A 60935-nucleotide genomic window follows, 5' to 3' on the forward strand; every position below is an offset into this window, starting at 1 on the left:
ACCCCAACCCCAACCCCAACCCCAACCCCAACCCAACCCCAACCCCAACCCCAACCCCAACCCCAACCCCAACCCCAACCCCAACCCCAACCCCAACCCCAACCCCAACCCCAACCCCAACCCCAACCCCAACCCCAACCCCAACCCCAAACCCCAAACCCCATGTTCAAATCCCAAATTTTAAATCATTAACCATAAATCATACTTATAATTAATTAAAATAAAAATAAATATAAATATATAATTAATAATTAAAAAAATAAATAAAAATAAAATAATTAAAATTAAATTAAAAATAAAAATATTAATAAAAATAAAAACAAAATAAAAATCAAAATAAAATCAAAATAAAAATAAAAATAAAAATAAAAATAAAATCAAAATAAAATAAAATCATAAATATAATAAATTAAAATTAAATAATATTAAATATAAAAATATATCTTAATATATATAATTATTTTTTTAATAATTATAAATAAATTATTTAATATATAATTAATACAAATATATATTTATAAAATAATTTTATAATATAATATCAAATTAATAATAATTATATATATATATATAATTAAAAATATATATATTTTAAAAAAATATTTTTTTTTTTATTAATTATATATTGTCATAATATTTATTATTTTAAAATATAAATTAAAGAAAATTTAATATTTTTTATAACTTTTATATAAAATTTTTAATTATATTAAATAATTAATTAAATATATTTATTATTATTAATTTATTCTCCTTATAAATAAACTTATATAATTTTAAAATTCTATTATTATAGGTTACGTAAAATAAATTAAAAATATTTATTGTTAACTTAAAATATTTACGTTCAAATTATGTAATTTATTTTAATTAATAACCTCTATATTTTTATTCGAATTTTGTATTACAAATATTATATATTTAAATTTATTTTATTATAATTTTAATTAATTATATAAATTTTTAAAATATTTTGTATAGGTAATTAGATATTTAAATTATAAATATAAAATATATAAATTAATTTTATGAATTCTTTATAATATTAATAAATTTATTTAAATTATAGTTTCTATTTTATAATAACAATTAATTTAGACTTTCTAATCTATTTATGAAATTAATATATAATAAATTTATATAATTTATAAAAAAATATATTAATTATATATATACATATATATATATTTATATATTTTTTCTATATAACTTATTTTTTTTTTATTTTTTTTTATTTTATTTTTATATTAAATATTTATTTTTCTTCAATTAATTTTGAAATTTGTAATTTAATTATTTAATTATTTAAAATTTTTAAAGAATTTTTTTTTTATAAAATTAATAAATTATAATTTATTAATAAATATTTTTTACTTATTTATTTATTTGATAATTATCATAATAAAAATACTATTTTAAAATTAATTAAAATTTTTGTAATTGACAAAAGTTTTCAAAATCAGATTTGCAATTATTCTTGTCAAAATCTATATATTTAAAAAAAATTAGATAATATGAAGTTATTATTACCTTTTCCAACGTGATGATCCTATTATGTTGAATTAATAAAAATAAAATCGAAGTTTTTTATGGGTTCATTATCTCCCCTTTCCACTCCCAATAGATTATTTTTTGAAAAAAAGAAAAGAAAAAAATCATCTATGATAAAAAAAAATGATGTGATTTATAAATAGAGTATTGTTTGAGAAATAAAAAAAATATTGATAAACGGAATTCAAGTGTTAAATATGTGTATTTTTTTGCGAAAAATGTAAATTTGTTAAATATTGTCGCACATATTTTTAGCTTTTCTTTCAATTATTATCTGATATTTAGATAGAAATAAAAATATTTTATTTGTTTAGGTTATAAATTTTGTTATTTAATGTTTTTATTTAAAATTGCTTTGTTCAATAGTCAGAAAAATGTTTTAAAGGAATAAAGTTTTTTAGTTTTAAATAAACTTATAAAAATAGAAATTAAAATTTTAATTTTAATATATTTTTTTAATTACCTAATGCTTATTACTAAAGAGAATTTTCATTGGATAAGTTTTTAATTATTATATTTTATTTTTAAGACAATTATTTTATTTGAATAAATACAAAATATTTGTTTGTTTATCTATTATTTAATTTGTTTAACAGAGTTTTATAAATATATAAATGTATTTAATGATATAAACAAAGTGATAATTAATATTTAATTAAGAGCTGAAATAAGTTATTAGCTATTTCCATAAATTTATTATTATGTTAAAGTACAGTACTAAATATATTTATATTATTTTTAATAAATTTTTATATTAATTATTTTTTTATATATTTTTATGAAATTATTATTAATTTAATTAAACTTAAATATTAAATCATTGATTAAGCAAAAATTTTTTTGAAATACTATTTTAATTCTATTTCATAATATTTTATATTTTTTTTATTTAATAATTAAATTCAAAAAAACATAAATCAAATTAATAATCCAAATAATTATTAAAATATTTTTTGAAAACAAATTAAAAATATATTTCAGTATTTATATAATTTTATAAAAATATATATATATTTGAAATTAAGATATAAATAATTTTCAAATATTTATATTATTAAAAGTAAGAAATATATATTTATTAATTATAATAAACAATACAAATAAATGAAATGAAATTTAATTTTACCTTTGTCTTGAAATTAAATATAATTATTTTAAATAAAAATAAATAATACAAAAATTAAATAAATAATAATATATATATAAATATATAATATAGTATTAATTGATATATCGTGTTTATATAGAAAATTTTAATTAATATATATTCATATACTTTTTATTATTATAATTTTATATTATAAAATAAATTATAAAAATATTTTTATTTGCATAAAATTGTTACTTGATTTAAAAGATATATAATATGAAATTTTTTTTTTAATAATTTTCATAAATAATATTATAAATAAAATTATTTTAAAAAATTATTTTAAAAATACTAAATATAAATATATAAAAAAAAAACAAAAAATAATAATAAATAATATAATATTATTAAATAAATAGTTTAATAATTATTATGTGTTATCATTAAATAATAAAAAAAATAGTAAAAGTAAAAAAATAAATATGAATATAAATTAAATTTAAATTTAAAATGATTATAACATAAATATATATATATATATATATATATATAAATAAATTAATAATTTTATATTTTTTTATATATAAATAACTTTTATTATTATTTTTATTTATTTATTAAAATTTAAAAAATCAATATATAAGATTAAAGATTATTTCAAGACAAAGCTGTAATTATAAAAAATAAGAACATATAAATATTAAAATATAAATATATTTTTTTATTTTAAAATAAGATAAAGTATATATTTTGGATTAATTTTAATTAAGTATTTTTAATTAAATAAAAAATCTATAATATATATAAAATTAAATAAATTAAAATATAAAAAAAATTATATTAAGTAATAAATTGTAAAAAATGGCATATATAGATTAAGATGGATTAAAAGAGCTCGAAAATTATAAATATTTTGGTGGTGAATATTCATGGTTAGACAAAAAAATGAACCCATTTTGGCTTTGGTGTTCTGAACTTCTTCCAAAAGTAATACATATAATAAAATTATTTAATAAATAGATATTAAAATAACTAGACCCTTGCACCAAATACTGTTACATTCATAGGTTTTGCATTTGTTGTATCCTAATATGTAGTAATGTTAGTATATGATGTAACTCTTACAAGAGAACTTCCCTCTTGGGTTTTCTTATGGGCAGCTTTTTGTAGTTTTATATATTAAACATTAGATGCAGTAGATGGTAAATAAGCAAGGAGAACAGGCACTTCTTCCCCTTTAGGATAATTATTTGATCATGGATGCGATTCATTTTCTGTCACTTTTTTCCTTCTAGGCGTTGCTTAAGCCGTTAAAATGCATCCTTAATACGTATTATTAATTTAAAATTATCATTTTTATATTTTTAATTATTTTTAAAAAAGATTTTTTATTTATTAGTGATAGTGTAAGTGTCTATTTTTACTGCAAATTGGATGGAATATCATACATATGTTTTAAATACATAAGTAGCTAATTTTGGAGTCACGGAAACTGAATTAATAGTAATTGCTATTTAATTAATTTCATTTTTGAAAGGATAAGATTTTTGGCTTGCTAACCTTGGAGATGTCCTTCCTAATTTTGCTATAAATATGCTCAAATAAAAAAATATTGGATTTTTAATTGATATAGAAATCTATGTAATTTGTATATATTCTATGTGTGTTATTTTAAGTATTCTTAATATTGCTTGTATTTTTAATACGATTTTTAAATAATAATATGATAAACAAGGAAGATAAGTAATACAATTATTATAATATATTAACGAAAATCATTTTATAAATAATAAAATTTTAAATTTTAAAGATTACAATAAATAAATTAAATGCTTTATTATAATATATTCCTATAATTGTTATAATTGTTATAGAAATTACAATATTTTAATAAAAGTAATTTTATTCTTAGTATGCTGGAATTGTTCTTTTAACTTTTGGATTGCTAGTTTCACTATTAACTTGCAAATTAATTATTTGTTCGTTAACAAGAGTATAATAAAATATTTTATGTTTCAGTTTTTATAAATATTATTTGATTAAAAAAATAGATGAAATTTCCTATGTTTCATACAGAAATTGTTCCTTATTAATTAATTTGTCTAATTAATTATTTTTTCAAAGAATTTATAGATACAAATGTTTAATTAATATAATTTATAATATTGGCAGGTTTAACAATTTACTTTTCCTTTGATTATACAAGTAAAGTAATCAAATAAATTACAGAGCATTTGGGTATTTATTGTTTTTCAGTTTAAAAAAGAACAAAACTAAATTGAAATAATATATTTATTTAGATATTTTAAATAATTAATCTAAATTATTTAAATTCATAATATTATAAAAATAAATAAAAAAATATTTTAGAAATAAATCAGAAACATTATAAATTAAACATAAATTAACATTAACATATTTATCAAAAATATATTGTTTCATTATTTTTTTAAATAATTCACTTAAATTCTTATTATAAATTAAAAAATAATTTTTATTATAAAAAAAATTAATTAAAAATATAATTAATATGTTATATTTATTAATTTTAAAACTAAGACTTATTTCTTTAATATTGCTATTACTTTCTTTTTTGAATCTTACTATATTGCTTCTTTTTCCTAATACAGATTACCAAAATCAATTTTTATTTATTTAGAATTATACGAATTAGTTATATATAATCAATTTTTATTATGCAATTTTATTAAATTGTAATAGCTATAATTATTAATATAAAAATTACTATTATTATTACTTTAATTGATTTTATTATAAATACTAATGCTTTTATTTATAATATTATTGTTATTTAATTGTTCATTATTTTAAGCTATGCAATTTTCTAATAGATTTAATAATTTTTTCATTTTGTTATTAATTATCTTTTATTTTTTGCTAATTCAATTTTTTTTAAATTAGTAATTTTTTAATTATCCTTCTTACATTTAATATAAATCTAAAATATGATTCAAAAACTAAATATTTTATTTAACTTTGTATATATTTGTTGTGTACCTAGACTTTTCTATCGATTTATTTTGCTAGTTCATGAAGTTCATGTTTAAGATAGAATATATTTTAAAAATATATGTACATCTATTACGAATTTTTAACTGCTTTTGTAAAATTATATTTTCTATTTTATTTTATTTTATTTTATTTTATTTTATTTTATTTTATTTTATTTTCTTTTCTTTATAAATTTGAAATAAGTCATAAAAATGCATTTTAGATTAACTTTCACAATTAATATAAATTATCTATTAGTTATTATACGTTTGCTTATTATATATTTTAATCGAATATAATCAAAAAAAAATAAAAAAATATTATTATAAAAAACCTAATAAAAATCATCTATCTTATTTATGTTAGATTCTCTAGAAAACTCAAATTTTTGATTTTATAGAATACTATCTTCTTTTAGATTTATTAATAAATTATTAATATCCAATTATTTGCTACTATTTTCTTTAAATAAAAATTTTTCTGATAAAAGGTTTATTTCTTTAATTCTTAAACTAAAAGCCTGAATTATCAAACTATTAAGGATTAGTTTAAAAAGCTTATGATTTTTTAATAGTTTGCTGTATAAATCTATTATAATTTATCTTTTATGTTTTAAATAAATATATTTTAATTAAAATTTATATTAATAATAGTATACATAGTATTTCCTATATTTGTATAAAGTGAAAGTGAACTTTTTACTCTTTTTTAAGTTAATTGATATTTTATTTATCTTAATTTATTATCTATTTCTTCTTTACCTTATTATATTTACTTTATGATTTCACCAATTTAATAAAGCGTATACCATAAGAGAAATAGCATTTAATAAATACAAATATTTTTCATCTTTCATTTTTTAAAACTGCTTTAAAAAGCATTTAAAATTATTTAACTTATTTTTATATTTAAAATTATTTTAATATAAATTATATATAATCATTTAAAAATATTAATTTTTAAAAAAGGATTTTCATATATATATATATTATGGGAAATAAATAATATTGCCAATAGTAGAGTAATTTTTTAAAAAAGTTAGCAAACTTTTATTCTTATTTACTTTATAGTTTTATAATAAGAAGAAGAATGTAATAATAAATATGATGATTTTATTTATTGTGAAAGAGAATATGGATTTAATGATGATAAATGCAAAAGTATAGTATTTTTTTTAAAAAAATATGTTAATTAACAAATAGATTTGTATCTTGGATTATATTAAGAGTGTATAGTTAAATTGGTAAAAAAATATTTATTTAATAAAATATAAATTTATTTATATAAAAAGGATAAAATGAAATAAAATTTAAAAGAATGATATATTATGTTAGTAATAAAGTATATAAATAAAAATATATGAAGAATTTCAAATTCAATTTTTTTTTAAAAAAAATGTATATGCTAAAAATTTTTATTTTACATTTAATTAAAAAAACATCAAAAAATAATATTTAAAATTCAGTATATTTTATTTTAAACGAAATTATCATTTATTAAATGCTGAAAGTATTTTTAAATAAAAATAATTAAAAAGTACATAAATAATATATTTAATTATTTCTAATTACAAAATACAAAATAAAATATTTTTTAATAATAGTATAATTTATGGAAATAATTTTTGAATTAATTTTTCAAATATTACCAAATTTATGACAAATAAAATTATATAAATAAACTTTTTAGAAATCTAAAAATCTAAAATCTTACAAAAGAGAATAGCTAAAATTTTAATATATGCAAAAAAGCACAAAAAATTTGATTCTAAATAGAAAATGAGGGACTTAATAAACTAAAAAAAAATATCAAAAAAATACATAAATATAGCTATATTCATCACTAAGCTCTAACATAAACTAACACATTTTGGTAAAATGACTAGAATAAAGAATAAATTAATAAATATAGAAAAATATTTAAACCAACTAATAATTAAAATTTGAAATTTTAGATAGAGAAACTAAAATCCAGAGCTTGGAACTTGAAATAAATACACCAAAAAAAATATGAAGAACACCCTTATGATTCCAGCTAGTTGCAGCAAAATAATACTAAAATATAGACATTCCTAAATATATAGAACTAATTGACAAACATAAATATTTACTTAAGATTCTAATTACTTGAAAAACATAGTAATATGGTTATATAACTATTGATTAATATATAAAAAATTATTAAGATACATATGAGTTTTATATATCTTGAAATATAAAATGAGACTAATAAAAATGGAAAACCATAAATAAGGAAGAAGTAATTGTATAAGTTAATAAAAATTTAAATATATTTATCTAAACAAATAAATGAGATCAAAGAAATTTACAATAAAAATTAGCATAAATTATAACAAAAAATAAATTTTTAAAACTAAAATAATTAAATTCACTAAAATAAATTAATTCCAATAATAAACTTAATAGTAATTAAAAAATATATATGAAAATTCTATAAAAAGATAAATTAAAATAAAATAAACTAAAAAAAAATGCAAAAATAACTTTTAGATATTGTATCAAAATAATAATAATTAAATTAAAAATAAAAAAATATAAAAATGAAATAAAAAAAAATATATGAGTATAGTAAACATATAATAAATAAATATGATATATACAAATTACAAAATAAGTTTAAAAAATATTATTTAGTAAAAATGTATTACTATAAAAAAATTAAAAAAAAAATAACATAAAAAAAAAATATGAAAAAAATATTAAAATATTAGTATAAGAAAATATATATAATATTATAAATTTAATATAAAATAAAAGAATATAATTGAAATTAAAAAATATATATACATATATAAGTATAATATATATATATATATATATATATATATAAAAATTTTTATTAACAAAATATTTTCATATTTATTTATTTTTAAATTATTATATAAATTTTATATCTTTAATATATATATATATATATTAATTGAATTAATTTATTTTATTTTTTATATTTTTTTTTTTAAATATATCTTTTTATTTTTATTTTATTTTATATTTATTTTAAAATATTATATATTTAAAATATTTTATTTCTTTTTTTTATTTTTATAAATTTATATTATTAAATAATACATATTTTTTTTATCATATTTATAATTTTTTTTTCTATTAATTATATATATTCATATTTGTTATTTATTTATATATATTATTTTACAAATTTTATTTTATTTTTTTTATAAAAAATAAATTTTTTATATAGATTTTTTTTTTATTTTAATTTTTTTTATTATATTTATTTATAATAAACACATATAAATATTTATGAGTACTTTTTTTTTTATTTTAATAAAATTGTTATTGCTATATTTTTGTAGAAATAATTAAATTTAAAAATCTTTTTTTATATAATTTTTCAAATACATTTAAAAATATAATATATCCATTTATTATTTTATTTATCAATATTTAATTTTATTTTAATTAATTTCATTTTATTTAAAATAAATATAAAATTTATTAATTTATTTATAAATTTAATTAATTAAAAAATATACTATAGTAAAAATTATTATCTTATTTTTTTAATAAATAATGTTTTATAGAAATTTATATATATAATATCTAATATTAAAAAATGTAGAAGTATATTTGATAAAAAATTATTTCATAAATAATTATAATATATTAAATCATAATTTTTTGAATAATATAAATTTTACATTAAATTTTTAAAATTAAAAATTATATATAAATACATATATAATTAATTTATATACATATTTATATTTAATTTTATTTTTAGAATAAACATTATTTATAAATATTTTCTTGTAATCTATATAATTCTAAGATATAAGAATAATAAATATTGAAAGTAAATCATTATTGATTGAATAATCTTTTAATTTTTCAAATAATTAAATTTAAAATATAAAAAATTAATATTTAGATCATTTTTATTAAGAAAATAGAAAAAATATTTTTTAAACTTTATTTAAATAAATTAAATTTAAATCATTATTAAAAATAAAAAGATTAAAATAAAATATTAATAATAAATGATAAAAAATTATTTAATCATAGCAAGAACTATTATATTGATATATTAAACAATATTTAAAATAACAGATATTTCTTTTACTGTTAGTATATATAATGCTTATATATAAAATAAGTAAATTAAAACTATTATTAAATATAAGATAAATTAATTAAAATAATCTAAAAAAACTTAAATTATTATAATTTAGAAATAAAAGTAAATTATTTATTTATATTGAGAAAAAATCTTATGCTATTTTTTTATAAGATTAAATAAAAATTATAATAAATTTATATATATTTCTTTAAATTATTAATTTTAATCATTTTTTAGAATCTTTCTAATTCTTACATTTACTACATTAAAATTATTTAATCTTTCTAATCTCTTTTATAGATTTTCCACTTAATTTATTTTCACATTCAAAATGTAACCCTATTAAAAAAAATCGATAATTAATTATTATTATAAATTATTACATAATTTGCATTTATCACAATAAACAAAATCTCCTTCTGCATTTTCTTCAATTATTTTATTACAAGCTGGGCAATATTTTTTCTTTATAATAAAATTTAAATAAACAATATTTTTTTAAAAATATACATTCTAATAATAAATCCAACAATCATTACAAATAATTCTTTCATTAACTAATTATTAAGAATACTTTTTCAAAATTTCATTCGAATAATTTTAAAATAGAAATACACCGCAGGATAGACAATTATTACAGTTATTACAAAACCATCTTTCTTCAGGAATTTAGGTTCTATTTGGTTCAATACAACTCATATGAAAAGGTCTATCACAACAATCACATATAAGTAGTTCGTTTTCCTTTTTTTTTTTTTTGAATAAAAAAAAATATTTTTCATAAAATTACATTTGTATTCTTTTTGCATATTAAGCATAGTTTACATTCAGTACAAAACCAATCATATTTTCTTACAATGTTTTTTTCCAAAGGAGGATCACAACATTCGGTATGAAAACTTTTTTAGCATCCTTTACATATTAAAATATCTTTCGGATCTGATTTATCTTTTTTTTTGCAATTATCCCAATTACACTCTTTTGTTTATTCAGTTTAAAAGCTTTCTTCTTCTTCCTCTACTTCTTCTTCCTCTTCTTCTTCATCTTCTCCATTTTCTTCTTCATCATCTTCATCTCCATCTACATCTTCATCTTCATCATCATCTTCCATTTCTTCTGGTTAAACTTCTTCCTAATTTTCTTAATTTATCTTTTTTTAATTTTAATATTATTTTTGTATTTTTTATTCAACATTATTTTCATTTTCATTTAGATTCTATTATTAATCTTTTTATTTATTTGATTATCTCTCTTAACTTTCAGAATTATTTGTTTTTCTTTGTCCAGTTTTTTACAGTTTCTTGGCTTTTATAGTTTCTAATCTTTTTTTTTATGCTTCTTATCTTTTCTATTTTATTTAAAGTTTATCTTTTGGTTAAATTTTCTACTTATCTTTACTATATAAATTTTATTATCAAATATTAATATGTTAATTTTTTTTTTATTACTTTACACCAAATTATTTTGGGTGATCTGCGATTGCACAATCTTCACAAGCAGTTATTAATTCAGCTTAATTCTATAATTTTATTGATTTATTATATTTAAAATAAAAATAAAAAAATAATATTATATAATAGAATTTTATTATATTCTTACAATATTAATTTCATAATATTTGTTAGCGTATAAATTTTTGCAATAATAGCATTCTCCGGTTATTACTTTATTTATTTAATCTAAGGCTATTTGATTTCTTATATTTAATCTTTCTTTTTCCTTTTCTTTTAAAATTATCTCATTATATTTTGGTGCTATATGCAATATATCTTTTTTTTCCTATAAATTTTTAATTTTTTCTATCTATATTTGGTTCTTTAAAAAATGAAAAAATAAAAATAATTATTTTATAAGAAGTAATTAATATATTTTAAGTACTGTTATATAAGCCTGTTTTAAATCATAATCATTTGCTCCATTATATACAACTTTTAAGTATTTCGATATTCTTTCATGCTTGTTCAGATGATTTTAATTTAATAAATAAATATTAGTTAAATTGCAATAACAAATTCTTTTTCTAGTAAATTTACAGTCAATATGAAATAATTATGATTATCTTTTTTATGAATATAAAGTTTCTAAAACATATTTATCAAATAGAGTGAAGTTATCGTTTATTTTTTATTATTCGATTAAATTATTTATCATTTTCTTTGACAAATATTTTTTTAATTAATATATTTTTAATATAAAAATATGATTATAAAAATAAATCTTTTTTTATTAGAATTAAAAAAGAAAAATGAAATATATTATTTTAAAAAATTAAATTATATAAAATAATTATTATATATTATAATATAAAAAAAGAATTTTAAATTATATAAAATCAAAATTAAATGATTTAATTTCTAAAAATAATTTAATAAATAAATAATAATTTAATAATATATACTAGAATATTATACTAATATATTATTTACTTATTTCAATATTTGAATTTAAACTTTAAGACAATTAATTAATTAAATTAGTATTATTCCATATAATATTATTCTATAAATATAATAAATAAAATAAGTATTATGATTTATTTATACTTTCAGATACTTAAAACAAACCTAGCTTCAAACTTTTTTCATAGGAAAGTTAAATTTTAAAATTTAATTAAAATAAATATCTACTAAATAGGAATAGCATCTTTTTTTTTAAAAAAAAAATGAGTATTCTTTAATTGATTTTTGGTATTAAAATATAATTTTTCCTTATAAATTTATATTCTTTTAAAATAGTAAATTAATGCATTGATGAATAAAATGATCTTTATAAAGAAAAATTCAATTTATTTAATTATTAAATAAAGACATTAATGAGTATAAATAATTTATGATAAGAAAAATTAAGTAATTAGAATAAAAATCATGTAATAATTCGCTTTATATAATAAGATAGCCTTGTGTTAATTCTGATTTAAATAAAATAAAATAAATTGAAGATTTAAAAGAAATTATAACTTAATCAACTATTGAAAGTAGGATAATTTTAACTCATTAATATGCTTAATAAGGATAATCATACATTAACATTAAGAAGTAATAGATAGAATAACGAATACAAGTGATTAATACGAAATAACTAACAAGAAAGTGATAATGAAAAATTAATATAGAAAAGCAGTTGAAATTAATTATTAGAAAATTTCTCACAAAAAAAATATGAAAATTTAGTACTTAAAAATAAATATAAATAAACCAGACTTAAGAAATATTTATATTAAAAAAAATACGATTAAAAATTCAAGAAAAAAATATACTTCTGTAAGATCAATCTTCGAAAAAATTCTAACTAGTAAATTAAATAAAATTGTAAAATGATAAATAAATCAATTATTTTTTTAAAAAAAATATAGGACAATGAATAAATTTTAAAAGAAATTTTGAAATAATCATAATAAAATTTTAAATAAACTTAATATGATTTATACATAGTAAGCGAAGATTTGGTACAAAAAACAAGCGAATATATGAGTTTAACTCAATAATTAATATATATGAATACTAAAAAAACATAAATAAATATTGCAAGATTTAATATAAAAATATATTTATTTATAATAAAATTATAATCTTTAAGAAATATTTTTAAAAAAATAATGTGATTAAGTGGATATAAAATTTCATGAATTAAGAAGAAAATTAATTCCAATCAAATTTATTAAAATAAATAAAGGAATATATAATTTTGGATATAATAAGTATAATTAAGCATTTCTAATAATAACTTAATTTGTGATAGAATTATGAGAACCGAAGAATTTATATTATAATATAATTTATAAGATATTATAAAAATAAAATAAAAACTATTAATTATAAATATCTGGATTAGTAATTAAGAAAAAATAGACTCAAGTTTATATAATTATAAGCAAATAACTATTTTTAAAAAGATAAATAAAAAAATCACTAAAAAAATTAAAAAATTTAAAGTAAAACTTTAAATAATGAAGAATTTGAAAAAGCTAATAACTTTTTTTAAGTTCAAGCATAGGCTTTATTAACAAAATGTTATCATAAAAAGAAAAACTGTCTATATATATATTTTTTTTTGATAATAAGATATTATAAATTTGTTATCATAAAACGAAAAAATCTTTCTATTTAATTTATAATCAAAGAATATATTTTTATAAATATATAAATTATAAACAATATTTTTTAAATAAAAAAAATTATTATTTTATATGTAATTTTTTAAAATTAAAATTTAATAAATTATTTCCAAAAAAAAGATATTTAATTACAATACAAACAAATATAAAAATAAAAATAAAAATGTAATAAAGTTCTAATTACATTTCAAAAGTAATTTTTTAAAATATAATAAATAATCAAACAAATGACATTAAAAATACATTAATATAGATGCATAAACATCCAGATAATCTCGAAAATAAAGATAAAATAAATGGCAATTAAATTTAAATATATACTAATTTCTTCAAAATAGACATAAATAAAGATATTTAAAATTTATATTTAATAAAGGCTGATTTTATTCCTAAAATTGAATAAGATAATAAAGTTTTGTTAAATAAATTATTTGGTTAATTCTAAAAACAGCTAAATGAATAATTAGGGACTTAATATATTATATTTTCTTAATATTTATTTACTTGTAATTAACCTAATTTTATTTCAAACTTTAAACTCACAACCAATTTTGCTAATCAGGAATATGCTATTTATTTAAAAATTATTTAAGTTATATTAATTAATATATATTTTCATTTTATTAATCTTATATATAATTTCTTATTTTTTAAAAAAATATTAAGGAATTAAATTTATAAGATTTAAATAAAGAAAATCAATTTTACTCTGAAAATATTCTCAATTATTTAAATATTTTACTAAAAAATATATTAAAGAATTAAAATTTATATTAATTTGGATAAAAAAATAAATACTTCGAACCATAAGATGAGTACTAAAAAATACCAGAAACCAACCTTATGGTTTACAAAGGTTGGAATGTCCCTATAGAAAACGCTAAAGATGGTTTATTTTTAAAAGTAGGATAATTTTATACTTTTGCAAGATAGGAAAACATATTAAGTTATATAAATTAAATATATAAGAATAATCAGGGATTAAATAAAGAAGATAAAAGAAAAATTGTTTAATAAAAATTAAAAGATGTGCTTGTAATGACTAATTATGGAAAGTTTATACAATATAAAGTTAAAGATATAGTATTTGATAAAAATATAAAAGAAATAAAATTAAATGAGTTAGCTTAAGAATAAAATTAAAACTTCGATATTTAATAATAAAATGATTAAGATTAGCAAGCATTATATGAATATTATATTTAAAAATATGGATTAAAAATAAAATTCGAAAAATAACCACTTCTACTAGTTTTTGATAAAAAATAATAAAATAATATTTACTTAATACCTGAACTTTGTGTTTTAGTTGATTTTCTTGAGGAAATTAATGAAAAAATGAAAAAATAAATAGAAAAAATTATAAAAGTTGATCCTCACTAATCTTTTGAAAACCTAAATAATTTTATAAATAATATTAAAAAAAATGAAGATTGTTTAAGTTTGCAAAATATTGAATAATAATTGCATATTAAAATTTCTACTTTACCCTATTTAGTTAATGCAAAATAAATGATTTTTCCAACAATTATATTTGGATAAAATACTAAAGAGTCACCAAGAATTTTATTAGATGATAATTTAGTAAGTAAATTTTAAATGAAATATCCCATATATTAAAATAATTAACATCAATTTTAAACTGCAATAATATATTTTGATGAATTTAATATAAGAGATTTACTAAATGTAACTAAAAATAAAAATATAAAAAAATTATTTATTTTTTTTTAAAAAAAAGAATTGGTTTAAAATTCAAAAGGAATTAAAATAGAATTAAAGAAACCAATAGAATTTAATTTAAATGAATTTAATAGTAAAGCTATGTCTGAAATAGAGCACGTATTAAACGAGAAGTAAAACGTGAAAGTTTGATATTGTAGTAATTATAGCTCCAACAAAATTATGTACGACATTAAACTATTAAAAAATAAAGAAATATGCACAAATTAATTATAAATAAAATACTCAATTTATTAAATAATAAACCTTAGAATCTCCAAATTCATTTAGTATCCATTGCAATATATTAGCTTAAATGGCTGCTAAATGCGGTGCTACTTTATGGATTTCAAATCCGCCTAAAGGTGTACCAGATAAAACTATGATTATAGGCACACATGTGTAAAAAATAATAATTAATGGATAAGAATAATATGTAGCGGGTTTTGTAGCCTCATAAGATGAGTATATGAGTAAGTTTTTTAACAAAGCTGTTTTTTAGAAAGGAAATAAAAAATAAATTGAAGACATAAGAAAACTTATCGAAGAATCAATTAGATAATATTTTTTAAATAATAAATATGTTCCTGAAAATATTCTTTATTTAAGAGAAGGTATAAAAAATGATGATATACCTAATTATTTAGAAACTGAAATCTAAATTATACTTTAAACTTTTACTCTAATTAATCCTAATTATAAAGCTAAACTTTGCGCCATTATTTTAGATTATAATCATGATCTAAAATGCTTCGTTAAAAATGAATAAACTACATATAATCCGCCTTGTGGCACTATTATAGATGGAAATATTACTAGCAAAATTATTATGATTTTTATATGGTTTCAGATAATGTCAAAATTGGAACTACATCTCCAGTTCATTATAAAGTAATATATGACAATACGAATTTTCATAAGAAACTATACAGGAATTACTACATAGTTAATGTTTTAACTATGCTAATTGGCCAGGAGCGATTAAAGTTCCAGCTCCTATTTAGTATGCTAGAAAAATTGCTAGAATGGTAGGAATTAATATTTAAGAAAAAATACTTGATAATAAGTGTGATAATAGTAAATTTTATTTATGATTGTTTTATTATCGGAAAAATTTTAATATTTATATATAATTTAAATTATCTTATTTAAAGCATATTTAACAATAATTTATTTTTTTAACAATATAAAATTAAAAAATAATAATAATTTTTAAAAAGTTTTTATGTTTTTCTAATATGAAATTTGTAAAATAGTCTATATAAATAAAATTATTTAACTTTTATACATTTAAAACTATAATTTATACATAATTTTATATATTGTAAAAGTAAAAAAAATAATATATATTTTTATTTATATATAATTAGTATGAAATTTAACATTAAATTAAAAATAGTAATATTTTTAAATACTATATACATCTATTAATAATTAAATAAATTATTATAAAAATATATATAAAGATAAATAAAAATCTAGAAGATAAATTTAAATACAAATATAATCATGTCAGATTAATAAGAAGAATCTATAAAATTGATTAAAAAAACATTAAATTTATAAAAGAATAGGATTTTAAAAATGAGAAATAATGTTTCATTTGTAATATATACTTTAACAAACTAAATATAAGAGATCATCATTGTAGATTATGTGCTCACACTATTTGTGATGATTGTTCTAATAAGAGGGTTAATGACTAAAGAGTTTGTGATTTATGTTTTTTAAAATTAAAAAATATAAAAGGAGAGAAAAGAAAATAAAAATTACTACAAACTATGAAGGAATATATTACATGTTTATTAAAAAATATAAAAAAAGTAGAGAATGAATTGATTAAAATGGACTAAAAATAACTATAAATTTAAGAATTATCAAATATCTAAAAAAAAGATTAAAATATAGAAATAAACTAATTAAAATAAATTTTACTCCAAAAATAAGAAGAAATTTAATTAAGAAAATAAAAACTTATATAAATATAACATATATAAAAATAAAAAAAGTTTACTTAATTATAAGAGGAGGAAGAATTAAATGAATTAAAAATAAAATTAAGAAATAAAAAAACAGAATTAGAGATAACCTCAGAAACCCTGGATGCTAAAGATAGATAGCTTACTTCACTATTATAAAGTAAGAAAAAACTCATTTATTCTGAATCTATAAAAAATTTACCTCATTTTTAGCAAGCCTAAAGCCATAATCCTGATAATGTTCTTGAATATTTAATATATTTGGACAATAAAGATAAAAGTTTTGTTAATTCATAAGAAAATAAAAGCTGTATAAGCAAATCAAAAAGTATTATTGCAGATGAAATTAAAAATGATTGTCTTGAAGCATATAATAAAGGAACTATTATAAAACAAAATTTAATTCCAAATTAAAACTCTGAAAATCAATGCTAGAATAGCACTTAAAATAAAAATAATGAGGAAAAATCTTGCTTTTGTTGTTGATTTTATTTATTTAATAGAAAATTTATAAATTATTATATATATTTCATATATATAATTTTTTAATATATTGTATACTTATTATTTTATTATAAATTTTTAAACATAATTATATTCTATGTTTATATATTTTTTATAAGTTTAATTTATATGTGAATTATATTTTTATTTAAAATAATTATAAATTTTTAATATATAAATTAATTACTCTTAAATAAAATATAAAATAAAAAACTAAAAATTACTAAATACAAATAAATGTATATTTTATATAAAAAAAATCAATTTTATGTTGTTGCTTTTTTAAAATCATTATAACTAATTTCAGTAACATCCCTTAAATAAATTTTAGCTGTTTATACAACTTCATTAAATACTATATACTAAGGTTTCGGTTTTAGATAAAAAAGAAGACTTTCAGGATGTAAATATGCAGTTATATTGCTTTACTATAAATTATTTTAGATAAAATAAAATAAAATAAATGAAAATATAATTTTAAATAAAAAAATTACTAAAATTGTATATGAACCATCATTATTTACTTTAGCTATTTTTACAGATAAACCTTTTGAAATACACTAAGAAAAAGCTTCAACTTCTATTTATTATAATACACTAGTATTATATTAAACACTAGTTTTTTTATTAAAAATATTTTTTAAGTATTTTTCCAATTAATCTCTTATTTAAAAAACTTTCTTAATATTTTTTTTATTAATAAAGTTTTCTTTACAAAAACTTTTTTTATTTTTTGCTAAATAATATTAATGCATTATATTAACTTTTGTAAGTTAATCACTATTCCCTTATTAAAATCTATTCAAAATATCAAAAATAGTTTTCTTTTCACCTCTAGGTATAAAAATTATATTCTCAACTTACATCATACTTATTGCAGATAAAACAGTACTTATACACTTACTATTAATTTATATTGTAGAAAGCATAAAATTAGAATAAACAGGTTCTAACGGTAGTTCTGACATGTCTTTACCATGCTATGTAATTTTTTCCTTTAAAATATATATTTATATTATTTGTTAATGAAAATAAAAGTACATTTTCATCAAGTGCATTCATTTATTTTAAACTTTAAAGCGCTAAACTAAAATTATTAGCTGCTGGTTTATCAATAAATTCAAATTCTTTTACATTTTAAATATTCATAGCTTTCATTTATAAGATTACAGTTTATAAATTTGATCTTAAAATTTCCTTTTTAGAATTTTTTTTTTTATTTAAAAAAAAAAATTTACTGGAGGCATAAATTCAGCTAAAGTATCATATGTATTTTTACTATAAAGTCTAAAGCATTTTCCTTATGTTTATCTTCCAGCCCTTCCTGCCCTTTATAATGAAGAAGATTTAGAAATAGGAACAACAAAAAGCATTTCCATCATTTTATTAGGATTATATTTTCTTGTTTTGACTAATCCTGGATCTATTACGTATTTTATTCCGTCAATTGTAACAGAAGTTTCTGCTATATTTGTAGCTAGTATTACTTTTCGATATCCTTACTCACATTTCTAAAACGCTTCTAACTGCTTATGGGCAGGAAGGGCAGCATATAAACAAAATATAGAAAGATATTATGAATTTAGAGGAAATTACTACATTTTTTCTTTTAACATTTCATATAAATCTTCTATATCATCCTAACCAACTAAAAAAACTAAAATATCCCCCTATTCTTCTTCAAAATGAATTTAAAGAATTGTATTTAAAGCAGAATCTAGATAATCAGCTTAAGGTTTTTTTGTATAAAATACTTCTATTGGAAAACATCTGCCTTACAAATAAACTATCTTTTTTAAAAATAAATTATGAAATTAAAATAAAAATATATACATTATCAGTATTAAAAAAAATAGAAAATTGGCTTGTATCTATAGTGGCTGACATAATTATTATTTTAAAATTATTTTTTCTAATTTCAGCTAATTTTTTTAATAATGATCTTTTCAATATAAATAAAATAAGCATTATTAAATAATAATATATTTACATTAATAAGTCTGTATTTATAGTTCTTTCATGTGCTTCATCAATTATAACTACAGAAAATCTATTTAACTTATTATCTATAATACTTTCTCTTAGCAACATACCATCTGTCATATAAAGAATTTTTGTCTTTTCTTTATTTAAAGCTTCTTCAAATCTTACACTATATCCTACTAATTGACCACATTTAGTATTAGCTTCTTAAGAAACTCTTTAAGCTATTGTAATTGCTGCAACTCGCCTTGGTTATGTAACAGCAATCATTTTATTTTGGTTGATTTATTCTTCTAGTATATATTATGGGATTTATGTGGTTTTACCACAACCGGTTTCCCCTGCTATAATTGTGATTTGATTTTGTTTGATTTTTTTTATTAATTCATTTTTGTGTTTGTATATTGGTAAATTTTGGCGTTCTATTAATAATTGATTCATTCCTTTTTAATATTAGCTATGTTTAATTTTAGTAGTTTTTTTTAATTTTATTAAAAAAATAAATATTTTTTATAATTTTAAATTAAAGTATTTTATTTTACAATATTTTTATTTTAATATCAGAAAAAAAAAATGAATGATAATTCATATGATTATAACGAACTTTAATATTAAAAATTTGATATAAGATAAAGTTAAGAGGAAAAATAAGCTTTGTTTAAACTTCCAATAAAAAATCATTTAGATAAATTAGACGTATTATATTTTTAAAAAAACATTGAAAAAAATATTTTATCTTATAATAATTTTTTTAGATGAGATTAGAAATGTTAATATTGGATTTAGAAGATAGTAAAAAATATATGAAAATAATTAAAAATGAAATAGTTTGTATTGGTAATTAAAATAATGAAACAAGTAGTGAATTAAGCAATTTTGTAATGGACGAAACTGTAAGACTAGCAAAAGAATTCAAGAAATAAAACATTATTTAAGATAATGATTTTGCTTATTTGAAATAGCAAGTTAATTAACTTACTTAAGATAGAATACGCCTTTAGTAAAACACATTAGTCTTAGAAAATAAAGTTAATGAAACAGAAAAAGATATTGGATTTAAGCTTATGTATGATTGATAATAAGTAGTTTCGTTTCATTATAATAATAAAATTATAAAATAATTTATATAATTAATTTTTTTATATTAATATTTCTTTTTTTATATGTAAATATAAAAATATTATTATTATTCAATTATAAAAAACAAGTAAATTTTATAATGAAATTAAAGTTATTTTTTTATTTTATTATATTTTTAAACAAATAAATTTATATTATAAATATAGCATTTTTAAAAAAGTAAATAAAAATAAATAGGGAAAGGAAAAAAAAAAAATATCAATAAAAATATAAAAAATGTAAAAAATCCATAGACTATTTATAAAGAAAAATTTAAATTTGAAATAATAATTATAATTTGGGAATTCAACAAATTTAAAATAAGTTTTAAAAGATTTAATTCCCCAAAAATAAGAAGAGTTAAGAGAAATTAGAGAAAAATATGGTACTAAAAACATAGGTGAATTCAATGTAAAATAACTGATAGGAGGAATGAGAGGAATCAAATGTTTAATGAGTGATCTTTCTCGTTGCGATCCATATGATGGTATTATTTTCAGAGGATATTCGATTCCTTAATTAAAAAAATTACTTCCCAAAAATGATCCTACAGCTGCCGATTAATTGAATTAAGAACCTCTTCCTGAAGGAATTTTTTGGTTATTAATGACAAGCTAAATACCTACACATGAATAAGTAAAAGCATTAGAAAGAGAATGGTAATAAAGAGGAAAGATAGAAGATTCTATAGTTTAGTTTATTCTTAAATTACCTAAAGATCTCCACTCTATGACAATGCTTTCAATGGCAATTTTATAATGTTAAAAATATTCTAAATTTGCTCATCTATATGATAAAGGATAAGTTTCGAAGAAAGATTTTTGGGATCCTTTTTATGAAGATGCTATGGAGTTAATCGCGAAAATTCCTCGTTTAGCTGCTATTATTTATAGACATAAATTTAATGTAAATTAAAAAAAATAATATACATTATATATTTTTAGAATTCTATTCTAATTGAAAGTGATGATAAACTTGATTGGGCAGGAAATTATGCTCATATGATGGGATTTGATAATAAAATTGTCTAAGAATGTATTAGAGGTTATTTATCTATTCATTGTGATCACGAAGGAGGAAATGTTTCCGCCCATACTACTCATTTGATTGGCTCTGCCCTTTCCGATGCTTATCTTTCTTATGCATCGGGTATTAATGGTTTGGCTGGACCTTTACATGGATTAGCCAATTAAGAGGTTTTAAGATGGATGCTTGATTTTGTGGCAGAAAAAGGAACTACTGTTAGTAATAAAGATATTGAAGACTATGTTGATAAAATTGTTAATAGTGGGAGAGTTGTACCAGGTATTTACTTATTTTTAAAATTATATTTAACTTTTATTAACAAAAAAAGGATATGGGCATGCGGTTTTAAGATAAACTGATCCTAGATTTACTCATTAAGTTGATTTTTCGAAATTCCATTTAAAAGATGATAAATTCGTAAAACTTTTACATTAATGTGCTGAAGTTATTCCTAATAAATTGAAATCTTATAAAAAGATTGCTAACCCTTATCCTAATGTAGATTGCCATAGTGGAGTTTTGCTATATTCATTAGGACTTAAAGAATATAGTTATTATACTGTAATTTTTGCTGTATCAAGAGCACTTGGATGTATGGCTAATTTAGTTTGGTCAAGAGCTTTTGGTTTACCTATAGAACGTCCTAGTTCAGTAGATATAAATTGGATTAAATAATAATTTAAATAATAATGATTTTTTTTAAAAAAGATATTATTTAATTAAATAAAATTTTAATTAATATTCTTTTTATTTTTATTCATTAATAATTAATATTGTGTTTATTATGTAGGTTATTTTTCAATTATTATATAATTTTGTATTTTTTAAAAAATTCAGGTTTAGTTTTTTTGTTATTTTATACATATTCTTAAATTGACTAGTATATTAAAAATAAATATATTTTTAATTGAATATATTTTTTAGGCTTTAATAAAAACTCAACATAAAAGTTTTTTTTACCTTCAATTAAATATGTTAATAATATCGATATAAAATATATATTTATACAAATATAATTATAAACATAATATTTGTTACTAAATATAAACTTTTAATTATCATTATTTTATTTTACAAATAATTAATTTTAAAAATAACTTTTGTATTTCATATAATAAATATAAAAATGATTTAATTTATATTAATAATAAATAACTAATTTTTTTTTTTAAATATAAATCTTTTATTTATAAATAAAATATTTTTGTTGAATTTATTATATTAATTTTTATAATTTTTTTATTTTATAACATTTATTATTAATAAATTAAATAATAAAAAACTAGCTTTAAAGATAATAAAAAATATATTAAATAAAGAATGCAATCAAATAATTCTAACAATGTTTTGAATGCAAGCTCAAAAATTATAAAGGAATATTCTTATGTATAAGATTAAAATTATCCTTCACGCTTTACAATGGAAGATGGTAATATATAACTCCAAATTAAGCACTAAACAAAAAATATATAAAAATTAAAGAAGCATATTTTATACTTGATAATCCGTTTAAAGATAATGAATTAGGTTTGTATGCAGTTTTAGATGGCCATGGAGGAGGAGAAGTAGTAGAAAGTTGTACTTAGTTCATACCTGATGTAATATTATAAAAAAAAATAGAAAAGTGTTTTAAAATAAAAATAAAAAGATATTTAAGAAAGAATATAAAAAAAATATTGATGCTAAAGAATTATTTAAAACAGTTATGAAAAAAACAGATGATTAATTAAGATTAGTTGGTGCAAGTGATTAAGGAGCTTGTGTATGTCTAGCGTTAGTTCGAAAAGAAGCGAATAGTATTTTTTTAATATAAAAAGTTGTATTTAAATATTAAATAAAGATGTAACCAAATGTTATGTGGCTAATTTAGGTGATACTAGAGCTGTACTTTGCGAAAATGATAAAGCAATAAGAGTTTCTACTGATCATAAAGCTGTTAACGAATAAGAAATAAAAAGAATTAAGTAATTTTTATTATATTTTTTTATAAACATTGAAAAAATAAAAAAAGAGAAATGGGAGGGATTATTATTAGAGGCAGAGTTTCAGGTAGTTTAGCTATTACAAGAGCTTTAGGGGATTTAGATTTAAAAACAGAAGGCGTTTTAAATGTTCCTGATACAGAAGAATTTGTTGTAAGCTAAAAAACACAATATTTAATTTTAGCATCTGATGGCTTATGGGATGTATGTGATGATTAGGTGATTTATTTTTTTAATTATTCTATTTTATTTTATTTTATTTAATTTTAGAAAGCAGTTGATTTATGTAAAAATATTAATGATACCGCAGAAATGGCAAAAAAATTGCTTAAATATGCACTGGATAATGGTTCAAGGGATAATACTTCTGTAATGGTTTTAAGATTTAATTGATTTTTTTTTATTATAATTAAAAGATTTTATTTAATTTGTAAAAAAAACATAATATAAATATATAATCTTTGATATAAATGCAAACTTTAATAAATTAGTAATATTAAAAAATACACAAATACATATTTTATAGAGTAGTATATTTCAATTTAAATTTAATTTTATATTTTTTAATTTCTCGTTTTCTTATTCATTAATAATACAAAAACCAAATTTTCTTTTATTGTTATCATTATCTTTGTTATCACACGTAATTTAATTTAATTAAGATAGTGTAAGAAACAAATTATCTTTATATTTTTTGAAAGCATATTGAATACATTTCTTAGTTTATATATCAAATTAATCATACATCTAATCATTATATTAATTACTATTATGGTTTATTATTTTCTGATCTAAAGATTAGTAATTTTCTAATTCTCTGTTTACACTTAAATGATTGAGCCTATAAGGAACTTTTATTGAATTTTTGGAGTTTTTAAAACAACTTGCACTTATAATTTTTTTCAAAGCGGGTTAATATGTTCTTAATTAAAATTTTTATTATTATTACCTATAGGCAATATGTATATTATCATTACCTTTCTAAATGGAATTTTTAAGTAAATTTTTATCGTAATTATGAATGAAATAATGATTGTGTTTTTCTTTTTTTTAATTTATTTCATTATTTTTTTCTTCACTATTGTAAGCATTTACATCTTTTGGATTCATAAAAAGCTCAAAATCATCTTCACTTTCAGAAGAAACAAAGAATTAATCAATGTCATTAGTATTTTATTGCTTAATTTTTTTTAACATTTTATATTATTTAGTGTTTTCTTCTTCCATTCTTTTAAGTTAAGTGACCACTTTTTAAATTCCTAATCTTTTCTAATCTGAAGAGTCAGGTTCACTTTTTCCTTTAATCATTTTATTATGATAATAAAGAGCAGTTTCAAGTTATCCTTTATAATAATATTATATTCCGATTAAATCGTATGCTTTTAATTCTTATTCCTTTTAATTTATAAACCAAGCAACTCTTAGCATTTTTATGTAATAATACATGGACAAATCATTTTGTTTAAGTTAAGAAAAACAAAATCCAATATTTTTATAACAAATAAGTCTAAAGTTATACAAAAAAGGAATAACTACTAGATTTTTAGATTATTTGAAAAATTCTATTGCTTTTGCATAGTTTTTATTAAATTTACATACTTTACCAACCATGATATAAGTATAAATTTATAAAAAAATATTCTTAGATTTATTAACTTCATCAACTAATTTTTAAATAATGATATCAAATTTATCTCTATCATTAACAATTGCGTTTCCTTCTTTGAAATAAGGAATAAGTTTCAATATCAGATTTATTGTATTTTGTGCTAATTATTTAAAATTTATATCTATCAATTCATTTATTTTTACTTCAGATATTACATTGTTTTATTTCTTGATTTTCTTCGATTCATATTCCAAAAATTCTATAAGTTATTAAGAATATTTTAATCTAGTTAAGCTTTTTCCATATTGCATTTAAATCAACTTTTTACTATCACTATCACTAGTTTAACCATAAATATTATATATTTCTGGTTTATTTAAAACTTTTTTTAGTATTAGCTCTTTGGAAGTGCAAGTTTATTAATCTTATTTTTATTAATTTTTTCATTATATTTATAAATTTATTATTATGTATTTTCATTTAATTGTGAATTATTTTGATTTTTAATTTATTTTAGCTTTGCTCTCATTTAAAATATTTAATAAATAGAAAGCTAGTTTTTTTTATATTATTTATCAACACTATTTTTTTATTCAATTTATTCCTATTAATATTAAGTTTTATAATTTGAAAAATTAACTGAAATAGTAGTTTGTTCTGTATTTGCTATGTTATCGATTGTAGATATTGTATTTTTGAATCTTTTAGCATGCTTATTTTTACTAATATTAATATTTGTAGATTTTTTCGGATTATAATAATATTTATTATTTATATTCTTACATTTATATTATTCCAACTCTAACATGCTTTATTAATTTATATTAATAATATCTGTATTTATTTTTAGACTCTCTTATTTTTTAATCTCTTTAGTTTAAAATGCTTAACTTGCATCTGATTTATTAAGCATTTATATTGATTTATTATCTATTAATTATAATTTATAATTTTCCAAAGAAACATTTTTAATTGCCGTCGAATAAGCAACTTTACGCTGAGTGTATAAAGCCATAATTTTTAGTTTTTAAAATTTATGGAATTTATGACTAAGATTAATACCACTCTTTTAGTTCATTTTTTTATTTTTTAATTTTCAAATAAAATTTAAAAAAAATTAATTTAATAGTTAAAATTTAATTAATTAAATAATTTTTAAAAATTAGTAATTATTTAATAATTAATATTTTTTAATAAAATAATAAATTAAACCCATAAATTTAAATTTTAACAACTTTAATAATATATATTAAATAAACTTCATATATATTTGGGACCCGAAAGGGTCATCCGTTAAAATTGGAACGATACAGAGAAGATTAGCATGGCCCCTGCGCGAAGGATGACACGCTCAAAGCGAGAAGGATTCCCCATTTTTTTTTCATATTTTATATTAAATTTATTAAAAATTATAGTATTTGATTTTTCTTTTGTTTTCTTAGCATATTAAATATAAAATATATTTAAAAATTGTAATTAAATATATTTATATAAAATTTTACAATATTATTATTTTATTTAATTTATAAAAATAATTTATACTTATATTATAAATAAAAGATAAAATAATCATTATATTATGAAAAATACTATTTTTAATTTTAATATGTTAATAATTAATTTATTTAGTTAAAGTAAATTATTTATTTTATAAAATATACATGAAATATAAACTTGATAATTATAAGTTTTATATTGTAAATAATATTGATATTTATATTTTTATTATACAATTTTTTTTTTATAAAATATATATTATTTTAATTTAAAAAATATTTTACATAATTTTATTATTAATTAATTTTTTTTTCTATTAATTATCTTTTTATTATACTAGGCATTATATTTTTTGAAAGCAATGTTGTACTATATATATTTGTTTATAATTTAGCCATTTTCTATTTTTTTTACTGTTTATTAATAATACCGTTAAAAATTTTATTTAAACTATTCGCTTATAAAATATTAAAAATAATAAATTTGAAATTAGTAATTTATTTTTTATTTTACTAAGTTATATATTTATATTATTTTATAAAAAGCAATATTTTAATATTTATTTCTTTCAATTTAAACTCATAAATATTATTTTATTGCTTATTTAAAAATTTAATAAATATCATTATATAAGATTCAAAAAAATAATAAATAATATAACCTCTAAGTATTTAAAAATAAAGCAAAAATAATATTCAATAATTTATTATAATTTAATTTTATAAGAATAATAATATATATAATCAAAATTATGTAAATAATAATATATTAAAAATATTTAAATATTAAATAATAAATAACCAAATATGATTATATTATTACAAAATATTATATATATTTGAAATATATATCAAAAATATAGATTTTTTTTTATTTTATTTTAACTTATTCTGTTTTTTATTATTTTTAATTTATTTTCTTATTAAATACATTAGTTTATAATAAACATTATTATATGGATAAATAAATTTTAAACAACTATTCTAATTTTTAATTATTAATCATCTATAAGATGGTTATTTCTATAATTTGTATCTATACAATACTTTCAAACTCTCGAATTACCTTTTATAATAATTTATAGTTAATTTAATCAAAATCATTAAAATAAAATATATAAAATATTTTTAATTTTAAAGTTTATACATTAATTCAATTTTTTTTTTGGTATTTATCAATAAAAATAATAATAGGTCATATTCATTTTTGCTTAAATCATTGATATCAAAAGAAAAATAATTTTGCTTTTATTAATATTAGTAAAATATTTTTATTATTAAATATTTAATCATATAACTAATTTTATGATATGCTAATACAATAAATATTATTTTTTATATTTGATGATTAACTATATAAAATATTTAATATTTTTATTAAAAAAACATTAATTTTTAATAATATTTTATAAAAAAGTGGAATTATTTTACATTAATAATATTATTATAAGTATAGAAAAATTGTAGAAGCCATTTAAAAAACAATATATTTTATTTTTTATATATAATTTTATTTTTTTAAATATTAATTTGGTATAAATTTTCTACTAAAATCTTTTTTATACAATATTATTATTTATCGAATTAAAATAATTTATAATGTGTTTATATTATTTTATAAAAATATAATTTAAATTTTTCATTATATTTTATTTTACATATTTAATTCTAATTTTTCTAAAAGTATAATTAAATATAATATCTAATAACTAGTTTTTTATTTATATATTTTAAAATTGTAAATAATAATTGATATAATTATTATAAAATTTAATACTTAATATTTTTTTTTAGTAAATCATTTCTTTTAATTTAGAATTTTATTTTTTAATATCTTAACCCTAGAAAAAATTCTAGTATCAAATCCATTAACCTTATGAATAATATAATAAATTAAAAAAATGTAATTACCCTTGAGCTTTTAGTTTTTTACTTTCTATATTCTTCTTCTTCATTTACATGAAATCCTTATTATTATTAAATTATTTTTCTATTTTTAATTGCTTATTCTCTCAAATACTGTTCTTTGAGGACTTAAAGCTATTTTTATAAAATAGTAAATAATTATTTATAATTGAATATAAAAATTAAATAATAAACTTTGTCTTTCTCATTTACTCCATAAGTCTCATTATCTGGTTAAAATGTTGGATGATCAATTTTATTCATATTTTTATACAGTCCAAGAGAATGAATTTTTTTTAATTTATTAAAATTTTTCTTCTGATTATAAAAATTATGACCTTGTATAATCATCTTCCATATAAATAATATTATTAAAGAATATATTTTTAAATTTCCTATAAATAAAAGTTTCTTTATTTTATATTGTTAATAAAAAGTTACCCTGATTTAACATTTTATTTTGGCAAAACAACATCACCATTTTCATCTCTAAATCTTCTTGGATTTAAATTTTTATTATTTAGTGGTTAGTATTAATATGCACTACTTACACTTTAATAAATATTTTTAATTAATATTTTTTTTATTTAAATAGATACATAGTAGGCATTATTTTTTATGTTTTAAAACATTATCTATGAATTATATTTTTCATTTATTATTTTTCATACTTTCTTTTTATTTAATCTGGATCTAAATATAAATCTTCTATTAATTGTAATAATTATTATATATTCTATTTTTATATACATTGATAAGTTATTGGATTAAAAACATTTTTATTATTTTTTCCTATCTAAACATTTCTTAAATTAAATTCAACTCCAATAATATAAAAAAACTCTATTGAATTTAATTAAATATAATAAAATTACTTTTTTTTTTAGTTATATATTTAGGAGAATAAAACTTGCTATTTTTAATCATTATTATCAAATACAAAAATTATTAATAATCAAATATTTAAAATATTATATAAAATTTATCAAAATTTTAATTAAATTATGCTTAAATTAAAAAAAAGAAGTAAGTTAAAACATTAAAATAATACAACAATTCATAAAAAATACGCATATAAAAATAAATACTGTTAAATTTAATATAAAAAATAAGCATAAACATAAACAATAAATAAGTAAAAAGTTAATTTCATTATTATTATTATTATTATTATTATTATTATTATTATTATTATTATTATTATTATTATTCCGGTATATTTTATTAATTAGTTGTAAGCCCTTAACAGTTATATCTTATTGAAGATCTTCTTCTTACAATACTACTATAGGATCTTTCCATTTTTTTATGTTCCATTGGATCTTCTCTAAATAATTTAATTTTATTAAATAAAGAATTAGGATATATTTTTATTAAAACTCCCATAAACAATGATCCTAACCCTAAAGCTATACAAATTAAATGTTATAATAAGCTTAATTTGCTAACTCCTACATATTCTCCACCAAATTCAACCATTAAATATTAAATTATAAAAGTACCAATAATAATTAACCAAAATAAAGCATTATTAAATAATCCAGAAAAGACATTAATTTCATGTTTTTCTAGTTTTCTTGCATTAAATTCATTAAAGACTTACATTAAAACAAAAGCCTAAAAAAATATAGTAAAATGTACACATTTTTCTTATGTAAAATGTTTCATTCCTATAGAGCTTTAAATCCCTAACCAATTAGGGAATTTAAATAGAATTAAGCTTAACATTATAATTTAATATAGACTTTATCCAAAAATATTTCTCCACCTATATTTATATAATAAAATATATTTAAAAATAAAAATATTACATATTTGGCGTTATTATTGAATCATTTCTTCCATAAGGTTTTCTAAGTAAGAGATTATCGTTAGGAGATTCTGTCGAAAGTGCCAAAGAAGCAAATGTATCCATGATTAAATTTACCCAAAGCATTTATATTGAATTTAAAGGGGATTATTTTAAAACTACAGCACCCATAAAACACATAAACAATGCAACAGCATTAACTGTTAATTAAAATTAAATAAACTTTCTTATAGAATCGTATATATTTCTCCCATATTTACACGCAGTAATGATACTCGCAAAATTATCATCTAATAAAATTATTCCAGCAGCTTCTTTTGCCACTTCAGTACCAGTTATTCCCATTGCAAACCCTACATCTGCTTTTTTCAACGCAGGAGCATCATTTGTACTATTTTTTTATTTAATTTTTTTTTAATTATATATATTATATACCCATCTCCAGTAACTGCTACTACTTCCTACATTTAAATTAATCCTGTAACAAGGACATATTTATCATCAGGAGTAGATCTTGCTAAAACTTTCAATTCTTTAACTATATTTTAAAAAATATCAAAATTAGTGACCTTGGCAGCTCCTCTATCTTCAATACTTTATGCATAAGGATTTTCATAAGTAATTCCTCCTACTAACTCTCTAAATTTTTTTCCTTCCATTACTTCATAATTATCTAAAAAAATATATTTAAAAAAAAAAAAAATATATCTACTATTATTAATTTTAGCATCTGCATTTAAAATTCCGCAATCCTTCGCTATCGCAATTGCAGTATTAATATTATCTCCAGTAACCATTCTAACTTTAATTCCAGCTGTATAACATGTTTTTATAGCTCTGGGAATTTCCAGCCTTAAAGGATCTTTAATGCCTGCAATAGCTATCAAAGTAAGGTTAGTTTCTAAATAATTTTCATTTAAATTTCCTGCATTTAATCCTGGTATAATTTCAATATCTTTATATGCTAATGCAAGCGTTCTTAAAGCCTAATCAGCGAATCTTTTAATGACCTAAGATTTTATTTTTTCTTTCTAATTAAAATCACATACCATATTTTCATTTCTACATTTAATATACGTGCATCTTTCCAAAATTACCTCACTAGCTCCTTTTACATAAATTCTAAAAAAATTAGGACTATAACGATACACAGTAGTCATTTTTTTCCTTGTACTGCTAAAAGGAAGAATTCTAACTATATTATCGGAAGGCCTAAATGCTTAATATCCAAAACCCAATTAATCAACAAGTTCGATTAACGCACATTCAGTTTTGTTGCCTGTTTATATCCATTTATTTGTAAGTACATTTTTATTTGGGTATGCGGATGAATTTATGCATATACATTCTGCTAGTAAATTTGTTAAGTTCTAGGCTATTTAATCTCTTCGGATTTAATCTCTTCTATATATTCGATTATCAATATAAATATTCGATACTGTCATTATATTTTAGGTCAATGTTCCTTTGTATTTTAGTTTGTTTTTTGTATTTTTTTTAAAATTATTTATTTAACCTGTTTTATCTGAGAATATATTGGTCACACCTCCCATAATTTCACAGGAAGAAAGTTACTTAACTAAATTATTTTCATCTTTCATTTTATTTACTGAAAATGCCAAAGCTATAGTCACGGCTAAAGGAAGTCCTTCAGGAACTGCCACAACGACAATAGTAACAGCAATTAAAAAACTATTAATTAACACCTTTAAACTTGATATGCATGCAAAACAATGATTTCCAATAATAATATTAACAACTAAATGAATAATTAAAGCAATCATAGTTAATCCAGCTGCAATTGTACCTATTTTACCTTTTTTAAAATAAATAAATAAATAAATAAATAAATAAATATATAAATACCAATATCTTCAGCAACAGTTTCAAGTTTTTATTATAATGGAGTAGGTGGTTATTCATCTTGTAATTTTTCTTTAAGTTTTCCTAATTATGTATTCGATCCTACTGTACAAACTAGCAACAAACCACTTCCATCCATGACTTTGGACCCAGAAATAAGGAAAAAAGTTGCCGATTATATTTCTCCTTATAACGCAGGACATTTAGTTACAGCTTCACTTTCTCCTGTAATACTAGACTCATCCATTGTTATTTCACTTCCTTCTAAAAGTATACCATCCACAGGCATAACATCACCGATTTAAATGTGTAAAATATCGCCTACAACTAACTCTTTACAGTCTATCTGTTTCACTTTCCCATCTCTATTTACTTATACAAATAATTCTTCACGTTTAGCTGTTAACTTTTAGAATTATTTTTCTTTTACATAATTATTACCGGATTATAAACTAACTATTATTGTTACTGCCAATAATATTGTACCGCCTTCCATCCAACCCTTTTCTAAGCCGTCTTCCATTATCCCTATCGTAGTTGATACGAACGAAGCAATGCATAATATTTAAAGCATTAAATCTTCAAAACATTCGAAAATCATTTCCCATAATGTTTTTAGTTTTTTTTGCATAGGCTGGTTTTTGCCATAAAATTCTCCTCGTTCATGTAACTCTTCAGGTTTAGAATTTATTCCGGTTTTTACATTTGAAAAAAGTTAATCGACAATGGCCTGGGCACCTCCTAAAACCATTAATTTATTTTAACTTATTTTGTCTCTTATATTATCTATTTCAAAAAGACTTGCTAATTCTTAAGGGTCTATGTTAAACTGGAAGATTGGTTATTCATCCTCTTCTGTTTATTTATAATTTTTTGACATTAATCAATTTTTGTTATTTTTTTATTTTTCTTTATTATTTTTTTCTCTTCTTCTTTTTACTTTTAATAATTATAATTTAACAGAAAAAAAATAATATTTAAAAAATGAAGTAAAAATAAGAGATATAAAAATATAATTAATAATATACAAAAAAGATAATTATTATGGTTTGCCATGCCATATTGTTTATTTCAAAAATTACATGTATTTTAAAATTTTTTTAATATATTCTATAATTAAATGTTTTTATTTTTTTTAATATTTAAATCCAACTCTTCATCTTTTACTTTAAATTATTAAATAATTTCGTTTTATTCTAAAATATATATTATTTTTTTCATTAAATCAATATATTTATAATAATATTATCTAAACATTCTAAAATAAAAAGATATAAAAATATAAAAACGTCAAAAATTATAATATGTACTCTGAGTGAATAGATAGTCTAAATAAAGGTTTTTTAGGTGCATTTGGCAATTAATCAGCTATTTAATTAATCAATTCTGCAAAAGGTAAATGATCCTTGAAATATTTACTAATAAAAAGTTTATAAAAATAATAATTTGAAAAAAAAAAAATTCAAAAACGTTAAAAGAATATTTTTTAAATATTCTTAATTTATACATATATATTTTTTAAAAAATGATGTTTCTTAATTTAAATTATTTTTATTGATTTTATAATGCAATATTATATACCGTATTTTAAAAAGCTTTTTTAATTAATTTTAATTGGTTTTGAGCATATATTCAACTCTTTTTAAATTTATTTATTTGATATTATAATCAATAAATTCTTTTTTCTATTTTTAATACTATAAAAAAATTAATATTTTATAGATTTATTTATATTTAATACTTCCAATATTGCTTTTTGATTTCTTTAAATATTTATTTTTAAAATACGATCAATAATAATCTGCTTTACAACAGTTTCTGCTTAAGTTGCAATCTCCATTAAGTTTTCATCGTTAATTTTTAAAAATTCTAATTTTAACTATAAATTTTGTGGTAATATGATATCAAAAGCATTTGCAGAAACAGGTAGAATAGAATTTCTGAAATTAAAATGATGTTCTTTTTTCTATTTTCTTGATATTATATTTTTTTCATCTTCATCCTCTATTTATAATAATTTATTTTATTATTCTTCTTCTTATTCATCTTAAAATTTAAAAATAACATTTTTCCCTTTACTTGGACTTTCAGTATTTTATACATCTTCCTATTCAGATTTAATTCTTTTAATTTTTCTTATTTTTTTATTTGAAAAAAATTCCCAAAATATATAATTTATATTTTTACAATTAGCACAAAATATTTTAAATTGGCGAACTTTATTAAGTTTTTAAATTTATAATATTCTGCAAACTTTATTTTTGCTCTTCAATTTAAGCTTTCTAAAAGTGATTATCCTAGTCAAAATACTAAATTTTTCTAGTATTACTTCTTTTTCTTTTTAAATAATCACTAAAATTATTAGCTGCTCCTTCCACACTAACAAATTCATTAGCATTTATTAATACTGTAGATATTGATCTTGTTTTTTTGGTATCTAATTGAGACATCTGGGTTTAATTAGAAACCAGAGAATTATTATTGCTATTAATGCTATTTTTTTACAAAGCATATAATCCATATAGCTTTTAAAATTTTTGAATATAGAAATCATGTTTACTATCTAAATTAATAGAAAATATTTATTATTTGAATTAAAACAATATATGGCTATCCCAAATTTAACATAAAGTTCTTTTATAATATTAAAGAGTGGTCAGGGACCATTAAATAAAGTTTTATATATAAATAACTGTATTTCTTTTAATAGTTAACTTTATAAAAACTTTTCTCTTTATCTTTTATATCAAAGCATGTAATACTATTAATTTAGCTGATTATATTTTCTTTTGAATAAATTTTTTGTCTTACCAAACTTTGATAATATATTTAATTAAATTTATTTACTTATGTGATAATAAAACGATATTTTTCTTAACTAAATATTACCTTACATGAAATTATATTTTTTTAACTCTGCTTTTCTAAAAAAAAGTAATTCTTAAATAATCCTAATAAATTTAATTCAAATTGTATAAAGCAGAACAAATCATTTCTGTTTATAAATAAACTAGCCAATTATATCTTATAGAATCTTAATTTTATTAGATTTTTTTCTCAGATTAAATCATATTTTAAAATTATATGCCTTTCTATAATATTAATTATCTTTTATTCTCTGATTCGATTCTTTTACCGTTTTCAATTTCCTTTTTCTTATTAATTGCCCTTTATGTTTTATATTATCTTAACATAGAGTTATTCTTTATATGTTCTAGCTTTTATTACTTTAATATATAATTACTTTTGAATCTCTATTTTTTTAGAAAATCTCCTTCAGGAATATTCGTGAAATTAATTTTATTATAATTATTTAATTTGCTGTATTATAAACTACTTTATGTATTATTAAATATTATTTATCCACTATCCTATTAGCCTACTTATTTTTAACTTATACTCTATTCAATCGTTTAAGTTTGATCTTTTTTTAAATCTTATAAATATTATTTTTCTTATTTATTTAGGTTTAACAGCGTACCATCTTTTATTACTTCTTAGTATTTTTTTTTTATTGAATTATCTATTTTTACTCTTTATTTTAAAAAATCATCATCTTTTTCTCTTATATTTTTTAAAAGGTTGTCATTATTTTATTTTCTTGAACTCAACTAATATTCCTTGTAAATTAAATCTATTTATTCTTTAAATATACCATCAACTAAAACTCCTTTAGGTTTCTAAGTTCTATAAATTCGGGGATCATTTTTGAGATTTTTATTTATTTCTATTTATTTCAATTAATCATGATATTCAAATTCATCTTAATGAATTTTTATTTTTTATGAGACTTCATCAATAATAATTTCTCTTTTAAATTTAAAAATATAAAATAAAAATAGTTATATAAATTACTTTTTAATATCACTCATTTCATCTTATTATGTTTTAAATTTTTTAAACATCATATTACTTGCATTCGTATTTTAATTTTATTTATTTAATTTATTTAAATTATTACATTTATTACTTTTATTATTTTAAAGTTATTAAGATTATTTTTTCTATAAAACAAACTTTTTTATTTTTTTAGGATTTTAATCTTATCTTTAAGAATTTGAAAATGATCTCAAAAATTAACTTTAAGAAACACTTTTTTAAAATAACGCTTACTGTAAATCTTTTTGGTCTAAACTCTTTAAATTTAAAATTTTTTTTTTGTCCATTTTTTTAGAATAAAATTATTTTATTAATATTGATTTTTATTAAGCATTTTCTAATATTCGTTAACAAAACTATTTTATGTTATTAATTGCTAACTTATTCTATTTTTCGCAACAAATAACAACCATGAATTAATCTCCACATGCAACGTCTACACATTTTTCGTTTATTAATTCTTCTATGCATAAAGGATAGTTATACTCTTTTGTAGTATTATGGCCTAAAGAATTATTTACACTTTTTTTTTAATAAAATAAAATAAATAAATAAAAAAATATTGACTTTTCTCCCCATGTATATAAATATCCTTTATCATCAATAACAGCATTAGAGTATCCAAAGCTTGATATTTTAATTGCATGAGTTCCAATTTATATATTATTATTAGATTTTACACAAAATTAAAGTTTTTTAGGTCTTAAATAATCCTAATAAATATGTCATAAAAAAGTTACAAAATTTATTTACTATTTTTAAACCAGATTATTTTTTTTCTTTTATATAAATTGTTTTGCCCCATGAATATATTTCTCCTTTAAAATTTATTGCACAACTGTGTCTTTCTCCACAGCTAGCCTATATTATTTTCTAGTCTTCCAAGGCTTTAATCTTAAAAAATATTTTATATAAAAAATATTTTTTTCATAAACTTTTTAAGGATTAGGTATCATATAATTGTATTCACCTTTAAAACTTGAATGGCCCAATTTCCCATCTTAGCCATCTCCCCATGAATATATAGACCCATCCGAATCCCATAACAAGCAATGATTTTTTCCACATGCTATCCCTTTTATAATTATATTCTTTTTTTTTTAAAAAAAATAAAATAAAAAAAACTACAGAAAACGGAAGTTAAACTAAGTAGACTTTGTCTGTATAATTTATATTAAATTATCCCAATCCTAATCTAGCTGTTATAAAAAGAAATATAATAACAATACATTGAAAAAAATAAAAATTAAATTACATCTATCTTCTTTTCCAAACGAAAATAAATATTAATTATCAATTGCTACTAAAGAAAAGTTTTCACTTGCAGCAATATGAGTGAATTTGATTTAACTAAAAAAATAGAAAAAGTATGGTTTTAGATTTATTTTTATTTTAAATAAAAAAACCTATATTATTCTTCTGATATATATTCTTCAAATTTAGATTTTTTAATTTTCTCTGGATATAAAATATTATTTTCTTATATTAAACTACCCATGCATCCATATTATGTATTTCCCCATGAATAAAGTTTGAATGTAGCTATAAATTAATTAAAATAAAAAAAATAGTAAAATTAACATGAAATAGCAAGTGTATGTGTTGAATAAGAAGAAATTTAAATAAAATATCTATTTTAAAATCTGCTTAAATTAAAAGGTTATTTTAATATCTCTTTTTTAATATTTATTCCTAATTATCCTTCATTTCCTTCACCAAAAATCCACAACTCATCATGAGCATCTAATAATTAAACAGTATTTTTACCACATGTAACCTATTTAAAACATAAATCTTTATCTTCTATAAATTTTATCATTTAAATGTAATCTGCAAATACTTTATTTTCTTGTTCAGTTTCGAAATTAGTAATATCTTTTCCTCTAAATGATATTTTTTTAATTCTATTTAATTTTTGAATTAATGTTTTTTGTTTATTAAAAAAATAAACATATCAGTATAGTCTTCATAAACTGTAGGCCTTATTTTTTCATTTCCAAAATAAAAAACTTTAAAATTTATTATTCATTTAAACACATAAATTTACGAAAATAAATACCTTAAGTCATTATATATTATTTTATTTTAACTTTTTTTTTTTCTTTTTTTTCTAAATTTAAGTTAAATTTAAAATGTATGAACTATAAAATAAATAAAAAAAAATTATTGAAAAAGAAATAAAACTTATGAATTCATATATATATATATTATAATTATTGATATAATTAATAATTATGAACAATTTATCAATTATTATATATATAAAGAAAGAAGAAAGATTATCAAAAAGAAAAAAATATCATTTTTTTTATCGAAAATTTAAAATTATTATTTAAAGTAAATTGAAGAAAAAAAAAATAATATAATAAATTGCTTAAATAATATGTAATATTATTATATTTAAATTAGCTTAATTACAAAATCTACTATTTTTTACGTATTATTTAAAATAATTTATATTTATCCATAATCAGTTAATATGATATTGATTTAACTCACAAATTTCAACAGTATCATCTGAAATTAACAGAATAAGATCTCTATCCATAGCATTAATAAAGTAAACTCCGTAATGATTAGAATTCAAAGACTAACTTAAATACAAAGACCATTAAGGTTCATATATATTAGAATCAAAAAATACAATACTTCCATCAAAATAGCTTGCAACTAATTCAATTCTATCATCAAATTATTATTTTATACATAATCCTGTTACACCTGACTTTGAACAATCATCAATAGTTGGAAACAAATTAGCTTTTTTTAAACCTTCATATGGAATATTTTAAAATTAAATAATATCCCCCATTAAGTTTGTAACTATTAAATTAAGATTTACTTAAGAAATTTAATTATTAACATCTTTTTAAACTTCCTCAATTGTTATTTCTTATTGTTTTTGCTTTTGTTTTTTTTTTATTGCTTTTTAGATAAAATATTTGGGGGTTGAGTTTCAAAAGACGGATACATTCTTTAATTGGTTTATTTTATAAATCTACAGTAACTATTTGCAATTCCCAAATCTATTTCTTGACTATAAACTTCTTTTTTAAATTATTCGCCTAAAAGTCCGTTTTAACTAATCAAAAATTTTTTAAGAATAATAAGTCCATCTAAGTCTGCTAAAATAATATAAAATTCTTCTAATTAATCCTAATTTATATCTTATTACATTGTACCACCATCATTGAAATTTTCTATATTAGTTAAAGAGTATTATAAATTAGTATTTGATTTTGGGCTTTATTAATATTACTCTTCTTGTGCTTTAATTGGACTATTTGCATTTACTTAAAGCTGTTTTTCATATAAATTTTAATTTCCTGATATTTCTAAGCTTGTAAATGATGATTATTTTATTACTTATTGAATAATATAAGGCTACTTTTTAATATTTTTATAATTATTTTCATTATCATCTAACGACATTTTATTCAAGTTTTAATCATAATTGTGTATGCACTGTTCATTTGAAAAAATAAATTTCATATCAAAATCTATAATGAGTTCATTAAATTAAAATTTATGTATTGAATTTAAATCGAACCAATATTCCTATTTCTTTTTTTAACAATTTTAAATATCTAATATTTAAAATTAAAAATTATAGGATATATATTATCTACTAATTTTAATTATTACCCTAACACTATTATCAGATGCTGATATAAACAATAATATGTTACTATGTTATTTTATTGATTTTATATTAAGTATATTTATTTTCGCTTCATTAAATATGTTATTATTTGAATAAATTTAAGTTTTATGTAAAGAATAAGCATTTAGTTCAGATTATAATTTGTTTGCTTCAACATATCCAGCGAATATGCAAACATTATTCTCATACGTCAAAGTATGTAAACAATTAAATACCAAATTATTGTTTTATTCTATTTTTTTAAATTCTTCTATTTAATATGTTTATGATTATTATTAAGGTTAATGTTTTTATTTATCTTCATTATTTTTCTTTTTTTATGTTTTTAAATATATATTTTATTTTTTTACATCTATATCAATAGTAAATTAATAAATAGTTTTATCTGTTCCAACAAAAATATAAAATTTATTTGTCTTTTAATCAGATATTTTGGAATTTAAATATCTTCCAGAAACACCTTTTAATCCAAATTTAGAAACAATGTTTAATTTAGATTATTGCATTTGCCTTTTTTTTATAAATGTATATAAAAATAATTAAGAAGATTTTTTTAAAAAAAATTAAAATATAAAATTATTGTAAATAATTAAACAAAAATAATTAAAAATATATGATATATTTTTTAAAAATATATCAATTTAAAAAAATAGGTCTTTTTCCATTTTTTTATGTTAATTATGTTTTTAATAAAAAATTATGAAAAATATTTATATATGTATAAGTGATTTTTTTAATTTAATTAAATTTCATTTTTTCATTAATTATATTAAGTCTAAAAGAAACATAATTATTCTATTATCAAATAATTAGTTAAAAATTTATAAACGATTCCTTCATTATTTTATTAATTCAAATAGATTCTTTTTTCTTATTAAAAATAGCAATCTATTTTTTTTTAAAAAAAAAAACAACCAAATTATTATCTTTTTATATATCTTTTATATTATTTTTGAAATTATAATCAATTTCTTATGTTTTATTTCTGAATTATAATTAATTCCGTTTAAATAGTTCATATAATTAAATCCACTTTAACCTTCGAAATAACTTAAAATGTGATTTTAATTTACAAAGTAAATATTAGTATAAGACTTGCCCCCCATCTCATAATAATGATAGGCTGGCTAATATTTTATTTTAACTATTATCAAAAGCATAAATAATTTCATAAAAAGTTTATATCTTAGGATTCATTTTTTTCTATATATTTTGCATATACTATAATCAAACATGCTGATATATATTACTTTAAATAGATTGTTTAACTAATTCAAAACATAATAAATAAATAATTTTTTAATTACGAATCGGTTGAAAATATTCTAATTAATTATCTACTTATATTTTTATATAATATATTTCTTAAAAATATGAAAAATAATAAAGCTATTTAAATTTTCTATTATTATTTTAATTTAAAGAAGATATTAAATCTTATTTTAATGTTTATATTGATAGGGATTAATATTTTAAATTTTATATTTTAATTTTTGATAATTATTAGGAGTATATTTATTTATAAAATACAAAGTTTAGAATTTAATTTTTCTATTTTTATTTAATTTTATTTTTTATTAATCATTAGTGTCAATAATTATTTTTTGTGTTTATGTATATTTATTTAATAATTATATATTTTATATAATAGTATATTATATTTATTAAATTTTAAAGATATTAAATTATTTTAATAAATACAAAAAAATTGTAATCTATTGTTAAAATAAAAACACAAATATATCACCATTTTATTTTTTAAATATAAATAATTATTAAATTAAAATTTGAATAATTGAATATTTTAGAAGTAAAAATTTAAAAATATTATTTTAAAAAAAAATTTAATAATATTAGAATTAAACGTATTAAATTTAAATATATAATATAAAAATAAAAATTTATATATATTTATATGTATATAATTTTTTTATTTATATTACATTTATTAAAAAAAAATACTTTCAAATACATATATATATATATTTTATTTTATTTAAAATATTTTTAATAAATATTTTATTTGACAATTAAGTTATATAAGCTTAGTGATTTTTTATTATTTTGTTACATAATTATTTATAAATAAGAAAAAATAATGCTATATTTATATATTTTCTTTATTTAACATTCATAAATATATATACAATTTTATAATAAATATTATATAAATCATTAAAAAGCCCAAGGAAATTCGTTTTTAATTGTTTAAATAGTTTATTCATTTAATTCTTCTTCTATGTTATTATTTTTTTAAAATCATTAAGTGATAAATCATCATATTTTACATAAACTTTAACTGCAATAGCAATCAAACATAAATTTTATAAATGTTCAATTTACAAATAAGATGCACAATTTAATACACTATTTAATTATTCATCATTTAGTTTTTAAAATATTTCAATATCTTATTAATTTTGCAGATTTTAGTTTAATACATTAGAAATTACAATTTTTTTATAAGATTCAGTATCAACTTAATATTAATGTATTTCAAAATAATTTTTAACAAATTCAATTTAAAATTCGTTTAAATTTATTAAATTAATTACATTAGATTATTCATATTATTCTAAATATAATTATTCTAATAAATTACTAAAATTAAGTATTTTTTTGTTAAAAGTGAATATTTTTCCTTACAAATTTTACAAATAAATTTTTTCTGCTTCTTGCATTTTTTAAATTTAGTATTTTATATATATATATATGTATATATTTATCAATTAAATTAAATAATAATTTATTTTTCTTTTTATAAATCACCCATATTATGATATTTTTATTTAAAAGAGAAATTAATAATTAAATTTAATTTTTCCAAAAAAAAAAAAATATATATTTTATTTGATAAAGATTTCATATTAAATATTCTAAAGCACTAGTATTTAAATCAGCATTTTACTTCAAAAGTTTATAAGAACAGAATGCTAATATACCTGTCAAAAAAATGCTGAAAATTCCTTAGATAATACAAATAGATATAGATAAATCAGCATTAACCTTATGTAATTATCCAAAATCTAACCTACTATCTGAAACGTATTTAGGTTATCTATAGCAATATTAAACTCCTTAAATAATTTGGTCATTTATTTTAGTAATCATAAAAAAAGATCCAATACTTATACCAAAAACAATTGCTAATAATGAAAGAATGACTAATTTCTTCCACATTACTTCGAAATAAAACAATATTACACTAATAAAACTTAAAAGTATACCACTTACTATCATAAAAATATAAGGATTTCCACATTCTTACTATATAAGATAGATATTCCAACATGCAGAAAAAATGCCTACAATAAAAATTGATACAAAAAGTATCTTTATTAATATTGATTTAGCATCGTTAACTTTGTTTTACATTTTTAATGGATTTTTAAAATTAATTTTTTATTTATATTATAATTTAAAAAAAATTATTATATAATATAGTTTCATTAAAAAATATATAAAATAGATTAATTAAATATATTATCTTAATATATAAAAATATGAATATTTATATATTGGATTAATATAAAATTATTTGCATTTTCATTTTTATTATTGTATAGATTAAAAAATTAATAATTTTTAAATTAAACTATACAAAAAATGCAATCATAATAAATATATAAAAATAATATTTATATATAAATATATTATATGTAAAATGTTTTTTTTTTAAAAAAAAGTATAAAACAAATTATTACCTAAATTAATATTAAAATAAGATTAAAATTTTTATTCTAAATTTAGTTTTTATAAATCATTTATAAATTTTAATAAAATGGATAATTTAGAATATAATCTTTAATTAGAAAACATTGCATCAGATTAAAATATTTAAAGTAAAAAAGAATTGAGGGCTGAAAAAAATAAAATTTATGATTTAAAAAAGAAATATACAAAAGGTTTAGAATTGATTGTTTAAATAGAATAAAAAACTAAAAATCAACTAATTTCTGAGATAATTTCAAGAAACATTTTAATAATTCATAATGGAATAGGAGATCAATAAGATTATAACTCATTAAAATAATTATTAAATAAATACTCTAATAAAAACAATCTCCATATATTTCCAGGTTTCTCATATGCCCTAATAGAATTTGAAAATTAAGAATAGGCAAATTTATTAATTTAAGAAAGCGAAAAGATCGAAGACTTAATATTTCGATAAATTGATTATGTTAAAAAAATCCGACCCACATTTTTCGCATTTACAAATTTAACACTCAACTAAATAATTGCAAATACAAAAACAAAAGAGGAATATTAAAACGCACTTGTAGATACTATATAATTACCTATAGAAGGATTTAATTTAATTTAAGATTTCATAAGCGAAGAGGAAGAATTAGTTCTTATTCAAAATATCGATAAATAAGAATGGATTAAATTAGCTAAAAAAAATATTAACTATATGGATACGAATATCTATTTGGAATCAATACTATTAATAAAAATAATGTAATTTATATAAATAATATGATATAATTTTTTTCAAAAAAATAAAATAGAAAAAAGTTGATTTTCCATATTTCCTTACATAGACTACATAAAAAGTAAATTCTTTATTAGAAAAAGAATCTCAATAAAATAACTTTGATTCATTAACAATTTCAGATTTTTATCCTGGCGACACTCTTTTACCCTAGTTAGATTAACATAATACAATCGGAGAGAAAATAGCTATTTTATCATTAAATTCAGGAATAGTAATATCATTTAGAAGTAATCTTAGGAATTTAGAATTAGAATTATATGTACCTCCACGTTCATTATTAATTTTGTGCAAAGAAGCCCGTTTTACATGTTATTAAAGTATATCTAATAGAAAGCTAGATAAAGTAAATAATGAAATAATTTTCAGAAAAAGAAGAATAACATTAACTTTCCGTTCTTTAAAAAATAATCCTTGCAAATGTGAATTTCCATTCATTTGTGATGACCAAGGTTTCGATTCTGTAAACATTAAGCAAAACAATCCCCTTTCTGCAAAAGATTATCATGCCAAAGAAGACTCTACAAAAATAGTTTTACCAAAAAATGAAGAACAGTTAAAATTAATTTAAAATGTATAAGGATAAGCAAATAATAAGCATACAGATTTAGAATAAAAATATGTCTATGAAGTTTATGATAAAATAGCACCTCATTTTTCCCATACAAGATATAAACCATGGCCTAAAATTGAAGAGTTTCTTAAATCTTTACCTACTGGATCACTTGTGGCTGATATTGGTATTTCTTTTAATTTTTGTTAAATTAAATATTTTAAATATAAAAAGGATGCGGAAATGGAAAATATTTAAATGCAAATAATGGAGATATTTTTATGATAGGAACTGATAGAAGCCATAATTTAATATATATTGCTAAAGAAAAAAATTAAGATGTGTAAGTTTTTAGTGCAGATTCTTTAAAATTACCTTTAGTTTCTGGAAAATTTGATAATGCTATTTCTATTGCTGTTATTCACCATTTTTCTACTCCGTATTATTTTAGATAATTTTTTTTTTTTTAATATAATAAAGTAAATTACGTGTTCATGCAATTAAAGAAATATTAAGAATACTTAAAATTGGAGGAGAAGTTATTATATATGTTTGGGCTTTTGAATAAACAGAAAAAAGCTTTACTGAATAAGATGTTTTTGTTCCTTGGAATTTATAGAATAAATATGAAAATGAAAAAATTATTTCAGGGGAAGAAAAGCCTAATACAGATATTTAGATTAATGAAGCCAAATAAAGTGTTGTTTATAAAAGATATTATCATGTTTTTAAAAAAGGAGAAATTGAATAACTTATTATAGAAAATATTAAAAATTGTTAAATTGTAGATAATTTCTATGATCATGCGAATTGGGTAGTAAGATTAAAAAAAACATATTGAAAATTTAATTTTTAAAATAATAAAATAAAATCTAGAAAATTTTAATTTTTAAATATTATATATATATAAAATTAAAATATATAATAAATGATATATATATATATATATATAAAAAATATATCTTAATATATTATCAATTCGATATTTTTGATAAATTTATTTTATTTATTTTTTTCATTTTAATTTTCAATCTTATTTTTTCAAATTATTCTTATAAATATGTCTACCATTTATGGTAAGGGATTTATTATTTTTATATTTCATCATAAAAAGGTTTAGCATCAATATTGTATATTTCATCAAAATATTAAGAATTAAGTTTTACTACTTAAGCTGTTAATACAAAGAAATCCTTTTTATATTAAATAAAATAATTATATATTTATATTATTTTTTACATAATAAGGATCTGTTTTTATTTATTTATTAAAAGGTGAACATTTTATTTTTGTATTTTTTTAAAAATCACTATTAATATCATTATAACTTTAATATTCATTAATTTTTATATTATTAATAAAGGGTGAGTGATATTATATTTATTCATTCTTATAATTAATTTATTAAATATCAATTTTTAATAATAATTATTGTTGTTCTTATTATTTTTGTGCTTATGATTCTTAATTTTCTTATTAATTATGTAAATTTTCTTATTAAATATTCAAATTATCTTATTATTCATGCAAATTTTCTAATTAATAATTTTAATTATATTCACTACATTATTAATTATTTATATTTTCTTCATATTTTATTTCTTTTATTTTCTTTGTTTACAAATGTTAATTAAATTTAAATTCTTCAACCAAACTAGCATTCTATTCTGTTTCACATTCAAGAATTAGTTTATTTTTCTATATTGAATTATTCATTGAAATACATTTACCTTTTTATTATTCATACTCAGATTCAGTTACATATAAATATTATTTTTATTATTTGTTATTTATTTAATAAATACTATTTTTATTTTGTATTCTAAATTACATGCTTTTATTTTTTATTTTTTTTATTATTTAATCACTATTTTTTTTTATTAAATATCATTTTTTTTTCAACTTATTAATTTATATTATCCAAAACACAAATACAGCTTTTAAAGTGTAGCTTTTCTCTATTTATTTTTTAATTATTTTTATTTTTATTTTCATCATTTTAAATATTAACTAAATTTATATTATTCTCATTATTAATATTGATATTATTAAACTAATTAAAATCAGCTCCATCATCCTATAAAAAATCAGATTTATAACTAAAACCGTCAAATTAATTTTCTTAATCATCTGAAAAAGGTTTAACATCATTCATATCATTTTTTTCTTCCTCTACTTCTTCAATCGAATTTTTGAATTTATTTTCACTCTTTGAATAATTTTATTTTTTCAAAGTTTTTTTTAGATAATGTTATAATGTATATTATTATTGTTAATCTCTTGTTTAACTATCAGAATCTTAAATATTTGGAATTTTTTATAGACTATTATTAATTTAATTTATTTTTAATTATCCATTAATATCTACAAGTAAACTATTTTCTTCTTTTTTTTTAACAATAAATACATATAATTTATTTTACTTTCTTAAGGTTTTTCTTAAATAATACTATTGTCATTATTTTCTACTACAGCTGATGAATTTTTCTATAATTTTGGTTTTTATATTAAACCTTCTTATTCGATGAGATTTGTTGATTATAGTTATAATCTGGATTATTAATTAACAATCTAATATTCTAATTATTCGGTTTCATTCTTCAATTATCTAACTTAGAAATTATCTTCTTTTAGTTTTTATTTTAAGACTTTTATTTATTAATCTTATCCTATTTTATTATTTTTAATAAAATATAATAAATTTACTGTTATTTTTAAAATACTTTCATTAATTTAAGTTGTAGTATATAATTATTCATTTAAATAATCAATTTTTTTTTAATAAATAGTCTCTTAATCTAAAACTTTTTTATATAAATTTAAGTTTACTTATTTTTCATAATCTAATTACGATTGTAAATATTCAAATTTTTAAATAAAGTCTTCATTTTTTACTTTCTATTTTTTATTTTAAATTAATAATATTTTTAAATATTTTTAAATAATTTTTTTTTTTTACAAATTCTTCTGATTATTGTACCGATTATGATATTTATTTTTCTAATTCTGAACTTTTTTCAATCATTTATATCTTTGATTTCTCTAATGTTACATGTTCATTTATAAGTTCTTTGTTTTATTCTGTTAATTCTTGCAAACGCCTCTATTTTTAATATTTATTTTTTTAAATAATAAATATTAAACCTGATACTCAAAACAACATTATTCCTTAAAATTTAACTCTTTCGAAATTTAATCATTTTATTTTATAAGATCATCAATCTATTCTACAAACACATCTTTTTATATATTGATTTTTTCTAATACTAAATCTATAAATAATTTTTAATTATTTTAATATTTAAAAATTACTGTTAATATCCATAGTTAATCTTAAATTTTCTTCTATCTATTATATTTCCTAAATCGCCAATTGTAACTCAGCTTAAATATATTTTATTTATAATAGAATAAAATAATATTAAAATTAACAAAAAAAAATTAAAATAAACTTTAAAGATCATTATCTTAATCTTATTTATCCATCCTTTACTAAATATAAGATAAATTAAGTTTTGTTTCAGTTTCTTTTAAATATTGTCTTATATCAAGTTCTTATTCAGTCCATTTATCAAAATTTAACTTTTATTCAAGCAAATTGTAAATTTATTCTTATTTAAGAATTATTTGATTCATTATTTGATATTTTAAAATTCTTCTTTATTTTTATTTTTTTATTTTTTTAAGTATTCTATAAATATTCCTATTTTTTGTATTTTAAAATTTAATTTATAAAATAAATTAAATATTTTGAATTTTATTTAATTAAAAATAAATTTATACTTGTAGGCTCTAATATAAAAATCAGAACAAAGAAGGTTTCTATTATTATATTGTATATTACATGTATATATTTAAACAGGTAAACTTAAATAATAAACAAAGTTATTTATTAAAAAAAAAAAATTAAATTATAATATAATTATATTTTTAAATTAATATATATTTACAATTTATATAAAAAATTTATTATAAATATTTATATTTTGAAGAATCTATTAAGTGTTTAATTAAAAATAACATACTCATGCTTTTCCTTTTTCTTTAGGAATTAAATATTATTAAATATATTGATATAATAGTTAATTTTTTATCAAATTAATTAGTTTAATTATAATTCTTTTTATGTATATCTTTATATTTAATTAAAAATTAAATAAATTTAAATTGATTAAAATCATTAATATTCTTAAATATAGTAATTGATTAATTAGTCCCTACTTTTCTCAAAATAAACTTAAAGCTATTATCTCTTTAAAACATAAAAGCAGATACAATAAGCTTTTATTTTAAATCGACAATATAATCAATTTAAATTATATTATATATATCAATATTATGAAACATAAGTTTATTCTAGATTTATTTTTACATAGAAAAAATATTTAATTAACTGTTTTAGGATATAAAATTAGATTTTCTGCTATTAGTAACTTACTAAATATCACTTTCTATTAAATCCATAAAACTACCATTAGCCACCTTTATAAATATATATTAACTTATATTGATTAAATCACTATATAAAATCTTAGATTGTTAATAATCTGATGAATATTAAAAATATCCTTAACCAATATAAACATTTACAATTTCTCTTAAATTAATATCTACACATTTTATATTTTAGCTTAGTAAATTTTAGATTCTTAAATTAATTGTAAATAAAGTTGTATACTTGTAAGGAATAAACCCAATACTATGATTTAACATATTTTAATATTCATTATGTAAACTATATATAAAATATAAATTTAAATTTTTTATTTTTTTAATTACTTAATTGCCTCAACAAATTCTGGTTATTTTATTTAGTATTATCCAATTCATATAATGGCTTTAAGTTTATACTAACATTCATATTAAACATTTAATTCTATTAAAATTTAAATACTTTTGATATATAACTTTCAATTAATTCCAAATTTTAATTTCCTAAAATTATATGATTATACTCTAAATTATAGTCTATTTAAAATATGTTAGACCATAGGTATAATTCTATAAATAAATTCACTTTTAAAAATTTTTAATTAAAATTAAATTATTTAAAATTTTAATCTTATAAATCAGTTAAACGCTTTAAATAAACTAAAAATAAATCAAATTTGCTTTTCTTTGATTAAAACACGTAGTAAAATTCCTATTTTTATAATTCGTGTATTTTTTACATATTTTTTTTTATTATATTTCTTAACTTTTTTAGAAAATAATTTTTATTTTTATTCCGATTTTATTATGTCTAAATAGAATAATTTCGGCTATTTTTATAAAAAATAATATTTAATATAAAGATATATAAAATATGTTTATATATTTACTTTTCTAATTTGTTTATTTTATTATATATTATTTTACTAAAGTTTTTATTTTATCTTTATAAAAACTCTTAATAATTTTCAAAAGGACATGTATTTGGATTATCTATAAAAAACTTTAATTTTTACGTAAAAAACTCAAAATATTTTTCACCATTTAATTATTTTATATTATCGAAGTTGAAATTCGATATGAACGTTCTCTAAGCTTTTCCAAAATATATCTTTATTTCCCATTATTTTAATATTAAATCTCTAAATAAAGTTAGCAAATAATAATTTTTATTTTAATATTTAAAAACTTTTCTTAAAATAATTCTTTTCGAATCTAATTATTAAGATAAAAAGCATTTATCTTAAGCTGTACTTTTTTAATTCGAAAAAATATTCTTTTAAAAAGTATTTCTTTTTTTAGTTTTTTATTTAAATTAGTCTATTAATAAAAAATTACCTGAAAATAGTTAATTTTTGAATAGCTATATTATTTTACTAAATTTAATTTTTCGACTTAATTTAATATAATAAACCTGTATAAATTGATAAAACTTTTCTTTTATTATTTTTAATTTAATTAATGCCTTATAAGTTTTAAATAAATAAATAGTATCCTAAATATCCTCTAGCTACTCTGATTTTAGAAATTATGGATTGAATTAAGATTTTTTAATAATATTCATTAAATTAATAACTCATTGTTTTGCATAAAAATTCATCCATTTATAATAAATCTTAATATCCTAACTAATAAATTAAAAATTAAATTATATTAAAAAATATAATATTTATAAAATATACAATTAGTTTATAAGTTTTAGATTTATTTAGCAATGGTGCTATTTGTATAAAAATTATATAAGGATACAATTAATTAAGTTATTAATATCTTATAATATATACTTTACTATCGATAACACTTTTTCCTAAAATTTAAACATTCATAATATATCTTGTAGATTTTAAATGATAATATTGTAATAATTAACTATTTTAAATTATAAGATTTTCTTTAATTGATGAAGAGTTTTCTATAATAAGCTTTTTTTAATAAAAAGTTTAATCTTTTTATGTATACGTACTCTCTATTTTTAATAAATTTCTATTTAATTTTAGGACAGATATTCCATTTTTTTTCTCATTAGAAAAATATATTAAACTTTAAGAAATTAATTTTCTTAGTTTCGAAGAATTGGTTTAAAATAAAAATTTGACTAATTTTTTAAACTTTTCTTATTATTAACTTAATTGTATCTTTAGTGTAAATTATTTATTCATATCATTTATAATTATCTAATCTTCTTTATTTTAGAAAAATTTGAGCAATACTTATTTTTTGCTCCATTTTGCATTAAAAAACAGTTTTTTTTTTAATGAATCTTTTTTTATTATTTTATTTTTAATTTATAAAATTATTTTTTACTTGTTTATGTATAAGTTTTATTTTAATTAATTTCTTCTTAATTTATTTTTGTAAATATATTTTCTAAATCATTAATTAATTTTTAATGTTATAATTCAGGTTAAATATTTTATGTTTAAATATTCGCTTAATATAAATTTTGCATTTGAATGTCTTCTTGATTATCTAATTCTTATTACTAAGTTTTATTTATTTAGCTTTTTATATTTTTATAATCTTATCCATCAAATATTTATTCAAAAAGGGTATTAAACATAATATCAAAAGGGTTTTAATCAATAGTATTTTATTAAAGAACAGGATTAATAATACTATCTAATTACTAAACTTCTGAAGCCTCTTAATAGTTTTCTTATTATTATATTTATTACTTTAATGTTATTTTAATATTTTTTTAATTATTTTTCCTTCCTTTATTAAATAAAATTTAATCATTTAAAATCTCAATTATTTATTTTTTAAATTGTTTGTTAAATTTTCCATAGTAAATTAAACTTTTTTTTTATTTTTTTTAAATATTTTTTTGTTAAATATAATACTTATTAATTGCTTTATTTATTTAAAATTCAGTAATTTTAAATTATTTAATTTAATTATAATAATATTCTATAGATTGAATTAATTGTAAATTTTATAAATCTCTACATTATATATATAAAGAAATACCAGTAAAGTCAAATTTCATAAAATCTCCAATGTTTTAATTTTACAAACTAAAGCTTATATTTACTTTTATTAAGTAATATTCTTTTTATTGTTTTTTTATAAAACAACCTAATAATTAAAGTTATTTTGCAACATATTTATAATAATCAGTTATTTAGTCTTTAAAAGTTTCCATTAAAGACTATCTTTCATAAATTAACTAATTTAACTAGCGTTCTTTTTTTAATTTATATATATATTATTAATTTTATTAATTAAATTTGACTTCAGAACATCCAAAATTTAAAATATACTTTATTTATCTTTCTATATTATTTATTAGCTTGAAAATTTCAATATTCTTTTGCTTATTTCCCATTTAAAACAAATTTGTATTGAAAATTACACCATTTTACTATTTTTAAGATTTTAAATAAATCTTTAAATAACTTTCTAAAATAATTTAAAATAATCCTACATAATATGCATCTTTTTAAGAAATATTTAATTTAATAACGTTATTAATACTAAAATATATATAATATTAAAATTAAAAAATAAATAAATTATTTATTACCAAAAAAATATATTATTTAAAGCTGATTCATTTGTTATATTATTAAAATAATACTAGTCATAAACTTCCTATATGTGATCAAAGGAAATCTGTATATTAATATTTTCTAAATAGAGTAAAAAGGCATCTATACATTCAGGCCAAATCGTTTAACAATCTTAATTTTAAAATTAATTAAATTTAACAAAACTACTTATATCTAGTACAAAACTTTTTTTTATTTTAAAAAATAAAATCAAAAAATATTTTTTTACCTTTAATAACCTGTTTTTATAATTAAATTTTATGTATTATTATTTTTGTTAATTTAATATCTAACAAACCAATATCTATTATTAAATAGAAAACGAAAAGGCGGATAAATTTTATTATTTAAAAAAACATTATTATTAGCGATTTTATTGTGTGAAAATCCACATATTTTATATTTTATAAGATCATAGAATTTTTTAACATTTACGATTTTACAAATTTGATTGTATTTTTTTTTTTTGCTTGATGTTGAATTTTTACCAAAAAAGAAGCGCCTAAATCATTTATACTATTTTTTAAATAACTTAATATTAAGTTCCGTCCATTAGAACTTTTCTTTTCTATATTCTATGTCTCATGTTTTTTAAGATTATTTTGATTTTAAGTTTAAGTATTTACATTTTCCGAAAAATACTAGCCTATCATCAAATGCTTTCTTAGATCATTATTTTTTTTATTGAAAACAATTTACTAACGAACTTTTCTGATAAACCTATGATATAAAATTTATGACTAAAAATTTAATATAAAATACAATTTCAAATAAACTACTGCATAAAAAATATTTAAATATTTGTTTTATATTTTAATAGAATCACCATTTATTTTAAATTCTTAAAAATTATATATTTTATATTTTTATGCAAAAAATGAGGCTTTTTTATTACATTTTGTTACTTATATTTAAATAGAATTCTTTTATAGAAAAATAAAATATTATTTATATATTTATTTATTTTTTTTAAAAAAAACTCTTTTTATTAAATTAATATCATCATTATCATATGAACGGCTTCTTGAAATTTTTTCTTGACTAAAAGAAGATTTGCTTTTTTTTCTTTATATTTATATAATTTAAGTTTTTTTTTTTTTTTAATAATAAAATTAAAACCTTTAAAGTTATTGTCTTTATTGCAACTATTCAATATAATATTATTAGTTTTAATTTTAAATTTTACTTATTAATCTTAATTATTTATAATTTTTGTATTTATCTTGTAAAATATCTGCGATTTTATCATTTGAGTATTTAAGTTAATCATTATCTTACGATTTTTATATATTAATATGTTAAACAAGCATTTTTTATTTTAACAATTCTTATTCTTCTTCATTTTTCTATTACTATAACAATGTTTATTTAAGCTGCTTTTCTTCTAATTTTTTTCTTTCTTTTTCATATTGAAGTTTTTAAATAATATTAAAATTTTAGCTTAAGTTATATTAAGATACTTATTATTTAACAGCAAGCTAGATAATTTAGTCTTATAAAGTTTATTAATTTATTAACTATTATACCTAAAAGCATTTCTAAAAAGATTTTTTTATTTATTAATCATTTTCAAAACTACCTGGATTTATTTTTTTATTAATATTAATGAACTTATAATTTTTAAAGTTTATTTATCTTTTTATTTTCTAATATCCTCCATTTGTTATTATTTAATTTTATTAAATAGTATAATTTGATTAATTACTGTTACTTTATTTATTTCCATTTATTTATGAATAAGATATATTCGTTGAAAAATTATTTGTATTATAACCATTAATATATAAATTATTATTATTATTATTGGTACTTTTTTCAAAAAATTTTATTTACTTTCTTAAAGAATTAAAATCAACACTTTCTTCTGTACTTTTTCTACATGTTGTTAAAATTCTGTTATTAGAATTATATGGGCTTTAATATTAAGTTAAAAGTAGATTGTTCAAAAATTTTAATGATTTTCTTTTCTCTGTATTTTAATTTTTATAATCTTAATTAATATCTATATTCGATTATGATGTATTTATTCTTTATATTTTATTTAGATAATTTATCGATTTAATTGATTATTAATTATCATTTAATTAAGATTGTTTTTATGAAGTATTATTGCACTTCGAACCTTTATTAATTGCATTTTGTTTATATCTAAGTTTATCTTTTAATTTAAATGTGTATTTAAGAATTTCTAATTCATTATTAAAATAAGGAATTATGTTTGAATCTAAAAAATTTTTTAAGTTTTCGATTTCTTAAATGGCTAAATTGTTTTTTTGGAAATTCAAATAAGTTTTTATTAGAGTTTTGTGTATTTTTATGTAATAAATTACTAGCTATTTATTTACTTTTTCATCTTTTTTTTAATTTTGTTAAATTATTCTTTACTATAAAAACTGAATAATTTTTTTATATTCAGATAACTAGGTTTTATTTTTGTTTTCTTAATATGCAAAAAGCAATATTATCAAATTTATATTAATAAGTTATTTTAAACAATATAATTCAACATTATTTTACATTTAATAGTTAATTAGCTTATCTTTATATCCTTTATATACTTACTTTATCATTTGAAAAATTTATTACAAATCATTTTTTAATAATAATCTTTATAATAATTAAATATCTAATTGTATTTATAAAGTGGTTTTAATATAATCATCTAATTATATCTTACATATGAGCTATTTTAAATAACTTAATTTTTATATGTCTTTAATATCATATTTTAAGTATTAAAGAAATTTTAAAAAAAATAATTAATAAAAGTATTCTTATTATTAATTCAACTATTTTTTTCGGTATTTTTAATTTTTTGTTTAATACATAAAATATGAATATTTTTTTTACTTTATCAAATAAAATGGCATATTTTAAAGATGTCTCATACTTGATTATTAATTTTTATAATTATTCATTATTAATCTTAAAATAATTATCAAATTCATTAATTTTTAAAAACTAGGCGAATTCTAATATACTGAATTTCATTAGTTTCTAAATTTTTTTAGTCATTTTATAAAAATTGATAATAAAAATAAAAAAAATATTAAAATTTTATATATTCAACGTTAAATTATTAAAAATAACTAATAATATTAAAAAATTTATATATATATATATGCATTAAACATTATTTTATATATTACGTTTAAATAATACATAATAATTAATGTTTAATATATATATATATATATATATATATATATATATATATATATATATATATATATATATATATATATTTATATTTATATTTTTTATGTATTTAAGTCTAATTATATATTTAATAAATATTTTATTTTTATAATTATTATTTGCTTAGTAATTTAAATTTATAAATTTAAATTATTAATAAATAATTTAAAAATTATATTAAAAAGATATAGAAAATAAATGATTAATCTAATAAATTAAAAATAAAAGTATACATATGACAAATAAATCAAACTTATAATTAATAAAATAGCATATAAGCATTTTAATTGTTAAGGACTTGCTCTTCTTTAGCTAATTCACACTTTTCATCATCTAAATATTTCCAATTTTATTCTTCTTTCACATAAGCAGTATAATGCCCCGATTCTAAACTTCCAGAATGCAATACAACACCATAAAGTTAATATTTTTTATTAATATCCTATCTTTAAATAAATGGAGAAACTTAATAAGAAATTCCATCCAAAGAAAGTATATTTTAATACAAAACCTTGCTATTATTTTTAATATTTTCTCCTTTTTTATTAACCTTAAATCTTTTAATTTATATAGCAATATATTTAGGCGCATAATACATATTCAAACACTTGTAACTTAATTATTTACTTTAACAAACACTACAAAACCACATATTATCTCCTTCCAAAATTTCAGGTTCTTAATAAGCTTTTATACAATCTTCAATATGTATTAAATTAATATTAGTTTAAAAATCAAAAAAACAATTTTTAGATTATTCTAGTTTTAATAAAATATCATTTTTAAAAACATGAATTTAAATAGTTAAAAGATTTTGCTAATTTTTTAAATATTCATTTATATTTTCATAAAAACTCATAACTAATTATTATTAATTATTTTTTTTTTTATGGCTTTTTTAATTTTCTTTATTTTTATTTTTCTTTTCTTTTAAAAAAATTTTAAAAAAGCTCTTTTTTTCATCAAATTCTTCATTTTTTTCTAATATATTTTAAATATATTCTTATGTATTTTCATCCATATATTATTCGCAAATATCTCCAATTATATTTCCGCAAATTTCATCTTCCAAAAAACACAAAATACGAGGAATATCGATTTTTTCTTCATTTTTATTTAAAAACTCGATTGCCATAAATCTCTCATTATTCGATATTGATTAAATATCCCTATTAATTTCATAAAAAGCGAAGTTTTTATATGAAAAATCATCTACTTTAGTCTCATAATTAGTTGAAATTTCTTTTATTTCATCATCTTATATTCCAATAATTACCACTCGATTTTATGGTATATTATTTTATTTCATAATATTTTAAAAAGTAGTATTTTTATCAAAACTAACTTTAAAAGAGCATTTATTCTTGTTATTTAAAGGTATAAAATAACTATTAACTGACTTAAAGTCTTATTTAATAGGTACAGTAAGCAATAAAAAAGGCTCAAAATTAATCAAGAAATTATAACACTATGAACAATTCAAAACAGATTTATATAAACCAAGAAAAGAATTAACAATAAGTGAGGAATATTAGTTTTTAGTTAAACTATCAAAATAATCAAAAGCCTATTTCTCCTCATCATTTTTAAAAGATAAAATTTATTAAAATTAATGATTTAAATGTTCATAATTTTAATCATTTTTTTCATCATTTTTCGTATTTTTTAACTATTCATTTAAATTATTTAAATTATTTGTTTATTAGTTTTAATTCAATTATTTAATTGGCGAATTAATATCCAAATATTATTTTTCATTTAAAGAATTTAATTATTCATTTAAAGCATCTAATAAATACATAAATAATTCAGAAGAATCATGTTAATTAAAATTATTAAATTAGCTTATTTCTTATCCTATTTATATTTTTAATGGCCACATATTCACTTTTTTTTAATTATCAATTTAATTATACTGTTTTATCATTTTAGCGAATTTATTAGTTAACAATGTATTTTATTCACTTTTTTTTAAATGTTCTTTATATTCATTTTATGAATAAAATTTGTTTATTTCATCAGTTGACAATATACACTATAAAGCAGAGTTTAAATAACATGTATTTTCCAAATTCTCAAGTCCTTTTTTTTTAGTGTTTTTTTCAATTTTTTTATCATCATATTCTTCATCACTTTCACTAAAATAGGCATTTGCGCAAAGTTTCGAATGAAAAGGTTTATCTCTATATTTACATTCGTTTGAACAATAAAAATACTTTTTTAATAATATTAAAAAAAAAAAATCTTTATATTAAAAAAATAAAAATATATTTACTTATTTACATTAACATTCTTCTATTAAAATAGTTTATTCTTCACAAAATTCACAAATAAAAGTCACCTTCTAGCCTTTTTTCATAGAAAATTTGAAATTCGTATTTTCTTCCAGAATCCACTTATCCTTATTCAAATTTTAAACCTCAACTAAATATTTATAATGTTTTTTCATATATCTATAACAGTTTTCGTCATTAACACCTCTGTAAAGATATCCTGGAGTTTCATTAAATTTCTCATCTTAAATATTTTTATTTAACATTTTAATAACTGAATTTAATGGAATAGCCTATTCGATTTTCCACACGCGAATTTAAATACTATCTAAACTAATATTTTTCTAAAAAGAATAAAGCTTTTTTATATAATCGACTATTAGTTTCCAGTCAAAACAATTAGGGATTTAAAGCCTTTTAAAATTATAAATATTTTCTTCCTAATTTTAATTATCTTTTATTTTTTCGAAAACTTCTTAATCTAAAAATCCTATATATGGTTTTTCGAATTCCGCTGCATGTATATATTCATTTTTTATTTTTAAAACCTAACAAGGGATTTCTATTGAATCTTTATATTATTCCTTAAAAAATATCCATGTCTAAAAATCAACTAATTTTACATCATTTATACTAAAATTGTCTTTCAAAAAAATATTATTATATTTACTCTCTTACATTTCATTAGGAATGATATGATATTGTTATAACTGGTTTTTGTCTTTAAATAATTAATTATTCATTTTTCTTGGTCTCCTTTTGTTAAAATCCCGTGAGCTTTGAGGATTTTCGCCTTATAATAGCTCATTATATCCTACGTAATTTTACCAATCATAAAACCACAAAAGGCTAATAGCATAAAGTTCTTTTTCTTAGTTTTGCTTTATGCTTTGGTCGGAAATTTATAGAAGAGAGTTTACATTTAAGGCTTCGTTTATTAATTAATCTGAAGTGCATTTTGGATAAATTTATTTTTCATGTTTTTGATTGATTCTGTTATTCTTTCTTCTTTATATATTTTTTTTCTTTCCCATTTTTATTTTTGCTTTTTTAATAAGAAATTTAATTTTTTATTTGTAAATAAAAATAGTTTTTTATTTTTAATTATATATCTAAAACAAAAATTATTTTTAATTTATTTGAAAATTATTTTATTATAGCTTTATAATCGTATTTATAATTATTTTTATAATTTATTTTTTATAAATTATTATATATGTAAATACATATAAATATTAAAAACAAAAAAACTAAATATTTTATAATTATGAGATAAAAAACATATTAATTTAAATATTTTATTTAATAAAAAGATATTATTAATATAAAATAAAAAATAAATTGAAGTATATAAAAAAATTAATAAATATATATATTTTATGAATAATGGATTTTAGTATTAAAAGATACATTTAATTCATCACTAATATATATTAATTATAGTTATCTATTATATATTTAAGTTTGATTAATTTTTTTATTTAATTTAATAAATATATCTATATCTATATCTATATCTATATCTATATCTATATCTATATCTATATCTATATCTATATCTATATCTATATCTATATCTATATCTATATCTATATCTATATCTATATATATCTATATCTATATCTATATCTATATCTATATTTATATCTATATTAATAATTAATAAAAATTAAAATAATTAATATAATTTTTTTTATATTTTGATATAAATATATTTATTTTGATATTATTTAATTATAATACATTTTTTTAATAAAAAAATTCTAAGTGCATACATAATATTTCACATTTTTTTATGTTAGAAACATTTTTTAATTCATTAAGTCATTAGTTCTATGATTATAATATATAAGAAAATTATTACAAATAATTTTTTTAAATTATCTATTAAATTTATTATTGTCTCCAATTATAAAATATTTATTTATCCTCTAAACCTAAATTAAATAATCTGTTATTAATATAAAATGATATTATTTTATAATATTATTTTATTTAATGATAAATAAATTATAATTTGAGAAT

At 17.1% G+C, this 60935-nt stretch overlaps 9 protein-coding genes across 9 annotated transcripts, besides 59 other annotated features; 5 read left to right on the top strand and 4 right to left on the bottom strand. All coding sequences in view use genetic code 6, as the record gives it.

The window, feature by feature from the left end:
- Nucleotides 1-163: a microsatellite.
- A 44-nt stretch (nt 164-207) lies between these two features.
- Nucleotides 208-295: a microsatellite.
- Nucleotides 213-440: a microsatellite.
- Nucleotides 218-440: a microsatellite.
- Nucleotides 219-442: a microsatellite.
- Nucleotides 262-440: a microsatellite.
- Nucleotides 443-444: 2 nt separating the features above from the next.
- Nucleotides 445-497: a microsatellite.
- Nucleotides 495-590: a microsatellite.
- Nucleotides 508-590: a microsatellite.
- Nucleotides 553-603: a microsatellite.
- Nucleotides 563-603: a microsatellite.
- Nucleotides 604-1210: 607 nt separating this feature from the next.
- Nucleotides 1211-1246: a microsatellite.
- Nucleotides 1214-1244: a microsatellite.
- Nucleotides 1215-1246: a microsatellite.
- Nucleotides 1247-2961: 1715 nt separating this feature from the next.
- Nucleotides 2962-2990: a microsatellite.
- A 39-nt stretch (nt 2991-3029) lies between these two features.
- Nucleotides 3030-3074: a microsatellite.
- A 92-nt stretch (nt 3075-3166) lies between these two features.
- Nucleotides 3167-3193: a microsatellite.
- A 309-nt stretch (nt 3194-3502) lies between these two features.
- Nucleotides 3503-4137, top strand: IMG5_056150 (hypothetical protein; the record flags this gene model as incomplete). Its single annotated transcript, XM_004037255.1, has 4 exons — nt 3503-3628; nt 3678-3971; nt 4025-4047; nt 4110-4137. 4 exons carry the CDS (start codon nt 3503-3505, stop codon nt 4135-4137), a joined length of 471 nt encoding a protein of 156 aa, XP_004037303.1.
- A 1644-nt stretch (nt 4138-5781) lies between these two features.
- Nucleotides 5782-5837: a microsatellite.
- Nucleotides 5838-8450: 2613 nt separating this feature from the next.
- Nucleotides 8451-8502: a microsatellite.
- Nucleotides 8503-8601: 99 nt separating this feature from the next.
- Nucleotides 8602-8673: a microsatellite.
- Nucleotides 8642-8673: a microsatellite.
- Nucleotides 8662-8702: a microsatellite.
- A 158-nt stretch (nt 8703-8860) lies between these two features.
- Nucleotides 8861-8905: a microsatellite.
- A 156-nt stretch (nt 8906-9061) lies between these two features.
- Nucleotides 9062-9111: a microsatellite.
- Nucleotides 9079-9112: a microsatellite.
- Nucleotides 9113-10529: 1417 nt separating this feature from the next.
- On the bottom strand, nt 10530-10862 carry IMG5_056160 (PHD-finger family protein, putative; the record flags this gene model as incomplete). The annotated part of the gene is made up of 1 exon (XM_004037256.1): nt 10530-10862. The coding sequence occupies one exon, from the start codon at nt 10860-10862 to the stop codon at nt 10530-10532; it is 333 nt and encodes a 110-aa protein (XP_004037304.1).
- Nucleotides 10755-10814: a microsatellite.
- Nucleotides 10757-10793: a microsatellite.
- Nucleotides 10759-10859: a microsatellite.
- Nucleotides 10813-10859: a microsatellite.
- Nucleotides 10816-10859: a microsatellite.
- Nucleotides 10863-11066: 204 nt separating the features above from the next.
- Nucleotides 11067-11108: a microsatellite.
- A 998-nt stretch (nt 11109-12106) lies between these two features.
- Nucleotides 12107-12142: a microsatellite.
- Nucleotides 12143-13125: 983 nt separating this feature from the next.
- Nucleotides 13126-13168: a microsatellite.
- A 2735-nt stretch (nt 13169-15903) lies between these two features.
- IMG5_056170 (PIWI domain protein) lies at nt 15904-16962 on the top strand (the record flags this gene model as incomplete). The annotated part of the gene is made up of 2 exons (XM_004037257.1): nt 15904-16060; nt 16958-16962. The coding sequence occupies 2 exons, from the start codon at nt 15904-15906 to the stop codon at nt 16960-16962; spliced, it is 162 nt and encodes a 53-aa protein (XP_004037305.1).
- Nucleotides 16963-18330: 1368 nt separating this feature from the next.
- On the bottom strand, nt 18331-20494 carry IMG5_056180 (hypothetical protein; the record flags this gene model as incomplete). Its single annotated transcript, XM_004037258.1, has 5 exons — nt 18331-18498; nt 18565-19065; nt 19112-19267; nt 19309-19860; nt 19904-20494. 5 exons carry the CDS (start codon nt 20492-20494, stop codon nt 18331-18333), a joined length of 1968 nt encoding a protein of 655 aa, XP_004037306.1.
- Nucleotides 20495-21409: 915 nt separating this feature from the next.
- IMG5_056190 (hypothetical protein) lies at nt 21410-22891 on the top strand (the record flags this gene model as incomplete). The annotated part of the gene is made up of 3 exons (XM_004037259.1): nt 21410-22078; nt 22117-22477; nt 22527-22891. The coding sequence occupies 3 exons, from the start codon at nt 21410-21412 to the stop codon at nt 22889-22891; spliced, it is 1395 nt and encodes a 464-aa protein (XP_004037307.1).
- Nucleotides 22892-23186: 295 nt separating this feature from the next.
- Nucleotides 23187-23245: a microsatellite.
- Nucleotides 23246-23345: 100 nt separating this feature from the next.
- Nucleotides 23346-23404: a microsatellite.
- A 213-nt stretch (nt 23405-23617) lies between these two features.
- On the top strand, nt 23618-24664 carry IMG5_056200 (protein phosphatase, putative; the record flags this gene model as incomplete). Its single annotated transcript, XM_004037260.1, has 6 exons — nt 23618-23627; nt 23684-23796; nt 23847-23994; nt 24039-24162; nt 24210-24399; nt 24451-24664. 6 exons carry the CDS (start codon nt 23618-23620, stop codon nt 24571-24573), a joined length of 708 nt encoding a protein of 235 aa, XP_004037308.1. The 3' UTR covers nt 24574-24664.
- Nucleotides 23800-23868: a microsatellite.
- Nucleotides 24665-26214: 1550 nt separating the features above from the next.
- Nucleotides 26215-26259: a microsatellite.
- A 672-nt stretch (nt 26260-26931) lies between these two features.
- Nucleotides 26932-26994: a microsatellite.
- Nucleotides 26995-28015: 1021 nt separating this feature from the next.
- Nucleotides 28016-28071: a microsatellite.
- Nucleotides 28072-28087: 16 nt separating this feature from the next.
- Nucleotides 28088-28135: a microsatellite.
- Nucleotides 28136-28768: 633 nt separating this feature from the next.
- Nucleotides 28769-28817: a microsatellite.
- A 1522-nt stretch (nt 28818-30339) lies between these two features.
- Nucleotides 30340-39554, bottom strand: IMG5_056210 (hypothetical protein; the record flags this gene model as incomplete). Its single annotated transcript, XM_004037261.1, has 18 exons — nt 30340-30958; nt 31002-31391; nt 31436-31673; nt 31713-32010; nt 32050-32465; nt 32517-32816; nt 32867-33718; nt 34652-34867; nt 36519-36673; nt 37124-37264; nt 37310-37455; nt 37496-37636; nt 37713-37833; nt 37871-37941; nt 37998-38092; nt 38149-38284; nt 38583-38625; nt 39238-39554. The coding sequence occupies 18 exons, from the start codon at nt 39552-39554 to the stop codon at nt 30340-30342; spliced, it is 4695 nt and encodes a 1564-aa protein (XP_004037309.1).
- Nucleotides 30342-30401: a microsatellite.
- Nucleotides 30960-30999: a microsatellite.
- Nucleotides 32825-32865: a microsatellite.
- A 1167-nt stretch (nt 39555-40721) lies between the features above and the next one.
- Nucleotides 40722-40764: a microsatellite.
- A 3432-nt stretch (nt 40765-44196) lies between these two features.
- On the top strand, nt 44197-46298 carry IMG5_056220 (hypothetical protein; the record flags this gene model as incomplete). The annotated part of the gene is made up of 3 exons (XM_004037262.1): nt 44197-45644; nt 45692-45896; nt 45938-46298. Exons 1-3 carry the CDS (start codon nt 44399-44401, stop codon nt 46296-46298), a joined length of 1812 nt encoding a protein of 603 aa, XP_004037310.1. The 5' UTR covers nt 44197-44398.
- Nucleotides 46299-46347: 49 nt separating this feature from the next.
- Nucleotides 46348-46411: a microsatellite.
- A 510-nt stretch (nt 46412-46921) lies between these two features.
- Nucleotides 46922-47013: a microsatellite.
- Nucleotides 46924-47001: a microsatellite.
- A 291-nt stretch (nt 47014-47304) lies between the features above and the next one.
- Nucleotides 47305-47356: a microsatellite.
- A 1021-nt stretch (nt 47357-48377) lies between these two features.
- Nucleotides 48378-48407: a microsatellite.
- A 763-nt stretch (nt 48408-49170) lies between these two features.
- Nucleotides 49171-49235: a microsatellite.
- Nucleotides 49236-50312: 1077 nt separating this feature from the next.
- Nucleotides 50313-50347: a microsatellite.
- A 3039-nt stretch (nt 50348-53386) lies between these two features.
- Nucleotides 53387-53433: a microsatellite.
- A 3185-nt stretch (nt 53434-56618) lies between these two features.
- Nucleotides 56619-56696: a microsatellite.
- An 836-nt stretch (nt 56697-57532) lies between these two features.
- Nucleotides 57533-57563: a microsatellite.
- A 723-nt stretch (nt 57564-58286) lies between these two features.
- Nucleotides 58287-59898, bottom strand: IMG5_056230 (ubiquitin carboxyl-terminal hydrolase family protein, putative; the record flags this gene model as incomplete). The annotated part of the gene is made up of 3 exons (XM_004037263.1): nt 58913-59898; nt 58603-58852; nt 58287-58306 (listed from the first exon to the last, which is right to left on the bottom strand). Exons 1-3 carry the CDS (start codon nt 59651-59653, stop codon nt 58287-58289), a joined length of 1011 nt encoding a protein of 336 aa, XP_004037311.1. The 5' UTR covers nt 59654-59898.
- Nucleotides 58391-58430: a microsatellite.
- Nucleotides 59899-60083: 185 nt separating the features above from the next.
- Nucleotides 60084-60122: a microsatellite.
- Nucleotides 60123-60404: 282 nt separating this feature from the next.
- Nucleotides 60405-60563: a microsatellite.
- A 317-nt stretch (nt 60564-60880) lies between these two features.
- Nucleotides 60881-60905: a microsatellite.
- Nucleotides 60906-60935: the final 30 nt, after the last annotated feature.

This window comes from Ichthyophthirius multifiliis (assembly GCF_000220395.1).
Source record: "Ichthyophthirius multifiliis unplaced genomic scaffold scaff_1120509250202, whole genome shotgun sequence".
NCBI classification, from domain to species: domain Eukaryota; phylum Ciliophora; class Oligohymenophorea; order Hymenostomatida; genus Ichthyophthirius; species Ichthyophthirius multifiliis.